General features: G+C 38.6%; 3 protein-coding genes, 1 long non-coding RNA gene and 1 other non-coding gene across 5 annotated transcripts; 2 read left to right on the forward strand and 3 right to left on the reverse strand.

Moving 5' to 3' along the window:
* Positions 1-9080: 9080 nt before the first annotated feature.
* Positions 9081-13307, forward strand: LOC126772024 (uncharacterized). The gene is made up of 3 exons (XR_007669621.1): positions 9081-9140; positions 10458-10593; positions 12998-13307. It is a non-coding gene; the product is annotated as an uncharacterized LOC126772024 (long non-coding RNA).
* Positions 13308-17692: 4385 nt separating this feature from the next.
* On the reverse strand, positions 17693-29891 carry LOC126771816 (uncharacterized). Its single transcript, XM_050491920.1, has 9 exons — positions 29692-29891; positions 29341-29386; positions 21108-21310; positions 20731-20918; positions 20487-20662; positions 19747-20408; positions 18218-19661; positions 17984-18095; positions 17693-17876 (listed from the first exon to the last, which is right to left on the reverse strand). Exons 1-9 carry the CDS (start codon positions 29746-29748, stop codon positions 17753-17755), a joined length of 3012 nt encoding a protein of 1003 aa, XP_050347877.1. The 5' UTR covers positions 29749-29891; the 3' UTR covers positions 17693-17752.
* Positions 29892-37187: 7296 nt separating this feature from the next.
* Positions 37188-43575, reverse strand: LOC126772089 (membrane-bound alkaline phosphatase-like). Its single transcript, XM_050492259.1, has 8 exons — positions 43339-43575; positions 43064-43256; positions 42701-42873; positions 41976-42627; positions 41654-41896; positions 40565-40607; positions 38032-38282; positions 37188-37288 (listed from the first exon to the last, which is right to left on the reverse strand). The coding sequence occupies exons 1-8, from the start codon at positions 43567-43569 to the stop codon at positions 37188-37190; spliced, it is 1887 nt and encodes a 628-aa protein (XP_050348216.1). The 5' UTR covers positions 43570-43575.
* Positions 43576-46139: 2564 nt separating this feature from the next.
* Positions 46140-48289, reverse strand: LOC126771713 (membrane-bound alkaline phosphatase-like). The gene is made up of 5 exons (XM_050491739.1): positions 47930-48289; positions 47581-47773; positions 47331-47503; positions 46476-47127; positions 46140-46402 (listed from the first exon to the last, which is right to left on the reverse strand). The coding sequence occupies exons 1-5, from the start codon at positions 48287-48289 to the stop codon at positions 46140-46142; spliced, it is 1641 nt and encodes a 546-aa protein (XP_050347696.1).
* An 8234-nt stretch (positions 48290-56523) lies between these two features.
* LOC126772101 (5.8S ribosomal RNA) lies at positions 56524-56680 on the forward strand. The gene has a single exon (XR_007669622.1). It is a non-coding gene; the product is annotated as a 5.8S ribosomal RNA (ribosomal RNA).
* The last annotated feature ends 15409 nt before the right edge of the window (positions 56681-72089 follow it).

Raw genomic sequence — 72089 nt, forward strand, 5'->3', positions numbered from 1 at the left:
AATTACGAAGTTTAATTAGTTTATCTTCAGAGTTCCCACTTCGGTTGGAATTACTATTTTAAGCGGACTTCCATTTTTGACTATCGACTATTGTTTAATATTTTAGAAATTAAATTATAGTATAGTGGAGAAACTTTCTCCAACCCTTAACTATGTAATGACAAGATATATTTAAAAAATATATTTAAATTGAGCTTTTAAAGTTCTAACAACAAGTTATATGACAGATTTTATTAAATGAAAAAACAGTTGATACATAGAAGGCAAACAAACTGACCTTTAGTTTATTTTATTAGTATTGATAGAAAAGGATTTTTAATATTTCTCTCAGCGTGTTCTGTTCGAACAACGTTGTTTTCTCTTAGCCTTCGGCTCTCAAAAGAAAAGTCTATAGAAACAATTCATGTAGTTGATTTAACAGTGCCTCGTCCAGCACAGTCGAAGTTAAACAAAGGGCTTAGGGTCCTAGAGCAGATCCGAAGATAAACATAGAGTATAGGGCCGGCTTCGCTGTAGGGCCGACGCACAATTGAATCAAACGAATTACATTAAAACTTATCGGTGTGAAGGTACGGCGAGTTTCACACTTAAAGTATTAACAAATATAAATATGTACTGATATTCTGTGCATAGTTAACATATTTATATATATATTTCTGTGCACACACTTGTGCACTATAATATGTCTTAAGCAGTTGGCTAATCTCTCTTGCGATTGACCGCCGTGGCCGAAATCGGTCTGGAGGACCTTATTTATTTCTATAGATTATAATAAGTCTTTATTCTTTTAATACTTTTCGTTTTAAATAATATAAAAATACTAGTATTCGCCCGCGGCTTCGCACGCGTGTTAGTGGAGTGGAACGAGTATAAAAGCCTATATCCTTGTGGTTTAGTTTGAAAGCGTAACAGAGTTACTTTCGCATTTAAAATTTTAGTATAGATTTTTATTATTAAATGTATATAATTGCGATGTAGATGCAAACAGTATATAATTATATTTTATTATAAATATGTATAATTTTTCTTTTCTTCATTTAACTAAACTTACCTTTTATTTTATAAAACTTCTATCGCCGAAGGCGGTCTGTCATACATATAAAAAAAAAAACAAATACAAATATTGCAATGAAAGGCTTAACATAATTCAATTTAAATAAATAACAAATACATTTTTTTTTCATTTCTTTATTTATTAAAGGTTTGGTAGCGGATGTTACTTAAATCATATCTTAATAAATTGTGTAGTGAAACTAGAAACATTTTATTTACGCCCATTTGAATGCAAACACTGCATGCATAGTGTTCTTGCGCCAAACACAATTTCATAAACGTATTAAAGTGCTTGACTAATAAGTAGCAATAAGAGAAAGATAAAAAATATATTAAAAAATAAATGTGACAAAGATGGGATATTTAATACAAGCTTACATTAACATTAAATATTATTGGAATAATCTTTAATAACTTACGGAAAGTGTTAGGTGAGTCCATACTGATATCTAGCAACCCACTAAGCCCATTGTATAGTTTACATAAACGTGGTACTGGTGAATTTTGTGATTCCAGTACTACATTAAATAAAACAACAAAAAATCCAGATCTACAAATAAAATTGTATGTTTCGTAGAAGTGTCTCTATATTAAAGCGAGTTTTTTATCCAATCTGCTTACTTTCAAACATTGTGAAATTTCAGTCGCCTTAAGAAAATAAACATAAAACGTTCAAAGCATCCCTCATCAATTAAACCTTCTAACATATAAGCGTTGTTTGTATTCAATATGGAAAATATAAAAATGCTTGTTTGTAAAAGCGTCAGAAATTAATAAGACCTTTACGCTCAACTGAAATTGGTGTCAATCTATAAAAACGGCAAACTAATGTTACTTAACATGAACTTTATACCCTGCTCGATAACTTCGTCAACTTCGTAGTGTGAAAAAACCTTATACACAATCTTCTAACAATCTCTTTGAATAGGCACTTGGGGTATAAGGTTAAAAATACTTTCATTTGATCTCGGAGCTTATCCCAATCGAGCGCTGCCGGCGCGACGTTACCGCGAGATACAAACAGATAGACAGCACGATAAAATAATGAAAGAACGTGGAATGGAGTTTTTAAAAAAAATGCTATGTGCATAATATATAACGGACACATAGCATCACGAATAAATCAATATACTTCATTATTAAATACTACTACTGATTTATCTATATGCCAATAAACATTTATATTTTATAAATATCCATTATTTTGAGTGATGGTGTTTGACTCCTTTACATTCTATTCGAGTTCTAAATATATTTCTCGTATATTTTTTAGTTTTTCACAGCAAATAGAAGTATAGATAATAGTTGAAGATTATACTCCTAAATATCTCGCTTGGCTTCTCTGTGTTGAGATAAAAACGAGCAGGAGCCTGTCGGCTGCTCCGTAATACACGTGTTATATTATATACTTAGAACTAAAGCTATTTTAATTGTATAATAATAAAACATCATAACTAATGTATATATGGAAATACATAAATAGAAAAAATAATATTATATAAAACTTCAATGAAATGTATATTCAAGTATAATGTAACGAAACTCTAAATTACTTGCAGTCACGTCTTAAAGGCAATATAGGCTATATTGAGGAGAATGCGTTTCAGAAAATATTGTGGTGTTCATGCTTGTTGTAACCACCTATATAGAATTTTTCTTTCTCAATAATTATGTCCGAAGATAACAATTTTATCGGGAACTAAATTCAGAAGTTTTTGCCAGTGAGATTAGCAAATTAACTCGGAGTGATTATAATTTACGGATGTGACTGTGATGTAAGTGTAATATGCGAATGTTATTAGTGTAAGTGTAACGATAGGGAGGGAGGGCGTCGCAGCCGCGTAATTCCATTATCTACAGTTGCGCCACTGGGAAGGGTTGCCATTTCGCTGATTCTTAAATATTATTGACAAATATTTTGTTCCAAAGATAGTCCGTAATACTAAAATTTAATATTTAATCAGGTACAAAAAATTAAATCGTGACAAAATAAAAGTATTGTAAAAGTTTATACTTTTAAATATTTCCTTTATTTATATACATTTGTATATATTACAAACAAGAATATTGTATATTTTTTGCAATATACATATTACACATTCAGTACAAGTTTAATTCACATTATGTGCACTTATTACCAAAAATGTAATTTCCAATTTCCTTCCACTAAATATTTAACCGCGATACCCCTCCCCATGCAGGTCGCGATCTGCATCGCTATGCGCGGCGCGTATCTTGATAAAATCATTCATTTGTACTATAGAGCGCGCTTGTTAGGGAACGTCGTCGTGACATGTACTTATGATGTGGGTCTGTGCATTACTTAATAATTATAATATTAATTAATTTATTAGCATTGAGTGACTCCCACCTAAATGGGTAAAATAAATGTTTTTGACTATATATTACCAGTTTATAAAAGCAGTTTCAACATTACAAGCCTTGCTCGCACTGAAACGTCTTACATACAGACATCGTGACTAGCGAACGTAATTACACCTCTCATAATAGTTTGATGTTCATCTAAATACATTGTCGTGTAACTATATAATTGAGCATGAGATGAATTATAAACACAAATTAAGCACTTGAAAATACAGCGCGGCGTGCCTGAACCCACAATGGCGGGTGTGCCTGAACCCGCAATAACAAATAAATTTATTATAACGCACAAATATCTATTAGACAAATTATAGGATAAATCATAAGCAAATAGTATATTACATAATCAAATATTAAACTCTTTTCAGTTTGACCAAAGAATATAAACATTACCAAAACGAGGGATGTGTATGTCGCGGATTCAATTGGATTGCCATTTTAATGGCGGCCATTGTCGTCCAATATGTTGATTTTATTAAAACGGTCAGCGCTCACGTCCGGCACTGGTGCTGTCCTGAGAGCAAGAGACCAAGAGACCAAGGGGGTCGCTCGACAAATGATCACACGCGCTACTGACAGATACACCTTTATATTTTATATTTCCATCAGTCGGCTACATGATAAAATAGGCACCCGTCTTATATTTTTCACACTTGATGTCTGACAACTAACCAACCTATATGACACATCACGTTGTGTGGTGTTGCTATTCTAATAAGCGTATGTGTGTGTAGTGTGTGTAATGTTTTATTTTATTAATTTAAGATATTTCTTATGCATATTTCACAAAATTTTTACTTTCTGCACTCCTCCTTCATCTAAACTTTAACTGTGCAAAATTCTTCTTCGTCCACGCAATTGTCGTTAAAACGGGTACAAAGTTTTTGCTTCACGTAATTATATTAAAGATACTATAATTTTATTTAAGTAATATTTAAACATAATACTTGATTATATGAAATAACACAAGACATCACTATATCACTATCGCAGCACACACACACGCCACCGCCAGCTCGGTGACAGAGCTGAATACAATAATCTGCGCCATAAAAACATTTATTACCATTAAAAATTGCAATCTCATATTGATATATGATCTCGTGTCTGACTGCTTCCGTCCTGGAATCATCGCCGCGTCATAAAAACTGTAATAAAGCTTAAATAAAACTCGTAATGTGTTGTTTCGCTGTGACTACTTATTTAACTGTATGCAGACATGCACAGATACGTGTACTGTGCTGCTCACACATCAAATACAACACTTCCGCACTTTCCGCCTGCTCGTAAAATATTCCAGTAAAAAGATTAAGTGTGAGGAATGAAAAAATATTGCTTTTTAACTATTAATTAATATATCATTTTCTACAATTAAAATCTGAATCTGGAATTTACACAATATTCTTAATAAATCTCATTATGAATGAATAGTTATCACTCTGGATCAAGAAAATAATAAGCTTTGCTCTGTTGTAACCAAACACTGACTCCGAATTATCACCACTGTATTTTAAATGCGTGTTTTTCTAGGCTAGCTTGTAAGACCCCGAGGCCCTGTGGTTCAAACCCCTGTGTTGGGCCAAAATGAATTGTGATTTTTTCTTGCGAATTCTAAGTAGTAAATTCCCTTGTCTCGAAAAGCACATAAAGCCATTCGGGCTGCACTTAAACTCTTTACCTCCATATCAGATTGGCCATCCAGTCAGATTATGAAAATGAGTGTGAACGAATAAAGAATGCACTTGTGTATGGACTTGTTTGTGAACTACACTATACAAATGGCTCGTCTCCTTTGAGAATGGCCGACGTGAATGAAATCACCTCTAATGGAATCAGTTAATATACTTCATTATAGTAAGATAAAACTACAGTGTATATACAAAATATTTTTATAAGAATCGAATCATACGAGGCGGACTTTATGTATAAAATTGTTACACAAAATCTTTAAAAGGATTTTAGAAAATATTGACATAGTGACACTCTTCGAATCGAATAGAAAGACTTTTTGTATATAGGGTTTATATTTTACAAGTGAAGTAGCCCCGGACAGCTAGCTCGTATTATTAGGTCCTTACATATCAAATTAACGTTTTGTCGTACTGACCAATTTGATCTGAAATATCTCCTCTTTGGTTAAGAATTCCAAATTCAAATTTATAAATTCATTTAGCTGGTACATTTGAGTTTTGATAGTACATCTGCCCTAAACGAAAATTTACTCAGAAAAAGTTACTTGTGAGTGTTTGGTGGACTAGCGCCGGTGTCGTTCACTACAGCTTTCTGATGGCAAAAGTGCATAGATAACAACGGTGCATATATATATATATATATATATGTATATATATATATATATATATATATATATATATACATATATATATTAATTATTATAAAATATATTTAATATTATTAAATATATTTTACAAAAAAAAATGACTTTATATTCCTCCCGTACAAAACGCCAATTTCATATGTAAGGACCTAATATATACACTGTGAGCCATGGACTTTTATTGAAAAAACTAGAGGCTGTAGGTTTCGGCGCTTACTTTTTTTTATTTATATCAATAACTTACAATAATTGAAAATAAACAAACAATAACTGGCTCCCATTTGTTCTCGGCATACCGAATGCTTAATAAAAAAAAAAAAAAAACATATATTTATCATATTCGTATTTTAATCGTTCCAACTAACCCTCTTATGGTTACATAACCCTGGAGTTAATATCAGTTGGGGTTCCTGTTTACGATACACGAAAAATTGGATTTTGCAGATATTTCAGTCGCATATTGTATAACTATTTTCCCCCTTATTTCTTTATAATAAGTATTATACGCGAAAATTCATCCACATTTATTAATATGATAGACACTCGCAGACATAATATATATAGCTCGATATATCTTTCCTTATGTTACTGCAACTGGTCGTACTACGAGTAGAGGTGCGAGCGAGTTGTGCTCTGCTAATGTACATGCGGAAGAGGGACGCGGGAACACTTCATCGCTCTGCGTGGCGCTCCGTATCCGGTACACATTCAGGCTTGCCCTCGTGACGGGAGCGGAAGAGGAAGTCGTTAGCCGGCGGCCGCTCGGACCCCCGCCGAGCTACATCTCCAAATGTCACATGAAGCGTAATAAAAATATACATTGCATTGTCCAGAATGCCTTGCCAGCTTTACGGTGAAAATATTTTAAATAAAAATACTTTTTGTGCAAATGGATATAATCTTCGTGAATATTTACCGATGCTTCGTTACTGAAACATTCCAACGCTATTTACTGAAATGTATTCACATCGTCTGAGCTTAAACGATCTGCGAGTGTAATTGTAATCGAAGATGTTTTCATATTTTATTAGAGCATCTACATTTAAGTTATTTTCACAGTATAATGTAGTTGCTAAAGAATCTCTAAGACAAAAATTTAAACGGAATTAAATATTAACTGTTGCTTCTCAATACATACAGCACATTATGTAATTTTATGTATCTACGGAAAAATATTAATGATTTTGTGAGAAAATCTGTCACTCTCAACATCGGAACCAGGAATAAACACAAACTAATTTCTCCTATTACTCGACTGCAGTAACTCTTTTGTGGGGCAATGTATACGGTATGTATACACTTCTATAGCTGGATCCCAAAAAGCATTCAAAATACCTCAGTTGTTAAATTTCAAAAAATATGTAAAACAACGCTTGTGTGCCAAAGGTTATATAATAAATGAATGTATGATTCCACGCCTTGAGAATGAAACGATAGCCTATTGGCTATTTTTATACTGAATTTTTTTAAGCAAGACATGATAAATATAACCCGCTGAGTTTCATTCGTCGGTTTTTCTTAGGTCAGGGTATTTCTTTTCCGAATCGGTGGTAGTTTCTAATTTAAGTGTCAATAAGTAAGTGTAATATATGTTGAATAAACGAAGGTCGACGAGCCGGTTGACGTGGTTAGTAGATTGTCTTTCGTGCAGGTCGTGGGCTCGATTCCCATCCAGGACAGACATTTGTGTGTATAAACATGTCTGTTTGTCCTGAGTCTGGGTGTAATTATCTATATAAGTATGTATTTACAAAAGAAAAGTAGTCTATGTATTATATCAGTTGCTTGGTTTCCATAGTACGAGCCCTGCTTAGTTTGGGATCAGATGGCCTTGTGTGAATAATGTCCCAGGATATTATTATTATTATATTATTAAAGTAGGTATTTGATTTGATTAGGAATACCTAACTGAAAAGTTTACTACACCAATATACATAAAATACATACTAAAAGATGCAGCGCGATATAAAACGCAATAGTAAAAGTAGCTCTGCGTCATCGTCTCACCCGCTTTCGATTTAGATTATTGACGTGACGAGCGTCAATTTGACGTTCATTTACATAACGTCGTGGTATAAGTATAAGCACATCATTCCGCAACTGTAAGTAATAGTAACTTACCTTGTTAAAATATTAATCCATATTTAAACACTTATGCGCTTATACTGTCTGTCATTTGTCATATATATACATATTAAGTACAAATGACAGCTATATATAAATGGGTAAAGAGTCGTGCAAAGCTACTTTAACTTCAAGTTATAAGTCCTATATAATAATTAGGAAGCGTTACGTAAAAGTAAATATTTATTCAAAGGGTAATTAATTAAGGAAATACGGCACAAACAGAGGCACATTTAAATACACAAGGTAAGGGTTAGACTGTTATCTATTTAAGTTTGCTCGGAGTCCTCGTTCCATGGACGAGGAAGCGTCGCTATCACAGATATCTATTTGCTGATATGATAAGAAGTGACACAGCTACAGGTCCGCGAGCAAACGTGCATAGTGATTGCCGCACGACCTTGTACGTCGATGAAATTATATCGACACATTACATTTTTATGCTTTAATTTATAAGGATTTTAAAGATTAACCGCCTTATGTATATACATATAATATATATCATATATCGATTTTATCATCGTCTCATTTTTATGGCGACCTTTATCACGTAGAGCACAATATTGTAGATAACAACGTGATTAGGCATTATTATATTTTCATGTATGACGATTTAATTTAATTGTAATAATTAATCAGACGCCTCATATTTAGATCTATTCACAGAAACCTAACCGAATAAAAACCTTCACATACAGGTTATGTTTCCTAGTGTTTAATGTGGCAGATTATCTTTAGTGGCTCGGTTTTACCATAATGCGGGATCGGCTACGTCGCTGACGTCGTCGACTATCTTTTTAAATTTTTGGGAATCATTGTCGTCACGAACCCTGGCGAGCACTTCTCGATATAGTTTAATATAACCTAGACATAACACGGAATTCACATACAGTATAAAGTGCGCGTACTGCATTGTGGCCACTTTTTAATATATTTTATAGTAAAATAATATTCTTCCATAAATGTTTTACAATTGTATTTAAAGAAAGATCTTTCACAGTTTTGTTAAAAATATGAGTATATTAACGTTTATTGATAGCGAATTAACGATGTAACGCCAATATTCTTAAGTTTTCAATTGTTTTAATTACTCTGAAACACTTTCTAGTAATTAAAACATCGTTCGCTGTAGCCAATAATTACTCGTTATAATTTTCCGTCGACGTTGCTATCTCGGAGTCGGCGCTAGTGAATAGGTTCGCTTTGAAGGCGGTGTTATAAAGTCGGCGTTTGGGATCAAAGGCAAGTAAATGATATTAATTAGATCTTTCGTCCGTTCGTTTACTTATCTCAATACTTCGTCCGGTAGGAAATTTCGATTGTACGAAAAGAAATCCTCCTCGCAAAGTCAACGTCGTGCACGGATCGGTATTTAATTAGATTTCTCCGGAGGTGTGGCCTTACTTTCTAATATTCCGTAACTAACATTATCTTGAGATTCCATACTAGTGTATTACAACAGTGAAACTAAAGTAACTTCCTGTAAATGTGCAACTGCTGGGCTTAAGCCTCCATTTAAAGAGAAGGCTTGGACATTATGTATTATATTATACTTTGCAGACTTTGAACCCGCAACACACTCCTAAGATTTACTAGTGTCATGCGTCTGATCCACTAAACCATCTCTGCTTAATACTTTCCACATACAATGTTTTATGTAACAATTTCACGAGCCCGCGCGCCCGGACTGTGATATGTTTATCGGCGATTGACACAGTGTGCTGTATCTAATAAAATACGTGTAAAAATCAATACTTTGTACTGTAGAAACCTACTGTACTAGAGTAAATAAAGATAATATTGAAATATTCAAAAAATAAATTCGTTAAATTTCACGTCTCGATCTATTATTTATAAGCGAGCGCATTCGATGTTCTACCGTAGTTATTAAGGGACCTGTAGCGGAATATTATATTATTAATTTCACAATATAAATAAACTTCTACTAACTAACATCATGTGCTATTAGACTATTAAGAAATATAGCGAGTACTGCGTGACTGGAGCACAATGGAGGTAGCGCTGAGAACGTACTCGGTTTATCGGATTTCGTCTCTCCTCCACTAAAATACCTTCCGCTTATCCACGGCTTGCCGGCGATATTCAAAATTCTGTTTGGAGAACATAGAATGAACGTGATTCGCCTAAATAATATTTCAAAACACCATACGTGCTATATTATATGCTCTTATTGCTCGACCATGGAAACGCGAAAAGGAGTATTATGATATCAGCAGCCTACGAGTATGTATGTAGATACTTATTAGCTATAAAATAATTATTGTTTCTATTTTATTTAATTTTATACAATTTTTGTTCGCTATATAAATAACTTATACTATTCTATGCCAAAATATAAAATTAAGTTTTTAAAATGTATTTATAACACGAGACATGCAGTGAAAACATTTCATTAAGTCACAAAAACATTTTAATTTTACCTTCTTATTTGTTAAAAGTAGATTGTGTTTGTCAAAAACATCAGTAATTTTTTTAATTTTTTATTTTAACGATATTTCGCAAACAAATTCAAAATAAAAAGACAGTTTTATTATGAAGGAAGAGAATAAAGAGCTGAAAATAATAAAAAGACGAAGGGTTGATGCGACAGTGGTTACCTCGTCACCACAACGCGCCGTGCGCTGAATACCGAGAGACCGACCGACTACCGAATATGTAGACAGACATCCGGACTTGAGGTAGCAATTCCCAACGTAATATATAATAACATGGAAATATTAACATCCCACATATAGTAGGCTTATTGTTGTTTTAATAAAATATAGTTATGTAAAGATATATAGCGTAAAGATGTTGCGATTAGTAGCACTGGCTGGCATCACAACGTCCTGTTGTCCCGCATCAGCGGTTTCATATGAAATATAAAATAATTATTCATAACGTAAAGGTGAAACAAATAGATACTATTTTATTCATTTCTATGTATCCAACTGTATCAAAAAATATGCGAAGAATCATGACGATGAGTTGAAACGGTGAGGCAGAAGAGCAGAATAACAAAACCAAAATTAATATTTATAATGAACAAGTACTAATAGTCGACATAATGCTCGTATGCAAAGTGTAATATTTACTTTTGGTAAACTTTGTCGGAACTAAAGTCGCATTCAAACAGAAAACTAATAAATATCTTAAAGTTGTATCAAAACTTTGGTCGCGGTTTCTTGAGCAAAAAATAAATATTCGCTCGCTTGAAATAGTAGAGAACACTCGGGAGTACTGATCTCTCGTTATATCAAAAGCGTTGCCTCTTTATTGATTTAGGATCAAAGCCTTGTTCCGAAAAGATATAAACTTTCTACATGGAGCTTTCGAAACTTGAACGCGGGTGAATTTACTTAAAAGTTCTATTAATATTTGTTTTTCTTTATAATTACCTACATCATTAAATTTGATGCGTCTGATCTGAGTTTGTTCTCGTTTTTATTACTATACAGAAGTATAAAATGAATTAAACTAAACTAATAAAAAGTATGAATTCAGTAAAAATACCTAATTATATAGCGGTGTTACTCTATTCAAAGATATTTTAGTGTGCGTCTTGGGGTTATGTGGCCTTCACCGGTTTCACCACTGTGCTTAGTTATGTTTATAATTTTACCTATATAAAAACAAAGGAAACTATTGTGAGGCAACCTGCATGCGTCAGATGAAATTCTGTCACATGCAGCCCGCACTGGTTTTCGGCGGCATGAGCTCCTCCACTTGTCCTCAACAGAAGCCGAGAAGGGTCCTTGGCCAGCGACGAGCTACTTGCGTGCTGTTGCTGTTAAGCTCATTACTGGATCTAAACTGCACGAGTACCAAATAATCTTATTTACGATTTTATTGTTACGTATAATAATATAAACGTTTAAACCTTATTACAAAATACTAATTATTTTACCGCTCGACGTACTGTGCGAGTATATTCGTTGCCGGCACACATTCGAGAGGGTTATACGTGGGTATTTTGTCTTAATTACTTTCATTAATATGATGGCGGGTAGTTCGGAAAATGCTGTGTAAGATCAGAATACAAATCTGCGGAAGATGTAAATGCGCCGCAATGAGATCAAAGTGAGCGCTGCATTAATGACGTAGAATAAATCCGGGAACTCACTCAATCTACTTAGCAAATACAATTAGGAAAAACGTATGAAAAAGCTTATTCATAATGTATTGCATGTGAGACAATATATTTTTCTCAGTTTTATAAATATCGTTGGAGATCAGAGACTTACACTACTTAATTTTTACTTAGAAAATATTATAGCTGGGTATAGCAATGTGATCTATTGCTTGTGACCAAGATCAAAGAGTGACTGAAGTCTAATTTTCGAGCGAGCGGTCCGCGTGACGCGGGGAGTCACATGAAGATCTAGTTTTGTGTAAGATAGTAACCCGCGCAGTACTTAGCTTAAAGGGCTCAGTAATTAATGCGCCTCGGACGGCTTCTGATGAATATTTAGATTTATCGACATCGCGTTCTTCGGGAAAAGTCAAACTAATGCGCCCTCGGAATATATCACCTGTTTTTTTTTCCTTCCAACGATGCCTAATTACGTGTTAAACTACTAAAGTGCCGTCAATCGAATATTGAAGCTTTGGGACGCATATCTCTTTTTTTAAAGTAATATTTATTTGTTACCAAGTACTATCATCAATTGCTCGACTTGATTGCCTAAAATTTTGTTTTTATTATTACTTAATGATGCATATCTGTGGTAAATGATATATTCTTAAGAAAAGGAACATCCCATTCTTACACAATATCCGATATAATAATAACAACGTTATATATAAAATATTACTTAAAAAACATTATATTGCTTATAGCACATATCAGAGATAAGCACACTTTATTATCGGTCATTAAATACTTTTATATTTAAAATAATTACGTTTTAGATGGCGCATGTTATGTCTGCAGTAATACGAGTAATTCGATTATAGTGTCATAACGATATCTTAATTAATTCCTCGAAAATACCTCTGAAGTTTATTGGTGTACTTATAGCATATTATGTGTGACGTGGCTCAGTATGAGGATTTTCGTCAACATTTACTATAACATTACATTAAAGTTAAAACTTGTTCCAGTGTTTGAACGAGTACTCGTCGGCTCTAACGCAAAGGCCCTCGTCGGCTGGTTGCTGGCGCTTTGTTGGGGCGACATATTGCTTCCGCTCGCCGCTGCGCCTAAACTCATATTAAAAATTGACTCCCCGCCCGCCTCCGCCTGCCGCCCTCGCACGCAAATTCGACTTTTTAATGAGTTCCGCTTTGTAAGATAAACAAATTACCTTTATGTCCGGACACTCAGCATTTATTTAGTTCGTGCAAATTTGAATTCCCTCGTTACAACGTCCTCACTGTGCGCGCCGCGACCGCTCTCTCACTGCAATTTTACTTCTGAACTTGCACTTCATTTAATTCTTTGTGAAGTACTCTATTTGTATTTTGTTGTCCTGTACTCGTATGTACACATCTACTTCATTTAGAGCGGGTGTTGACTCAAGAGCAGTTTAAAATACAAAATGACATAGGCTCAGATCATGAGATTAAAGCGGCCGTGCGGACAGCTTCCGCTAACTCCAAATTGAGCCGTCCTCATAAACATTACTTTACTATTAAGATTCTACTTCTTAACTGTACTATAGATAGAGTTTCATATAAATTTAAATTAAAATTCAAAATATGTTCGAGTAGTATACAGATGTCTTGACTCAACCATGACTGATTGACACATCAACGCATAACCCAAACAATACATACACGATGAAATATCCTATACGGGTTCCTTTTACATAGAAGGCTGGCGCTAAATAATGATTTTTGAAAATTTAACTTTTAAGTTAATGATACAGATGAAAGCGTGCATGAAAAATCCTTCTTTTTTGAAGAAATAAGTTTGGAAATTGGTACTCAACCATTCTGAATTATGACGCGAAAAGCACTAGTTAACATAATTGAATTTGTAGATGATGACGATGATGTCTTCCTAACTGACTCCGGCCACGGCAGCTACTCTCAAGAGAGACGACAACTCATTACAGCGCCCAACTACTACCAAACCAAATCGAAACGACCAACGGTTTTACGTGTTTTCCATATTCCATTAACACTGCCAAGGTCCAGACTCCGGGCTGCTACTGAAAATTATTCGGTAGATAAATCAAACAATATTAAATAATAAACTTCCTTAGAAATTGGTATAGTCAGCATTCTTGTTTATTATTTATAAAATTCAAAATGTAAGTAATATTATTGAACATCAAATAGTAACCATTGTACATATTTTAAAATCATAACAAATTAAAGTATCAAGGGTATTTTTATAAGTCAGATAATTTTTTAATTACTAAATTACTCCCAGATAATCTTGCCGATTAAAAACTAACACTCGTGTAATCCCAAACAAACTTGATAGTAACGAAGCACGCATACAATTTCCATGATTAATAATAATTAAAATGGTTTTATTGTAATAAGACCAATATAAAATAAAACAAGTAAATATGTTAACACTTTTGACCTTAATCTACAGGAGACCAGAGTTTCGCAGTCGACGGTGCTTCCCATGCCTCGGAAAGAACGTAAGCCAGGGTCTGCGCTAGTCTTTCCAGATTTGCTGGATTTACCGTCTCATCGGATTATATGCGTGACTAGAAAGTGTACTTGTGCCGATATTTGTATCCTATAATACAATATCCTGTATAGTTGAGAATCATATCCGCCGCGGCCTCTATTTTTTTATTGCGATTTTTCTGACCATGTTCTACTAAATTCTTCAAGGAAAATAATGATTAATTAAAATGATTGCTTTTGTTATTTTAAAGTGAAAGGCTTACACGATATCTGATCAGCTCATTAATCAAACTTACATACAGTACACGTGCCCATTAACGTCATTTGTTCTTAATTGCATATTAGCTTATTTCTACTTACGATTTTATCTTTATATTATTTGTGTAAAAGAAATAATTTAACTAATTGATTAGGTATATCATTATCCCTTTAAGACGATAACGAGATAACGATCAAATGTGATTAATTTAGTAAATTTTTTTTTTAAGATAATTAATTAAAAATGAAGTATCGGCTTGTATGAATTATGTGATTGCGTCACGAGACAATGGCACGTGCCCTGGTTTGATATAACTCGCACTTAAAAATAAAGTGTTTATACTGTGTGATTATTATATTACTAATTACTATATTGTAACATGTAACTGAGAAGTTACATGTTTGACTCGAAATTGCTATAAAAGTCTATTCTAGCTACCGACTCCCACTTCTCACAGGGACAATATAAGATTATGCGAGAAATGTTATACAAGCGTATTCAGTATTTTATGAGCCAAGATTATGTAGGGAAAAGAACGTTTAAATCTAAACCAGTGATCGCGGGTTCAGTCCCAGGCAAGCATCGCTGAGTTTTCATGTGCTTAATTAGTATTTATAATTCATTTCAGGCTCGATGATGAAAGAAAACATCGTGAGGAAACTTGTACGCGTCAGATTATTCTGCTACATGTTTAACGTTATAAGTTTTTCAAATTTTTTAAACATTAATATTTATAGAAAATGGCATAGTGGTTAATGACAAGTTTTTTGAATTAAAATATAAATTTTTTCTACAAAAGCGTGCTCGTTTGCAAAGGTTTGTTATTTACTAAATATTCAAATGTAAATCTGATATATATATTTTTAATGTTATCCATAATTATTTACATCTTACTGTAACCAAATTCCAACTGATGTAATATTTAGGTGTAGATAACAGAATGTATTTGCGTACAGTACACGCTAATAATAAACAATGCGCGCCCGCATCGCGACGCAATGATCCGGCGTTTAATGACGACTGTAAACAACCCCTATAGCCAGAAGCGACCAATATTTGCACCTATTTTTAGATTCCTTAAAAAGAAATAACAACGCCATATCATGTGATAATCTATTATTCTGTATATTAACTCGCGTATCAAAGATTCTGTTGGACCGAGTTTGTCACGAGTTGTAAACTAAGTTATTGAATTTATCAAAGAAAACGCAAGTTTGGGTTTGACAATGTGATAACAGATAGTATCTGTTATCACATTGAAGTATAATATAATAATATTTTAATTATCTTTGATAAATTAAAATAAAATGATAAGTCAGTAAGTTTTTAATAATGTAGTGTACCCTATCTAAGGGAGTTCCTCGTTAAGCCGACGACTCGTCGCTAATTAACATGTTTTCCTCTCGGCGAAGGCTCATCATTTTAGAGAGCCGATTTTTCTTTGTCAAGTAGGAAGACGATAAACTCGCGCAGAGAATTTTTCGTAGTCATTATTGCGCTCCTTTGTGTTTCGCTTTCTGCCACTTTCCCGACGCCGACTCTATCCGTCCTCTTCTAATGGCTGATGAGACGATAAGTAAAACAAGAAATTACGTTTATTCTCTTTTTATTTGGAAACTCGAGATATTAACATTAGTTTAGATATAAATTCATTCTAGCGTAAAGTCTAAACAACCTGCTTGCAAGTCCAGTCTCGGCCCGGGGACCCCGCCTCGCCGCTCTAACAACTTACTCACTAAATATTAATATCATTTATATATATATATATATAATATATATTACATCGGATCACCTTCAGTTGCACTGCTTATTGCTATAGTAAGTTTCATATCTGCCGAAGCGCGGTTCGCTTTCGCAGAGCGCTCCTACACAAGGAGAATTTCAGACTTTAAATATTTTTTCTTAAATAAACTCCAAATATCAAAATATTACATCATAGTAATTAACAAAAAACGATAAAGTCGTTGTACGCTGAGAATAAGTTCATTTACAATAATATTTGTGTCTCTAAATATTTGATTTTAAACATCGTATGCGGTTTTAATGTTTTATTAATTAGTAAAAATGACTAGAAGTAAGTTCGTAACTCTTAGCAGTTTCTTAGGCTTATGGTTTAGAGCATCGTGTCTTGTAAAATTATCTATCATATTAACCTGTTATATAATTCGTATAGTTTAAATAACAATTTTATTTTTACTTGCTTACAGTTTCTCATTTGGAGACTTTTGGCACATTAACACAAAAAGATCATTGACAAATAACCGCTCTCAATATTTGATAATATTACCCTAAAAAGTAAGACTAGTGTTTTAATTTTATTTTAGATTTATAAATCAGTACCAAAATTTTAAAAAGACATGCATACTTGTTATTGCTCTAAGCTCATATTGTATTAATTTTTATTATTATAACGAAAACGATTCTATAGATTTTTGCGATTTATTCATAGAGTGGTGAAACATATTGAAGATGGTAAATTGAAAGGTAAATTGTAGGATTGGACTTTTTAGAAATAGGTGTGAAATTTAATATTAAAGACAAAAAAACATCACGAACATTGGCACTCTTGGAGACAGACCTTGGACGGATCGTACTTAAGACAAAACGATGACAGGTCTTCAAAATTAAGCTGATTATTCAATACATAAAGAAGGTACTTGTAAAGTGGGAGATTCGATGAGGTTACAGTAACGAACAGATATGAGACTAGAATAAATTAAACTGACATGACTAGATATAACATAGACGATCTTCAGTAGTACGGAGGTATACCGAACGTTTCGTGTCCAGCTTCGATTAATACGAGTTACATAGTTATTTATTATTTCCTTATAACTAAATGAACGGACAAAATCAAACGTATTTACTAGTATAAACTAAAAAAACAGGTATTTTAATCACTAGTATAAAAAATATAAATCTTGAATATTAAATATTTTTAAGCCGCACATTAAATAACTATGTGAGTGATTTTAATAACCAAAGCATTACGGGTAAATGGGTGATGATTACGGGAGGTTTGAATATAAATGCGGCTGGGTCGATCTCAAGCCGGCGGCGAGGCGTGGTGCTAGCGGCTGGTATTCTTTTCCAGAACGCGGTCGAAGAGTGCTCGTTGTTTGTCGCACAACTCTGTCATACAATTTAGTAAGAGTTAGTTCAAGATTTTTAATATAATTGTCAACATTTTTAAGATAGACAATACAAGATGGATAATAATACAAAAAGAATAAACTCACCGCATAGTAATAGGAGTATCTGATGAGGAATGTGAAGAACAAATGGAAAGTGTTTCGATGTAGTCCGACATATCGGAGGTACCGCTGGACGTGCTATGCGTATCCATGACACCTGTTTGAGAAAAACATTACTTCATATACGCTTAAAATAGATCGATCTGTAAATTGGTAAATATATATAATACTATATAATCTAATATATATAACGAATAACATTATAAAGTTATACGATACCTCTAAGTGGCTTAACAATGAGGACAGGTACTTCTGCTTCAGCTGAGCAACATTTATGCGTCGCGGGAGGTGAGTTTCTAGTACCTCCAGAAGAACGAGATCGTCGAGGAGGTGTACCACGTGGAGAATCTGTTGTGCGTCGAGCGGTACGGTATCTTCGCCGTGTTGCCGCAGTCGTTGCTGGAAGTTCAAAATCTGCAGCATTGGGTGCTGCTTCACCGCGTAGAGACCAACTAGATACACCTGAATCATTTGAACTCGATGAGTCCCTGTTCCCACCAGCTGTGACCGTTATGCCTTTTACTTTAGAGGCTTCAGAACTATCGGCATCCGAGTGCTTACTTGTAACACAGTCACAAGGTGTGTTCGATTCACGTACACCCAAATCTCGTAAAGTTTCAATGGAAGAAGCTGAGCCTCTGCTTCCAACGCTACCGTCAAATTCTTTAACGTCGTCGAGAAATCTTGAAGAATCGGCCGAACTTGACCTTTTTCGAAACTCTGCTCGATCTCGTACTGCTCGCAACTCTATATGTTCTCCAGAAGATGGTGCATTCGGCCGAGTTTCTTCAGGACCAAATAATGTAGGGTTACTCGCAGATTTTTCATCAAGCAATCTGCTTATAGGATTTTTTGCTGGATATTTCAAAGTGTGGAAACCAAAACTACCGATCGGAGACATTGGAGTGTATCCAGATGGTAATAATTTGTCCTGATCGAATTTATTGTTTTCTATTGAATTTGGTTCCATCATTAAGTATTCATCATTAGTATTTTTTCGATTAATATTTCCATCTTTATGTTCTTTGAGATGACCGCATTTATTACACATAGTTTTTCCACTTATCGTAGTAAAACCCACCATTGGTTTTAAGTTAGTACTAAGAGCATCAAGTTCTGTCTGTGTAACTCCTGCTCTTCTCAATAAATCTTTTGCATTTTCGTAATGTTCTAAAGATAGAGCAAAATTTAGGTTCTCATAATTTGCTTGAGGACCCTCATCAATCTGAATTACTCTTGAATCAAGACTGCGAGTCATTGAATCGCTCGATGTTAAACAAACCTCATTTTGTGTTTTTCTTTTAGTTTTTCTTGACAAATCCACTGTTGCGTAAAGTGCACTTCGATCACTGGTACTTGGTATGACATTTTCTTTGTTTTTGACTGTTGTTTCCTTTTCGTCCATATTTCTGTTACAGTATGGTAGCTTAATCCAGTTGTTTGCCCAATCTGTTACTCTTTGGCATGGACAGTTGGATGGTTGAAAGTTTTCATCTGTTTCTATTACGGTTGGCTGTTTCAACTTTTTACCTAATTTAAGCAAACAACCACAAGGTTTTTTTAATATAAGCGTGTTTGAATTCGAGCTTTTGGTTATTTGAAATAATTCATTATTAAGACATTCTTTAAGTCTTTTCGGAGTATCGTAATACTCTCCTTCTACCTGGTGACAATAAATAATAAAATTATTTTAACTAAAATTACTTTTTTTTAATTAAAAATATTAATATTAACAATATACTATTTACCTCTGCGGATGGTATTTTTGGAACATCGTAATTTTCATACGGGCCAATGTTTGTAGCGTTATTTTCACCAATAGATGATAGATGAGTATGAGTAAACGACCTTACTGGTAAAGGCATAGCAGGTTTTTTTGTTAATTTTAATTCTAGTCTTGAGGGCTTCGGAGGTCGATCAGGTGCCTTATCTACAGAGCATCGACAGACATCTTCCTTGTTGACCCCACTTGTTGATGCATCACTACTTAAGGTAGTATCAGTTATGGTAACCTCATTATGAGATTCATTTACAGCTTCCATTGTCCACGCTGGACTAAAATGTTTTGCTCCTGGTGTTAAAGCAGCTGTAGACGATCGTGATAATGCACCTAATTTCGATATACAACTCATACACCTTTCTAACATAACATTTCCATTACCGTTCCAAGGTGTCATATCTGTACCATCAATTGTTTCATTAACGGATGCCGTATCACCTAACCCCATATCAGGATATTGAGTTCGTTCTGCTGAAGGCCAATAAGGCGAAATTGCACCTATATCTTCTCCAATACAAGGATCTTCATACAGACGCAAATCTGTAGGAGGTAGTGATCGGTCTATTGTATTCAACTCTAATCTCCGTATATCTGCTTTAAATGATTTGTTGGAACGAGGACTCTGCAAACCTATTTAAAAAATAATATGTTTACTAAAACTGAAGTAAACTTTAAATAAACGAAACAAAAAAAAAGATTTAATTTTACCATCTTTTCTTGTTCCTAAGGGTCTTCTTCTAGGTGACAGCTGCCCTCTTGATGCCAAATCAAAGTCACGTGCAATTTCAGTAGCCTGATCAGTCACCAGTACATGTAATCCTTCACCCTTTCCACAGTGTGACCCACCCTCGAAACAGAAACGTCCATCGACGACGCCGTACCGTCTGTTTGAAATAAATAGTATGTATAACATGTGCGAAAAAACATTAAAAAACTCCAAATTAAATACAACCTCAAGTGTGCTATTTCCCAAACGCCTAACAGGCGTGGTGGTACGCCTGAAGTCAATGCAAAGCGGCGGTGATGGAGATGCAGTCGAGCAGGGCCTGCCGCTAGTCTCTTACATCCTGTGGCTGCCCCTGCTGATCCTATCAGCACGAGATATTGCCTTGCCTCTCCGAGCTGAGCTCCAACTTTTACCTGAACGGTAAAAGTTATTACTTAATTTCAAATCTTGCTGAGTATAATATACAGTATTCAGTATAGGTAGAAACGATATTACTTCGTGTGAATGATGAATAAAAACTAATATATGTGTTTGTAAATTAAAAAGTAATTGATGCCGTTAATATTAGCGTAACGTATGTTTGCATTTGGGAAGTTTTATACCTGCCATTGTATAAGTCTCTCGCGTGTTTCAAAAGCTAGCACTGCCGTGAAGTCACGACAAAGTAGTGCAAGTGTATGCGAATGCTTATCAAGCGTAAAGCCAGCCTCGCAACCCAGGTATTGCTGCAGAGATAGCGAAGCCTTGCTCGCAGCGCCGCCCCAGCGCGCCTTCGAGTCGCGGTACACTTGTAGGTGTACGCAATCTATAACACACACAATGAAGTATTAACTAATCAACTAATTTTGACACAATAATTGCCGAGGTAATATGATAATATTGCAATATTTATTAATACATAAGTAATATGCGTTTTAAATACAATGAAGCGACCCACTCGTTATATTTCAAGTCATCGATTCTTAATAAAAACTACTGGCCCGGGGAGGGGATCGAGTTACATTCTTCGTATTTTATGGAGTCGAAAATAAGCGTTACAGAAACCTTTGTAGCCGCGTCAGATACGCCGTCGCGTTATAATAAACGAGTAAGTTATGAGTGAGGGCTTGTGGGCCTATTTATTTTTCAAAGGAATTTTTAATGGAATTTTCCAGTAAATTTTATGTCTCTTTGAATTAATTGACCTAAACTTTAAAATAATCTAGTAGCACTAGAATTCTTTTTTTTATTTGCATATGTTTTTTTTAAAAATGCTGCAAATAAAAATTACGGCACATTGAAAGCATTCGTATTGAAACCTTATTTGGCACTTTCGTTAAATAAAAATAAAAGTCGTAATACAATTTCAAAATACCAATTGTAATCGTAATTAAAGTTACAGAATATAAATTAGTTTCCTGACCTTAGAAAAAAAAAAAATAAAATATTCTCTTATTAAGTTATTTTCATAGTAATAACAAAACAAATGTTTTGTTATTTAGTGAAACTAACATATCTATGTATAAACTAAAAATGTTTAAGGCTTCCTTAATCTTTGAATGCTGTTGAAATATTGAAACCGAACGACGTATCTACACTTTAGTCTGCGGCTATTTCGGCACGTTTCATTTGTGCACGCTTTGTTCATGCCTTTGCCATTAGTGTTATTTGACCTTATCGTATTAAGACACGCTCCATTTGATATCACCGACTATTCCTCTATATTATCCTTTGCTATTGTCGTAGAAATATTGTTGTAACATTTGTATTCAATCCTTCATTAAGATTACTATTATTATTACCATTTTGTTCCAAAAAAAGAAGTAATCACAATCAAATAAGCACGCTTAATGGTTGTTAGCATATTTATATAGCGGATTTATAATTACAAAATATTTAAATTAGAATAAATAGTATATGGCCTGTGGTAGTACGGACCCCGAACCCATAAAGATAGGCGGAGAATCCGTCATCAAGACGGAAACAATTTAAATACTTCGGGTCCGTACTGCACGAGTCTGGTACAATCGACCACGACGTCAGAGCTCGAATAAACGCAGCCTGGGCCAAATGGCGGGAGGTCACCGGGGTAATCTGTGATCGCAGGATAGCGGTGAAATAAAAGGGCCTTGTTGTACAAGTGCATCATCCGACCAGTCTTATTATACGGCGGCGAGACGTGGCCAGTTCTCGCGAGACAAGTTCAGCAACTTCACGTCGCGGAAATGAAGATGTTGCGGTGGATGTGTGGTGTTTATTGTAAAAAAACAGGCAGTATATTTAACAGCACAGGTACTGCTGATAGAAGTGAGAACTTAAATTAAATATATTTGTCCAATGTCCACATATATTTGCACTAATAGTAATAATTCTATTCCTGTTTATTATATAGCTTTTTATTCATCAAAATACACGGTGTGTCGCAAACTCGGTACAAAATATAATTACAGCTTAATATAAATAATTTAAATACACTTATATTCTTTGTGTATACTGTTAGTACTTATATAAATTTCAATCATTATTACCCTCATTAATTTCCACAATAATTAAATTATTTGTACTTTTAACGATTTCATTATCTTAACATTAGAACAACAGAAGCCACGAGTCTATCCCCTTCAATAAACCAGCGCAACTCACCTAAAGAAGTTTTCAATTCAAAAATATTTATTAAATTAGTAAAAACGATTACCAGTAAATTTGTAATTGATTAAAACCTTAAAATAAGAAATATAACGAGTTATTGAAATACTTTTAAAACTGAATTTTGACTTTAATTTAAAGTGAAAAATGCCATTATATACTGTAATTAACGTCGCTATATTTTGGTTGTTTTTAAAGGTCTTTTCAAAAAATGATATGTTTCAAGAAATAAAGAGATCGTTTTCAAAGATGACACGGACAATGACACGGAATGTCTATGACTGCAAATAAAAGGGCAAGAGATAACAAGGCGCCCTCCGACCGCCTCGCGTCCCGCGCATCGCTTACTTTTCTGCGAACAAGCTTCTCTAACAAGCTCTTCGACTTATACTCTTGTCATTCGTGCCGACAACTTACGACAAGTGCTTACAAAGGAATACTTTGTGACATTTTAAGTAAAACTATCAAAGCGATCCCTGGTGGGACTACAAGTCAGGAGTTATGTTTCCTCGTGTAGAGTTTACCAGCTACGTCGTAATCAGAAACAGCATCATCTTATTGCTCCTTTTAGCAATAATAAAAGTAATTATAAAAATATTTTTTAAATTTAGAAAATCACATAATATTTTGTTAAAAAGTAAAAAAAAGTGTTACTACAACATTGAAAGTCTCAATAACTCAATAACTCGACCGCTGGTGGCGGTCGTAATTCGGTACTAACATACAATTTCAAATTTAAATTAGCGGTAAATGGTATTAAATTATATGCAGTGGCCGTGTCGTCCAATTAATACGTTTAAATAATGCGAAGTTAAATTAAAACGCGATCGTTAGAGGGCGGCCTGTGGAGCTGCAATTTGCGTTCCAACGACCGGTGTAATTAATGAACACGAATACTGCGGTGCGTTCTGACGAGCAGACTCGTTGCAAACCTACGCGATACCTGACGCTACATGACGGTACCTGACGATATCAAGCGATACCTCACGGCTCACAACATGAGCAATAACCCTGTTAATAATATACATAGCATAATTTATGTGGCGTAAAAAATGCCACTATGTTCAATTCTAAATATGTACAGTAAATTTCTCGATTAGAGTGATAGCCCCCCCACTCAAACCAAAGTGGATTGTTTACATATTTTATATTATCTTTTCGAAAGATATTGTAAGCAAAATCAGAAAATAAATAAATAATGAACATTGGACAGACAACATAATGGATGAACAACACAATTTATTAATATACAAAACGAAAATTAATTATAGGTACTGATTGAATCAAAGATTGATTTAATGTAGACATCGACGTATTGCAAAATCTCTATACTCGTATAATAATTTAAAAGAAAAGTCACATAAACACAGTTTTCATTAACATGCGTCGTTCAATAACAAAGCATTATACGAGCAGCTTACTGATACCACGAACTCAATGAATCTCTAAGCGCTCATCAATATTTATATTCGCAATCACGATTGATTTGCAGCAGCAGTGTTCTGTACCTGCGCGACTCAGCAAACGCGTGCTCCGCGTGCCGATGACCCCCTGTTCTCGTTTCGCCCTTTGTTCCCTCGTCCCTTATCACCCCTTCACGCTATCCCGAGGGCGCCGCGTGCCGCGACTTATCGCGACTAACAATGCGAGGGATTCCTAAATCTATCCCCAGGGGATTCGACCTTGACTCGCTAATATGATATCTTAATTTCAGAAATAACTTCCAAAATGTTTTTGCCGTTGAACGTAACGAATGAGAAAATATTGAAGTGGTCACCGCCAGCTTCTGCTCCACTGTTCATATAATCGATTGCCGTTCTGATGCTTTAAACTTACTTATTTCCTCTTAGTAAGTAAGAGTTTTCGCAAATTAAAATAAAATGTAAGAAGCGATTTACATCTAGAAGGTTGCCGTCTAACTGTTATCGTAGTTAAAGTGTGTACATACGACATATTATAAAGCATGAGACGCGTGTAAGGTGTTTCAGGTTTGCTTAAAAGCTCCAATTCCGCTTCGCATCAAACTTTATTCGTCAGTGCGGCTGCAGTGCGAACTGCGAGGCATCAAGTAAAAAGGAATTATTCATACACATTTACAGATAGGTTACACAGTATAGACTAAATGGAATTGACAAGTATAAAAGCAAATTCATTTTGAAGGTTCTAGGATTCTGGCTAACAGTTGAAATTAAGAAATTGTAAGATATAATGGCAGTTAAATATATCGAACTAATGAGAATAATTGACTTCACTAACTGTTAAAAAATTATTTTTAAATTACTTATGAAAGCCGGCGAGCAAATGTCACTGCAGGAAGTAGCAATTGGATATTACAGCGAATGCGGAGCCGACCGAGATGTCCGAGACATACTCCTTGTGTTTGCGGTCAAACACTATAACAACTCACGCCGAAAGTCAGCGATATCTTAAAGTGTCATGTAGAAAATCTGGCATAAATCCCTACCGCAGGTATCATTTTAAACTAATTTATCCAGAATCATTCTTATTTGTATTTTTTTTATCTCTAGCCATTAATATAAATAATTGTTCGAATAAAACAAACAATACTCAGAATGCTGTCGTTTTATTTTGTACAAGAGCAAATTCACACGAATCTACCCAACGGCTGTCATAGGAGCATCTTGACAAGCTTCAACAAAAATGAAGCTTGAATTTCGACGCTAATATCTGTTGACGCAGTCGACGGCACTCTCCGTGCCTTCGAGCGGAACACGACTTTTGTGTCACGGGGCGGCAGCGCTGTGGCGCTTCATTACCGCGACGATTGCCGTCATTAGCCGCGCGGAAACGAGCGCGTCGTCACCTTTGTAGCGCTAACTAGGCTGAGCGAGACTGAAACATCAGTGTTTATACTTTCATTAAACGATATTACGAGTATGTGAGTGTTTTAACGAACGATTTTTATCGTTTCAATAAAATATTTGCGGATTAGGTACTCTTTGTTAAACTTTTATTGATTTTCATTAATGCTTTCAGTCAGAACGTTAACAGTTAACAGTGTGCCGTGACGGCAAACAAGCCTACCGAATGTCCAGCCCGAGGAAAGCACGCAAAACTAATGCGTTTTATATATACTTACATACAAATATAATCAGCGTAGTGTATTTCATGATATAACTACTACTGTTAGCCTTGGTGAGAGAACGATGACAAAACTATAATATAATACTTTTATCACGAATTCTTCGTATTGACGTTGTACATGTTTTAAGAGTCCATACTATATACCCCGAATGGAAATTTTGTTATATTTATAAACAATGATTTGGATGCGGCCATTCTGTTCGCACTATACAGATAATCTAAAAAGTATTATACAATATCTTATAGCTTTTCGGAGGTATACCCGCTTATTTCTCTTTCACTACCGCCTCGCTGCTCAAAGACACTGATAGTACTTGCTATGTTAAGAACAGAAAAACAATTACCTACCTTTTTTATTTTGCTGGATTCCTGTATTTAATTCAGTTAACTTAAATATTATTATTTTTTATATTTTATTTAGAATTATTTATCTTTAATTGATTGAATTGAATCTTTAAATGATTTCCTTATAGCCTTACATACAATATTTTGTAAATGATTTCTTTTTTTGGATCGTTTCATAAATATAACATTTGAAAGAGATTAGTCATCTTTTGTCTGCCGTTTCCTTTAATTGTATGATTTATGTGTATAGTTTTTGGAATAACAGTAAATAAATATGACAGTGCACATGTTTAAAGAAAAAAAAAGCGAGTTTTTCATTTAGCTGCAGCGTAGTGCAGCAGTCGTGTGGTCGCTGGCGGCGCCGACGCGCGTCGACGGCACCACGTTTCGCTGTTTCATTAGTTAATTAATTGAACCAACCGCGTACATTCATTATCAATTTATAGAATCGAACTCCTATGTTCAATATAAATTTAACGAATTAGTTAAAGTACTGTTTACAGTGAATAGAGTTTCGTTGTTACATTAGTCGTCATGTTATTAATTCATACTCATTTAACACATTGTGACACTTGCTTAGAAGCGAAGGATCTTTTGTAAGATACGCGGCTAGTCGTGTCTTAAATGTGTTAATATCCTTATAGTTAAAGATAAAAGTGCAAATATTGTAAATATATAATTGTCGAATAAAATTATTATTCGGTATAAACTTTAATGGTTTGAGTAAAATATGGGTAATTTAGAAGTACATGTCTGTGAACCGAGAATGCTTCGAACAAGCCTTCCTAAGTGTTACGGGAAGAAATAACAACTAGACAGAATAATCCGTTTTATACGAAGAAAGTGCATATAATAAGTTATAACAAAAGTATTTATAAGATGTATATACTTTGCAATGAGTTGTATAAAGTAGAAGTATTATTAAATATGTGACATTAATTTGTTGTTACTTCTAAGTCGTACACATATAACGGAATGTGTTTACACATGCGACAAGTGAACACAGCTTGACATTAGGGAAAGGTTACGGGTTCTTATCCGGGGAAACATCACTTGTCGTGGGATGATAATGGTAAGTGTAGGAGGAGCTTTAAAACTTAGCCGCGGTACTTGTCCACATTCATTTACCAGATGTTAATGTTTATGTTATACTTACGATACGACCACTGACTGCCTCGTCGGTCTAGCGGTTACACGTAAGGCCGTAGACTCAGAAGGTCTAGGCTCAAATCCCAAGACGGGCCAATAAAAAGTTAGGGCTTTTCGGTCGAAAATTCTCAGTAGCAGCCCGGAGTCTGGAAGTTGGACGTGCCTCAGAAAGCACGTAAAGCCGTTGGTCCTGCGCCTGAACTCTTTCCGGTCCTGTCGAATTGCCGTCCCATCGGATTATAAGAGTCAGGGATTAGAGAGTGCACCTGTGTTTGCGCATACACTTGGAAATTATATCCACCACTTTACTGGTGGTAGGGTTTTGTGCAAGCTCGTCTGGGTAGGTACCACCCACTCATCAGATGCTCTACCGCAAAATAGCAGAACTTAGTATTGTTGTATTCCGGTTTGTAGAGTGAGTGAGCCAGGGTAATTACAGACACAAGGGACATAACATCTTGGTTCCCAAGGTGGATGGCGCATTGGCGATGTAAGCAATGGTTAACATTTTTTACAATGGCAATGTCTATGGGCATTAGTGACCAGATACCATCAGGTGGCCCATACGCTCGTCCACCTACCTATACTATAAAAAAAAAGTTATCTCCTGCGCAGTTCATGAATGGAGGACATTTTTCTTATTATTATATAACCACATATATATTGCATTATGTAATATAACTTATATATCCTTTGTATATATGAACAAAACAATTTGGTGTAAAACCCTTATTTATGTCGAGTTAATTCGAGATTGTTAGCTAGTGATTTATATTTATACAGACAACGGGTTCAGTAGCACGTGCGCTCGCGAAACACCAGCGCGTAGCGGGCGCTGTGACGTGCTCATATTAATTATCATCACACACTCTCGGCGCACCTAGCTCTACCTACGGCGCCGTTCTGAATTGTTAATAGGCGCTCGCAACAATACACCAAACACTGCACAATGCGCTGCGCTGCTAATGCGGTGTTAATGACCGACTGCCCAGTCGTCGCCTCACGTTTACTAGCGTTTACTACAAACATAACTTTAGCTTTATCACAAAACGATAACAATATAATATACACGTTCATTTTTTTTAATGACTTATTTAATTATAACAATCCCACAAATTTATTATAAAAGACCTTTACCCCAATGAGTTACTTGTGTGAATATACCAATTCGTTTAATGTTTACAAAAACATTGTCCAGATTACAAACAACAAATAACACATTGTAGATAGCAGGATAGGCTGATCACCGAGCAGCAAAATTTCAAGGTTATATTTAAAATATTAATCTACTGGCAACATTTAAATATTATGATGTATTTTTGACGCCGTTTCTTTCCGTCTAGTGTACTGAGGTGCACACACTCGTTCTAAAATGAAACTTATTGAGGCCCATGGAGGACACATATCAAGAAATTGTCGAAATTTAGTGCAACTTCTATATGTTTGAGTGAAACATTAGTTCACGCTTAATCGTATTACTTCTATTATACCTACCCTTAATCAAAATTTTTCTTAGTATAAAATTTACAAAATAAATCTTAATATCAGATAAGCTTATCTTCTGTTGTGAAGACGATAGCAAGCGGTATATAAAGATAGTACGTGTCTCACCCGCGACAGGTGACAGCTTCCGCATGACGCACCAGCGTGACTTCCACTGCGAACAAACGAACCGGTGATACTCACGAGCTACATATCACTTTATTTCTCAAACAACATACATACTTAAAAAAACTCATAAACTTCTAGACATTAATAAATCGATTGAATTATTCGAAACAAACTGAACAAGATTGTCACGCGCTGACCTTGTACACACCACATATAAAAGTTATATCATACATAATCTTGGATCATATTAATATTTGTAGATAGAGATAAAATTATATTTAGTTAAGTACTTAAAAACCAGAAACCTGCGCTAAAATCTATCACTACGATGTTAAATAAAGATTACGGTACCTTCTTTCCATCTCGGAATTTAACAGTGCCTTCGATGATTGTGTTGTCGTCGGCCATGGTGATTGTAGGACGATTAGCTCTACTGCGTTAGCACTACACGAAATCCTGCGATAGCAGCGCGAGAGTGGCACTACTGAGGCGCGAGTACCGCGCAGGTGCAGCTACGGCGAATGCAAACGCCAACGCCCACGCCGCATACTTTGAGCACCCATTGCTAGCGATTGCACCGCTTACACTGGGTCGCCTCACATTTTCACGCTTGCTTGCTTTTCACTGTCCTGAAACAAAATATACCCGAACATTACAGCTTGAAAACACACACACAAAAATTAACTTGTGATATATTGGAAACGGTTTTAAACAATATGTTAATGCAGCAATTCGAGGAGACTAACTCGTAGCTCCTGAAGATCCTACGCCGATTTTGAACAGGTACTAGCTGGGTACTAGGAATGGGTTCATCACGTTGGGGCCCAATGCGTTGTGTGTGAGACAAAGCAAGCGTCAATGGCACAAAATAGGGACATCAATCCAAGTTTAAGATTCAGTTGGTGATATGATGGTTATAGCTTTAAGAGACTATTAAGGAATTTTATAATTAATTATAAAGAAAAGGGTACCACAATCACCGGAGAGGGCTGCACTTCATATAAGACTGAAAGCTATTAAGGAAAACGACGAGAAAAATAACCCAAAGGTTCGTTGCTGTTATAAGACAAGAGTTCAATAGAGTTGCATCTTTATGCAATGAATGCTTTTCACAAATATGGATTTAAACCGCTTGTTCATCCACCATTTATTAGTCGAAAATGAAATCAACGAAACTATTATGACCATTTAAATTCTTTGAAAAAAAAGTATTTTTAACCTACCCTTTTATTTAAAGTGTAAGCGTCGCGTAGCGTTAAAACTTTGCGATACTGATTTAAAATACAACAGTTTTCATGTTAAGAGATGTACCTGCGACGCAACATCGGCGTTCAGTTCGCGTCAACGGCACATGTAACACATGCATTATGCAGCAGTTGCCGACAAGCGCGTGCATGCAACATGTAGCCGTTATAGACACCGTGCTAAGCGAGCCGGTCTGTTGACGCGCTTCTAACCGCCGCTAAACATGAGATGTTTAGTCTCTTATAAAATTATGTAAAGCAAACGTAACCCTCATTTTCTGTGTTTTTTATTTTTGTTTTGGTTTATCCGTAAATTCTTAATGCAAAAGCCGATACTTTTGGTATTTTTAACCGATTTCGATATTTGATATTGATGATATTCAGTCTAACAGTTCCAGTGTCTCTATCGCGCTCGGATATCGTACTGTCGCTCAACAATCCGTCCCATTATCGCAGACATCTTGGTGGTACGAGGAATATTAACTACGTACGTACGGTACGTAAAATGATTCTTATTGATCGCACATTCAATTGCTCTGTATAGTTATTGTTATTAGACTTTAATAAGAAACAAAATGAGAATCTGAAAAGCAACTGTTAAACTAGAAGACATGACATGTCTTAGGTATTTCTTAAATATTACTTATCGGACCGATGAAAAAAATGACGTAAATTGTGTACAGGATTATTAACATAGCAGTCATTTTACCGATTATCAATATTTTTCGTGTAACATCAAACTCACAAATATGGAGTGGTTATTGATTTTCATCTACTGTATTGTATTTGTATTTGCAGATAACATTCGACAATAATGAATGTGAGTGATGTTATCGCCCCTGATATTGATAACGGCTTATAATCCCACTTTTTGTTCGTCGAGTATTTCCCAAATATCTCAAAAACGATGCGTTCTGGACGGATGCTGTTCACGCGGATAAGCTTCCTTTAAAACTCAACATAGTTCATGTTTACCTTAAATTTTAACACCATTAGCCTCAGGCGCGATCTTACTTGAGATAATTAGCATTAAAAATATATTATCGGGCTCGTTTTTCTTTATTACAATAATCTACCACAATAACATTTTGTAACATCTTATCAGATTATCGGAATATAAGAATTAATAACAATAGTAACGGAGTTTCAATGATATATTATTACGTGATGTGTAAGTACTTTTGTTCTAATATTTGACCCAATGTGTTCTTTGAAATGTTGGAATATGAAATTGAGCTCTTCTTTGATAGTAATAATGACTTAAGAATCTGAAATTGTTTTACATGAAAAATTTGTCAAACTCGTATGAGACTCCCCGTTGTTCGAACGCAATTCTTAGTACAAACAAAAAGATCGCAGCTGCGAATACGTAACAAGTATTACTTCACAACTCGCGACAATGGATTTGAGTTTCGATCCAATTAAAATTCATACAGAACGCTATGAAACAAGTCAATTACTGGTGCCGCTGCGGGCCGCGCGACGGGCCGCAGGGGCGTGCCGGGACGTGCGGGTAGCGGGACGAGCCGGGAAGTATGACTCGCGTAATAAATAAACAAAGCCGGCTTACATCGACGAAACAATTTGCTTGTTTCCCTTTTGTTGAGGACAAGGTAAATATTGCCGGGAGTGTGTCATTAATTCGAGTGACGTGTCGCTACAAGCGCGAGTGGGATGTCTAGAGTCTACGTCTCCTGTCGTTGAATTGTTTCCCAACCTTTACACGCTAAAAGAATATTACCTTAACATATCACGATTCTCAATTTTTTATAATTGTATTAAACAACGACAATATAGTATACTAATCTATAGATTTAAAAAAAATGTTTGAAATTAAGATGTTTAATGTTATTTTTTAAAGTTCTATATAATACGCTTCCACAGATCACAACACATCACACACAAGCCTTACTACTACTGTAATATCACACTTAGGTACTTAAGTATTGATAGTCAAATTATAATCTACCAGACCATGCATAAACATTAAACATAATAATATTACATTTCATGCTTATTTTATATAACTTAAAAATAATCTAATTATTTGAAATAAAAGTAATATTACTTTGTTAAATTTAATATTAAATATAAATATAAAAGTAATATTTTAAAATTTCTTGTGTTTCTAGCATTTTCTTATGTAAAACATTTGTTTAAATACGTATTTATGTACAAGATATCATTATTTTGTTAAAATTTGGATATTCTATTCATATATTTTTCCTTAACACATTAGTTAGCGCAGTGTTATTTTGTTTTTCACTCTTCAAAAGACCACCGAAAGAGCAATGAAAACAATATCGCGTGTGAATGCAACAAGATGCCGGGTAATTGAGTCGCTCGGTCCGTGTGTCCACTTCATAAAGCCCTCTCGTCACGCTAAACACAACTCTATCACACTGTAATAAGACTGGCTTTAAATTGAACACGGGGTGACTAAGCGGTTTGTGTGGGGATTTGGTTAATGCAAGTGGCAAAGCCGCGTTTGTCGATCTCTCGATATTGGTCGCTTCTAAAATGTTCTAAAGCAAGGTCATTGTAAATAATGACAGTATCCTAAATATAGACAAAAAACCTTATATTATACTAGTTTCAGGGTACGCAATCACCTGTAATATTATACTAGCTGGTAGCTGCCCATCCTGAATTTATACGCGTAATAAGAAATTACCCCGGAAATATTTTTTATATGAGATATAAACTTTCGCCAACCGATCTCTTTGCCTTTACTGCACCCCGTGTATTTTCTCATGCGTTTATTTAAATATCCTTTAATATTTCTGAAAGGGCTGACTGGGTACAGAGTAATAAATACCAATTTACACAAACTTTATAATTATTTATAATAATTATTTTATTTATTTTAAGAAGGAATAATTCTTTATAACAATTAAACTAAACAACAGTTGTGTTTATCGCGGTTGTTTTAAACATAAAAATGGTTAGTGTAAGTTATCTAGTGCGTATAGGAATACGCAGTCGCCGACTTTTCAGAACACATTTTTCAAACAATGGTTCTCTCTTAAAAGTTTTATAGTATATGTTATAGAATTGACAGTTCGCTTCTAAAGCGACTGTATTTCCAATTTTCTCTCTGACTTAGTCGCCTCACCTCTTTACTTGCTCTCTACTTACTTATATTAGGATGATAATAATTATTATGTGTTATATTCTTGGAAACACTTCAGAAACTTTTAACAGCTAGTAAAGTTGACCAGCAAATTGAGGCTTATTCCTAATTTATTATAGTTTCAGTGTTTGGTAGTAGGAAAGTATAATATTTTTTCAGTTGTGTATAACATATATCGTTACGATGTGTGTCGATCGTTAACTTATGTTAACATGTTATTATTTTAGCATCTTCTAAGAAGAAGATCCAATATTCACTATTCATACTACTATCCAATATTCACTGAAAAGATCAGTGAATATTGAAGAGCACTAAGGTTGATTTGATAATATCAATTACATAGATATGAGCGAAATTCCATTAATTATAAAAATACAATTCATAATCAATAAACAGATCAACTACTTTTCAACTATCTTCCGCAGTAGAGGAGTGTTCTGACGTCAGTATCGGGTTCTCTTCGTTGTTTAAATGATTACCAGCAGCTCGAAAGAGCCGTACGAACATAATCTCTTAAATAATAATTGCCATTTGAATCAATACTTTTACTTAAATAAAAATTTATGTGAAAATTTTTCGACTATAAGTATCACATCAATAAGTGAATATTGTGAATACGTATTGTGACTGGCTTAAGCTACAATTGGACTCGCATGAAAATCCCCGCATATTAATTTTTCTCTTGATTGCAATAATATTGTCCCGAATTAAATGCAGAATTATTCAAGTTGTCATCGAATTTGTTTTTTCTTCTTATCAACAACAAAATCTCAATTCACTACAGACGTAATCATTTTGTGTATATAAAACGAAGTATAAGATTCATATAATTTGAATTCGATATTAACGTAAGTTTTAGACATTGGCACTAAAAGAAATATTAACCATCGATCACATCGCCAATCACGCCACCAATCTTGGAAACTAAGAAGTTATGTCCCTTAAGTCAGTGTAAGCGAGTTACTACTCGCTTACACTGACTCGCTCACCATTCAAACTGGAACACAATAATATTAAGCATTACTGTTTGGCGGTAGAATATGTGATGAGTTGGTAGTACCTGCCTAGAAGGGCTTGCACTACCACCAAGTAAACAAGATGTATCTTGTCTCATACCTCATATATGAAGTGTTTGTTATATTACAATTTTAAATTAAAAAAATATATTTAAATTAAAGCTTTTTATTGTATTTAAATTTAATTTATTAATTATTAACGATATCTAGTTAGTATAGTGGCATCGCCGTTTAAATTAATAAATAAGAATGCTTGTGCCGAGATGGGTCATTAGTTAGAACACGTACACGAATCTTAACCGAAGATTGCAAATTTAAATCCTGACAAGCGCCACTGAAACTTCGTATGCTTAATTTGAGTCTATAAGTTCATTTCGTGCTCATCACTGAACGAAAACATCACGAGGCAGCCTGCATGTGTCGGATGAAAACCTTCCACGTGTGTGTTCATTAACCCGCATTGGAACAGCGTGGTTGAGTAAACTTCTATAGCTTTATTAGTTTATCTATATGCAAACGATATTTTTATGTATAATACTAGGACATTCTGAATGTTTTATAACGTCATGTAAATAGTATCCCACCAAAACCACATGTAAAATAACGCCAAGAATCCTAGTCTTAGTTCTCTATAAACTCTACACCTTAGTCAAAATGTGTGGCTTGGCCAGATTTATAAAGTTAAAGTTTTAGATTTGGCTTATCGCTCTACAACAAATTAATGTCTCAACTCTCTGACGTAATATCAAAAGTGCACATGCATCGAAATTTTCTGAACGCTATGTGTGCTATCCATTTCATACAATATGTTGTTCGGGGTTAACCGATTGTATCATTTTTTATTACTTTGTCCAAAGTGCTGACAGGGATGCACCTACCTTGTGGTCACGGGTTGACCCAAAAAGTCGTCGGGCATATATTATATATTTAAAATATCTTTGAAAGCCTCACACAAAACTGTCGGGCATTTAAGTGGTCATAGTCAAATTATCTATTGGGCATTCTGTGCCGCGTGATGAGGCGGTAGCTGTTGCCAACATTTACCATAACTTATGCGATCTAGATTCTAGAGTCCCACCACCTCGAACAACTCGAGTTTATGTAGTTTCTGGGTAGAAGCGAACTTTGTTATACTTATATGTATTTTCATACTTTCTTCAAACGATACATACATTGAGTTGTTGTTATAGTGATTGCAATAATTTATATAATTCAGTAACACTTAGAACCTCGACATACAAAGTCATACTGTTTGTTTAAATCAATACTGTAGTAAATAGTAATAATTTGGCTATTACAGTGATCTACACCTCGCGTTTTAACCATTTTACTTAACTTGTATACAAAATAACAAATACGTTACACGTAGTATTCATAATTTTATTATTATAGAACTGCGAAATATTATTTCGCTAAAAAATAATGTTAACTGTTTTTGTCGGAACATACCGACATAATGCCGTCTTTGCGATAAACTTTTAATTACGCGTGGGGCGTGTAAGCACGACTGTGCAGTTGCTTGATCCTAAATTTGTCACTAACTCCTTAACAGAAGTAAATCGAAGTCATTTTGTTTCTTGTCTAAAAATACTTTGACATAACACTAAGACATATAAAATAGTTTAATTTTACCAAAACTCGTTGATTGCATTCTCAGTCAACACAAGAGGTAAAATACAAGTAAGAGAAATAATCTCAAAAGACGACAGTCGCCTCCCACTTTAATAAACAAACTCCTTGTTCCATGGTTTACTTTGGTGAGTTTACCAGAGAGGAAAGACGTTTCAACATCCTTTTAAGGGCCGCATATAATCGTAAATCTATTATGTAATCACGCGTTTAATTCGATTAATGACGCCAATAAACGATCTCTTATGTATATTTGAAATAATCGCTGCGTACACTCCTCGAACTATGTACTAATTATATATATTTATGTACACTATCACCAACATGCACAATTTTATTAATTACTATTTATTTTTCCTATTGAATTATTTTAATAAATACATTATGTCACAATGTCAACCGTAACATTTTAGTTGAACATTTCTTTTTTAATCTTGCTTTTATTTTTATTTTGAGAAGGTGCTTCTAAAACATCACACCGATAACTAAAAGTTCAAATTAATAATTTAAGAACCACCGCTGATAAAACATTGCCAAATATTTGAACATCAAATGCCACCGATATATGAGGTTTCTCAAGTAACTGTTGTAACAATTATTACAAATTATTATTAATTTATTAAAGTTATTAAGTTATTAAGTTATTAAAGTTAATCAGACAACTGACAAAATTTACATTTTGTTTGAATACTTCGATAGCCTTGCAACACGAAACAGACACTGCACACTGTCACCGTCGGTATAAACAAATATTTTATTAAGTGAAGTCTATCACAAATCCCAACTCTATGGAAATTATTCTCTAATCGAGTGAGTAATATTTATTTATTTGGCCACATCGAGTAGTTTAGCTGAGACTACTTCGACTTCCAACAAAGTTTTTAATGGCTTAGTAAGAGTTAAAGTAGCTCTTTTATAGGTAATAACTATATAAGTGATACGAAAATTAAAATTTTATTATAAAGTTCTTTTAATTTGAAGAAAGAACATTTGCACTACATCCAATATAAAATAAAATAAATAATAGGTAAAATGAACAGCACTGACACAATGACATCTGACAGAAATGACCAATGAGTTTGACTAGGAACTTGAACAAAATAGCGCTCGTAAGATTAGTATTATTTTATTGTAAAGGCTATATAAGTTATATGTTTGTAATATTTTTCATTTTAGGATAGCAAACGGTAGCTACTATAAAAACAAGTTAGTACGATTGTTTTGTTCTTTGGTTAGCGGTTGCCTCGTAAGTTATGTTAATTAAGTGTCCGGGTTTTGTCTCTTAGTAAATTTATAAAAAAAAAAACTTTTTACCATATCCCAGACGGTGACACTATTAAGCTATTACAACGACAAATATACTTGGAAATAAAATATTTATTAAGTAAACAAGAAAATTAATTACGCTATTAAATATATTATTTTTATTTTTAATAGCGTAATTTTATTACTATTGGTACAATCAAAGGCAATCATTTAAAACAGAACGCTTAACATATGCATACATGATCTAATCTAAATAGGATTATTCGTATTTAATGTACTTACCATATCAATAAATACAATCTCCAAGGAAACACGGAAGTTCACACAACACTCAACTATCGACACTTACACTGACCTACAAACAATGTGTAATATACACACGAGTCCTTCCAACTCCACTTACATAACTTTAAACCTAAAAACTCAACTTCAGAAGTCGTCAGCGCGACGTAGTAGACCCGTATCGGGAAAGTTTGGTCGCGACGGCGACCTGAGGCGTGCGGAGATGCGTCGCGACGCAAGGGCGGGCGGTCGGGACTGCCGGATCGCAGCCCCGAGGTCGACGCCAAGGGTGTGCGGGGTTCGTTCGGCGGGGGGCGCGGGGAGCAGCAAGCGAAGTGAGAGACTCCTAGCCAAGCTCGCCCGGAGAGAGCGCTCTTCGGGGAAATTTTGACGAATGACATACCGTAATATGTGTTTGGGAGCACGAGGCGCTGCACTTCACTAATTGCGCTTTTAATGAATGCGTCGCATCACTGGTTTCCAGCACCACCGTCGCCACGTTCTTCGCGAGTCGCGACTGCCCCACTGTATCAAATTGCAACACGATTTTTTTTCCTTAACACGTTTTAATGTTACGTTCACAGTTCTCAATTTACAAAAAAATTGTGACCTTTCATCCAGGAGACTGGAACGTGTAAGACAAACATCATTTAAACACAGAGTGCAATGTATTTAAGTAGCTACTTCAAATATTTTTAACGCAGGCAGTTAGCACCCCTAACACAATTACAATTATAAAAATAATTTAACGTAATTATTTTGCATCATAAACTTCATATTCAAAGGAATTGCATACAAAACATCGATTTAATACGCGCTCGAACGATTGAATGTCTGAGATTTGATCCAGTGGGTCATTCGTATTCCCTTTCCAGGAATCTATCGGAGACATCGGAAATAAAGCTTTATTAACTTTGAGTAAAGTTGAATACCGTTTGATGTTTACTAGAGCGTAAGTGACAGTGCGCATGCAGCCGCCAGGGTGCCGCCGACGCGATGCGCGCGACTCGTTGCGCCGCAAATAATTGATACATCACGCGCCTTCGGCGACGTTACCCTCGATGTTGCTATAGCTCGGTTTCTTTCATACGTTCTTTATAATGCTCTTATCAAATCACTATAACTATAACTCCGGAATATTAAAGTGTTCTGTATACCTTGATCAGTAGTCATAAAAATCGTCTTTTGAAACGTGTATGCATGTAAGTACGAGTATGTATAACCGAACAGTCAAAAATGCTTGAACATCATAAACGTGTACTCCACAGGACAACAAGCAGCGCGACTGTACCTCGCGATACTCTGTCACACTTGTACGAGTAAGTTGTCTCACTAACATTAATTCTTTTAAAACTAATAAAACCTATAATAATCGTAAAAAATACGAGTAGCGCTAAAATATTTTGATAAAACAGTAACCGTTAAACTAAATAAAGAAATACGAGATATTCGTCGTGAAATGTTTTACAAAAAGAGTCCATAATGTTATTTTTATATTAACATAATTTTTGTTTTATATATTCAAACAATTTTGTAAAAAAAAACTGTTCTTTCAGGCGTCAGGGCGCGACAGCGCATCAAAACAATTTTTTTTTTATATGCGCCGGGATGGCAAATTACTCTACTCCACCTGATGGTAAGTGGTAGTAGAGTCCAAACGCGACGACGGCCAGTACAGTTGGGAAGAATGTTCTGTACTAGCCGTCCCCGCCTTGCCGGCCCGCAAGATGCCTCTTCACGCCTCGTTTGTAAGTTTGTAACCCGGGTTGTAAGAGGAGGGGAACACGTGAGCTGGTAAGGAATTCCATTTTTTGGTAGTGCGACAAAGAAAGGAGTTGCCAAATTTCTTTGTGCGCGATGGAATTGATGTCACAGTTAGGCGGTGACATCGAGAACCAGCTCGCGTGGACTTAAGAAGGAAGGGGGAAGCAGGAATTAGAGAGAATAATTCCTCAGAGCACTACCACGCATTATTCTACCACGCTGCTGCTATGAACACTTGAATAATTAATCGGGATTATAGGTATCCTAGGTATAAATACTATAATTTATATACTTAGACAATGAAATAAGGCTTTATATGTCTTATACGTAATATTAAAAATACATATTATTTTATTATTTGTTTTAAGACACACTTATCCGAGACCTGCCCAATTGTGTCTCATTTATAATAATTATTATTTGTAAATCTCAATTGAATGTATTATATACATAATTTTTATTTGCTTAATAAGAATAGTAAATATATGATGTTTGTAAATATTATTTCACATTTAAATTGAACTACAATAATCACTTGGTATGTTAATGGGCCTACGAAAACATCGCCCTCATAACGACCGTTTCTAATTTGTCGAATACAGGATATCATAGGGTAGTAAAAATCAATACATTTAGACTATGTTGCAACGAAGTCGCTCGAACATTGTACGAATTGTAAGTTGTGGATACAATGTTATACGTATATGTATTTTGAGAATAATATAAACAAGACATTTATCTTGAAGAAGCGTGACGTCATCGAAACGGATAATGCCGAACTACATTAAATAGACAACTTATATTATTGCTTAAAGCGATATAATTTATTTGTAAAAGCAAACCGATATTTTACTTGTATTAAAACTATATCAAGGTTAAGCCAAAAATACCTGAACACCATGAACGTGTACTCCACAGGAACACGCTGCGCGTCTGCACCGCGCGATACTCTGTCACACTTGTACGAGTAAAAATGGTAGTGAAGAGATTGTCACTTTGCATCATTAATTTTCGCAGACATGTGGTGAAAAGTACAGACAAGGACATAGGGTACCTACCATCTCCCCAGTTCCTCACGCAGGCGAAACCGCGAGCGGAAATTAGTTAAAATATAATATTGATTCGTTTATTAAATTATTCAAATAAAAAATAAAGTGCATGTGGATGGTGTGGAAATAATATCTTTATTTCATAATATTATATTACAAAATTACTCAAAACAATATTCTCTTAGAACAAACAAATTATTTACATTAATAATTATACTCATGGTTCTATTCATATATAGTTTTAAAATTTATTAATAATATTTTTTTTTATTTATAAATGTTAACAATAACATATACAAATGATTAAATATTTTTTAAGAAAACTTTTGAAACGATATGTTACTCTCCGAGAGCTCGTATACTGTTGATGGCCTTCGCTTCGTTGCATTTCATCACACACTAAAGTTTCCATAAAATCGTGAGTGCCATCGGCAGGCCGTCAATACGGCGACCGTATATAGTTGTAAAGCAATGATACAGTCGAGCGCGGTACATTAATCTGCGTCAACGTGACAATGGCTGTCAATAAGCGCTACTCCTACGACTGCGACCTATCTCCCTCCTCCTCTTCCTCCGTCGTACCTCACAGCTGTGATCCCTGGCACTCCGGTTTTAACGACCAGAACCTTGATTGATGGTAGCACGACTTTACGAGTGGACACTTCGAGCTGATCAGATCTTCCTTGATCTGATAATCTTATTGTATTTTTTATGTTATCTCACGCCAGCGTTTTGAGTAGATTGTAAAAACTTGTACTGCTAAATAGGAATATAATTTTAATGGTTTATAATATAAGACTTAATTTCTAAATAATTACTATTTTCTTAATTTCAATGTGAAAAACGCCGTTTTGTTTTTTTCTGTGTTATATTCTACAAAGCCACATAATAAAAGTAGTCGATTAATTAGGTTTTAATGTAGTAAAGTACATATAAGCATTAGAAGAGGAGTAAGTACTGTTATAGCTAAGGTTTGTGAGGCGGCTGATGAGCAAGCCTGCAGACCGGGCCCGATACATGCTGCATACGCCATCAGGTGAGGCAACTGGTTCTGTTCGTACATCCCTGAAAACATTCTGTTTTGTGGACCCCATGCAAATACAGCTACGTCGTCTCCTCCATGTGTCTCAGATTCAAGTGGCACTTCAGCGTGTGATCTCCATTCCAATTTACCTTAAAATGTATACTTTATTATAAAAAATACAAATTTATAAGCTAATAAATCTCAAAAGCATCTCAAATAAAATCTTACGATAATCTTCGTCGCGAGTGACATCAACTCGATTATCTGCTTGATGTGGACGATGGCCTGGACCATTTGTATAAGATAACGTCATATAAGGAACACCGTCATCGCCAGTGTCGTCTGAGGGCCCCAAAATATCACCTCCGCGATGAGTGTATCCGTTGAAAGCCATTACATGTGCGTGGTCCGAGGTTACTACAATTAATGAATCATCTTCTGACAACAACTCCGCAGCACGTGCAACGGCTTTACTCAACTCTATCGTCTCGTCAAGTGCCAATTCTACTAGGTTGTCGTGGTGAGCATGATCGATACGTCCACCTTCCACGAATAAGAAAAATCCCTTACTGTTTCTACTTAGTGAACGTATCGCAGTTTCTGTTAACTCTTCAAGTGTAGGCTCAGTGCTGGTATTGGCTTGCATATGGTATTGTAAGTGACTGCCTTCAAAAAGGCCTAACAAATATTCAGGTAGATCAGCATTTACACTGAGTAGTTGTTCGCGATTCCAAACGTACTGGTAGCTTACGTTACGCATGATCTTATCCATTTGCCACTCCTCAATGAGATGACGACCATCTAATCTCTTACCGGAAGTACCTTCTTCATCTTCAACATCATACGGTAAAAATTCTCTTCTACCTCCACCTAAAACAACCTTTGAGAAGAAAAAAAAATCATGACTTGCTTTTTAAAATATTACTCTAAAATATTACTATAACGCTGGTTACTTTAAAGTGGTTTCCAGGATGCGAGTGCACAAGCTGATAAGCGATATCGTGACATAGCTCAGGGTCGTATTGATCTGCGGCTACAGCTGCGTCATTCTCCCAATCTCTATTCGCTATATTCGCATAAGCTCCCGAAGGTGAAGCATGAGTCACTCGCGTTGTAGTCACGATGCCTACGATAACCATTCATATTATAGATACGAATGAGTCTAATTATAATTAATTGATAAATTATTTTTATTCAAAATAACAGATTTTTAAATAATACTCTTTAATATTATATTTAATATTAGCACTGAAGTGCACATTATACAATATATATTATCTTTACATAAATTAAATTAGTATCTTAAAACAACTTACCAGCGTCACGGCCATCGGCAAGTGCCCACGCGGCGATTGATTCTAAATGTGAAGAAGTATCAACGGAAGCTGGACAATCCCATCTCGGTACAGCCGCTGTGAGACCGAGTGTACCGCGATTTGCTTTCACACCGCAAAGATAGGCAGTTGAAGTACATGCTGAATCGGGGATTTGGGAGTCTACACAATAAGTCTAGAAAATATAAAAACCGAATTACTCAGGTAGTTCTAGAAATAAAATGATTATAAAAATTAAACTTTACCAATCAACCAACCTTAGCAAGTCCTACAGTAGGAAAAGTCTCAAAAAATAAATTCGACTCTTCTCCAGTTCGATTTTCTCGCTGCCCGAGCAGCGTCCGCGCAGCCGCAAGTGTCGGTACGGACATGCCGTCACCGAGGAACATCACCACGTTGCGGGCCTTACCCTTAACCTTAGTGTACTCCAAACGGGCCTCAATTGCCGCTTGTGCTTCGTTCACCCAATAGGTAGACGTTGCTTCCATTCGGTTTTGAGGGAATGCAAACTTGTATAAGTTGCGTGGGCTTCTATGATATTCATCGTGTTCTGGAAACGTTGCCATTATGAGTAAGTTAATATTTTATCCGCATTCAAAGAAAATAAGAGGATATGTGTTTGACGCGTATTTTTTATTTTATTTTTATTTCCGGTATTAATAAAATTTACCTAATGAATTATTAACACATATAAACAGGATCGCAAGGGTTAACATCCAACCCATATTATTAAACATCATTGCACCAACTTTGCACAGCCGAGTATGTCACAGAACTAAAGTCTTTCTACTTTAACACACGTTTACACGTTTAGATAACAAAGTTTTCACTGATCATTGATGTTCTTTGCGCGTCATTGTCAGCATCTGTCAGTGTGTCTCCCAAATGTAGTAGAATAGATAAAGAATACTTTAAGATATACAATTTTATCTTGTAGTCATTTATCATGATCCGAGAATAGTAAAATCGAAAGTAGCTGAAGATCGACCCGAGGCGCCGCAAGGCACTTGAAGACAATGTTTGATTTTTCTTCCACAACTGTTAAGACTTTGGTTACCTTTCATGTTATCGACTATCATTATGCTGACTTATTTGTCTCAAGATTTGTATCATATGACATATTATAAAATTATATAAATATATCAAAGTGAAGCGTGTTAGGCATTTGGAAAATCAGAAAACAGGCTCCATAAATTATTCATTTGGTCAATATTTCTTACAGCACCAATGTCTATGGGCGGTGGTCACCACTTACAGTAAGGAGGCCCATTTGCCAGACTGTTTACCTATTTTAGAAGATATAATATTGCCATGCGATTGCCAAGTCATTATATTTATTATATAAATAAATATGTCCAATACTGATACGATCACTCTCTAGTGTTGGTAACTAATTAGAAAACAATTTATGACAAAGTTGTTGAAGCTGCTCTCATAGATACTAAATAAAATATTTAACTTGAGATCTGAGATCTTTTTCCGGTGAGAGGACTGTCTCAAGACATGCATCTTTGTTTTTGATGGGATCTCGTTATTTTTGAAATAGTAGTCTTCCTTTTTTTCTATTCGGGTACTTGTTGTAAACCAGCATACATGTATTTTCTTCCCAGCCCATTTCCAACCTCGATTGTTTTTTTTCAGAGGACTTGGTGTAAGAATTTTTAACAAGTTGGCACAATGTGCTTCTAAATCTATATACACAGCGATTGCCGGCTCCTGGGCGTTGGTATTTCCGAAGTCTTATTATAACATTAAAGGTTAATTATTCAATTGAAACCTATGCAACGATATTTTTAAAAATCACTTCAGGTTTGGGATTTCCTTGGGAACGCTTATAATAAAGTAGAGACACTTACAGTGGCGTCACGATATATTTATTATAATTTTATGTACATACGTACCATAATATTCATTCATTTGATAGCAATTCAAAAGTCAGTAAATTATTCGTGGGCCAAGATATCGGTAATAAAATACCAAAGATTTTTTTTAATTTGTCAATAATTAATCAATTTACATAATATGTATTGCTGTAAAAATATGTATAGATAAGACATATTACAACTCAATACAAAATGATGTAGATGATAAACAAGTGCGGAGTTAATATCTGCTGCTTTACATGCAGGATATATACATGTGATTGTATTTTATTAGTATACGAATATGTCTGTGTTGTTCAATTGACGGAAAGAGTTTCTTCTTAAATAAATCTTGTGCAACGATTGTGTGACGTTTCAAAAGTCCTTGTAAAGGCATATTTGAATAAAGTATATTTTGATTTTGTGTATCTAGTAATTGTATAATATTGTTGCCTTTATTTATTTTCACTAAATATAATCCTGCATTTGACAAAATAGATTTACAATGTATAATTATAAACAGTACATGTATATTTACAATTTTTATGCTTAAGAAGCCAAGCACTAGAGTAAATTAAAAAGTAATAGGGAAATATATATACATAAAAAAAGATAAATGTTTATCTTATGTTGTTATCTTACGTGTAGCTGTATATATCTTTATATGTATTTGATGAGTGGAACGCATAAGTGTGTTTTTATATACCTACATAATTATGTTGTTTTCTGTATTGCGCAATTTTTAATAACCTTTTTAAAAACCTAGTCTTTCTAGATCTATCTATCTCTTTGTACGTAAATATATTTCCTAATTTTGTTACTTAGTTATCTTAGTGTTATCCGATGTCGGGACGAGAAGAAGGGGAGGGGGGCTATATACGACAAATTTTAAATAAATAATAAAAGAACTAAAATATCTTGTTCATTATACTTTATTTTTTCTACGCCACAATCTGTTAAGGCGAAGTCACAAATTTTAATTTAGTAATTATAGCTTACCTTAATGCTAGAATATTACAATAATTATATTTTACTTATTATAATTTGAAATCAGGTTTCTTAAATAAATTAGTTGTTTAATTTTTAATAATATTGTAAAACTATATTATAAAGTGAAACGACAAATACGATTTTCACCATAATCTTCATGAAGGAGATCATAATATCTTTGGACACGTATAGAAATCGTAAGAAGCTTATAACGCCATTAAGCGTCTTATAATGAGTACAATGGGAGCTAAGGCAAATAGAATCGGCTGATGTACAACAGCGGCATTGCATGCCGTACGACCGGGTCCAAAACACGCCGCATAGGCCATGCGGTGAGGCAAGTGGCTCTGTTCGTACAGGCCCGAGAACATAGCGTGGTGCGGCCCGGTGGCGAATACTGCAACGTCATCGCCACCATGCGTTTCGGATGCTAGTGGTACGTCCACGTGGCTCCGCCAATTCAGTTCACCTGTGAATATACATTGATTTAAAACCTTTTGACATCGAACAAATGTTACTATTTATTATTCTTAAAAACTTACGATAATTGGGTTCTTGTGTAACGTCGACTCTTTGCCCGCTTACGTGTTGACGAAATCCTGGCCCATTAGTGTAAGACAGTGTCATATATGGTACACCATTTGAATCTCTGCTTTCGGCAGGTCCTAGAATATCTCCACCTCTTGGAGTATAACCGTTGAAAGACATTACGTGTGCGTGGTCAGCCGTTACTACGAGGAGGGAGTCTTCCTCTGAAAGGAGTTCGCTAGCACGCTTTACCGCGGCACTCAACTCAAGAGTCTCATCTAATGCAAGCTCTACCAAATTATCATGGTGAGCGTGGTCTATGCGGCCACCTTCGACAAATAAAAAGAAACCCTTTTCGTTACGACTCAACATTTTGATTGCTGTTTCTGTAAGTTCTGCCAACGTTGGTTCTTCATTAGGGTTCGATTGCATGTGATATTGAAGATGACTTCCTTCGAATAGTCCTAGAAGGTATTCTGGCAAATTTTCATTGACTCTGAGCAACTGTGCTTTATTCCAAATATACTGGTAGCTAGCGTTGCGAGCTGCCTTATCTTTCTGCCATTCTTGTATTAAATTTTTACCGTCAGTTCTCCTGCCGGCAGTGCCTTCTTCATCTATACTAGTCGTTGGTAAAAATTCACGTCGACCGCCTCCTAAAATTACCTGCAAATAATAATAATAACTTAATTGACTAAACATTTTTTTAAAATAGCATTACTTTGAGTCGATAATATAAAACTAATAAACTTATAAGACCACAAGTATTTTGTTAATGATTAGTTCTAATAAATATCAATATTTTGTTTCAAATACATTAATCTATCATAAAAAAATAGTACCATCTATATTGTAAGCATATTACTTGCCTTGAACCGATTTCCAGGGTAAGAATGAACTAACTGGTGAGCGATATCAGGGCAAATATTCGGATCATGTCCATCGTTCCGAACTTCAGCATCATTTTCCCAATGACGATTTGCTATGCTGGCGTAAGCGCCGGCAGGAGATGCATGAGTGACTCGTGTCGTTGTCACAATACCTTTGATAGTTAAAATAAAATATGTATCTAGATCATCGATGGAGTAACAGATTTATAATTTTAAAAAACACACACACCTGCGTCACGTCCGTCAGCGAGAGCCCAGGCTGCAATTGAATCAGTGTGTGTTGACGTTGGAATTGAGGCCTGACAATTCCAGCGAGGCACTTCAGCAGTCACTCCAATTGTGCCTCCGTTAGCTTTTACTCCACACAAATACGCCGTTGCTGTACACGCAGAATCAGCGACTTGAGCATTGACACAGTAAGTCTGAACAAAGTGAATATTGTGTTAGCTACGTGTAATCAAAGTACCTCAACTTAAATATAAAAAAGTATTGTAGTATTGTAGTATTGTAGTATGTTACAAGTTATTTATCTGCTTTTACTAGAAATAAATTTGAATATTATGCTGTAGTACATATACCTTTGCCAAGCCAATTGTTGGAAATGCTTCGAAGGAAAGTTGCGCCTCTTCTCCGGTTCGGTTATTTCTCTGTCCGAAGAGTGTACGCGCGGCAGCTAATGTAGGATTGGACATACCGTCGCCTAGAAACAAGACCACATTACGCGCTTTACCAGGCCCGCCAGCATTGCCTTGATAATGACGACTCTCGATTTTATTTTGAGCATCGTTTATCCAAAAATTTCCAGACGTTTCAGCATTTGTCACGGGAGGCTGAGACCGGGCGGACCGTTGGTCAGGATGGTATGGGTCTGCTGTCGAGGCTGCCGAAACTCGGCTCGCCAGTGCCAACAACACTATCAAGGTCCACTTCGAACTCATGACGAATTGTAAATGCGTAGCGTGTGTTTCGGCCGCACATTTATTGTGTATACTTTATCGCTTTATCTTATAATAATTATATATGGATGAAAACGTTCCTATAGTTTTGTGCTTCATTGTTTTTCTTATCGACACTAATACGATTGCGTCGATTACGAAATTCCGGTAACGAACGCGACTCTAGCCTGCTAAATAGGCGTCGTCATTTAGGTGTGCCCGATTTCGGTCGAGCAACTCACTGGCGGCGTATTAAAATTCTTCTTAGAGGGATCGGCGGCTTCGAGCCGCACGAGATTAAGCAATAACAGGTCTGTGATGCCCTTAGATGTCCTGGGCCGCACGTGCGCTACACTGAAGGAATCAGCATGTTCTCCCTGGCCTAGAGGCCAGGGCAATCCGTTGAAACTCCTTCGTGCTGGGGATTGGGGTTTGCAATCATCCCTCATAAACGAGGAATTCCTAGTAAGCGCGAGTCATAAGCTTGCGTTGATTACGTCCCTGCCCTTTGTACACACCACCCGTCGCTACTACCGATTGAATGATTTAGTGAGGTCTTCGGACCAACACGCGGTGGCTTCACGGCCGTCGGCGTTGCTGGGAAGTTGACCAAACTTGATCATTTAGAGGAAGTAAAAGTCGTAACAAGGTTTCTGCAGGGGAACCTGCGGAAGGATCATTAACGTACGTCTATCTATCTCGAATTCTGATTCGTCTCTGTGCATCGAGCCGTTTATACGAGCGAGATAAATAGTGCATGAAAGAGCAGTGAGAGTGCGATATACGACGATAATAAAACAACAACCAAAAAGAATCATAATACGAAAAATACGAATTCGATCGGTGGATCGCATTATCGTTTCTCCGATTTCAACGACTACGTCGTCGTCGTCGTCGTCGTCTTCGTCTAGGCGTTCGTTGATACGAGTCTTTGCCTTCGACGTTAGTATCATCACGTATGAAAATAACGATATTCGCAAAAAATAAATAAAATACATATCGCTGAAGCGTCGACATCGAATCGATGTACATATATATATACTCGAAACTCATTATAAAAAGAGACACGAATATAGCGATCGTCGTAAGACGTATGTAATCGTGTACATGTAATTCGAATGGACGTATGTACGCGAACGTAGCTAGCGAGAACGCTAACGAACATCGAAGGTGCACGCGTGCAGTCTTCGCTCGTCGTTACCGTCGTCGTCGTTATACCTGTGTACGTAGACCGGCAAGAATCCGCGCCGCGAGTCACATGTATAATCATACGACACTGTATACGTTTCGAGTTCAAGACTCTCGTCGCTCTTCGTTTACGTTTTTCGTTCTTCGTCTACGTCTACGTGCCGCGTCGTCGTCTCCATTCGATTACGAGTCTCGTCATCGTTTACATCGATCGGTCGTTATGAGTGTCGATTTGAATTCGTTTTCGATTTATTATGATATCGATCCGTGGTGGCGTCGATGTGTTTTCGCGTTTTATGTTTTATGCGTTATGTCCTATTTTCATCGAGGCCTCGTGCTTTCGATCGATACGTGCGATGATGCATTTCACACGCTCTCCTAAATGATGATACGATGATAATGATCGACGATCAGTCAGTCAGTCGGCGGGGATACGAGAAGCGTCCGCTGAAGGTTTCGTTTTTTTTTTCGTAAAATAAAACAAAATGCGGTTCGACGTTCGAATGTCGTTCGGATGCGAGACGACGACTCCGAATATAATAAAAACGGGGTCGTTCAATGCGTCTCTTCTGATGTTTCGATGTCGGTTTCGAGGAAAGTACGATGTTGTTGTCTTTCGATAGCATTGTAATGTGGTGCCCTGAGAGAGGAATGAAAGCCGAGACTGCTGAATAGATACTGCCTTTATTTCCAATAGGTCGTACATTAAATAGGTACAAAATTAGGTTACGTAGTATATAATGATTAATAAGTATGTTTAGTTAATATAATCTATTCACTACATCTCATCTCCACCGCAATAAAAAAATAAAATAAACAATACAATTTATTTTATTTTAGTTTATATTACGAATGTTCATATAGTATAATGTCATATTATAATTACTATCTTTACAAACTTTTGAAGTAAGTATTTAGTACATAAACTTTTAACAAAATTGTTAGGTAATTGGTTCAAAATACATTTTTGTTCTGTTTTTGTGAATAACATAGTTTTTATTATCCTTAATTATTTCTACATTGGATGAACATTCCCTTATTACTTTGTATGGACCTGAATATATGTTTTGGAACTTACTGCCGGTTTCATTTTTTATTAAAATCAAATCATTCTGTTTATAAGTCACAGGGTTTATATTACGATCATACTCATCTTTTTTTTTTAATTTACTTGCTATTAAATTTTCTCTAGCCTCTTTTTGTGACGTTTGTAATCTGAATTTGAGTTCCAAAGGATAATTATCAAAATTGTACAAAGGATCAACTTGTGCTGATCGCAAATTAGATGGTAAAATACATTTCTTACCGAACACCAACTCATAGGGAGTGAACTTAGTCTCCGTATGTACTGCAGTGTTATAGGAAAAACACCAAAATGGAAGCCACATGCTCCAAGCTTCTGAGTGATTGTCTGTCTGTATTCGCAAATAGTTACCTAGATGTTCGTGAGAATTCTCCAAGGCACCGATACTTTGATGATGATAAGCAGTAGACTGCAGCTTGTTAATATGCAAAAGTTTACAAACCTCTTTCATTGTGTCCGATAAAAACTCCGTTCCCCTGTCTGTAGCTATCTCCTTCGGAATACCTGATATAAAAAATACCATACCTGAGTATAAAATTGTTTACGAAGTTCCTGGCTACCTCATCTGACCTTTTTGATATTAATGGGTAGGCCTCAACATACTTGCTCAACTCACATTGTATAGTTAAAATGTACACATAATTATTGTACTCTCTCTCTAACGGCCCTACTATATCTAAATATACCTTTTCAAACGCTGAAGTAATTGTCATAGGATCCTTAGTATAATGTGAGGAATGTTTTTGTTTTTGACATTTGTCACACCTTTTTATAAATTCTGTAACATCAGCTTCTAATTTTGGCCAAAAATAATATTTCTTTATGTTATTTACCATTCGTCTTATGCCGGCATGGCCACTTGTGGGTAATATATGAAAATCGTTTAAAAATTACACACTTATCGTCTTTATCAGTTATTCTCTTTGTTCCCCTTAAAATACATATACGTGGTCCGGACCAACTACATATGTTATTTACTTCATTTATTAACTTTTCCACAAATTTATTATTTTTCTCAGTCTTAATAAAGTACACTTCTTTAATATTTATTTTCCCACAAAATATTTTCAGCTCTCTCACAAATTCGCCTGGCGATAGTCGCGATCGAGAAGCTAAATTAATAAAAATAGTATCCATTGAGGGCACGTAACTCAAACATCCCTTCTCATGCGTTATCTCTCTCAATTTACGATATCGATTTAATTCATAAGCGCTTATGAAACGTAATTCCGTGAAATATTTCGGTTTGCTATGTACTTCTACAAGTTTTGGTTGATCAGTCCCATCGTTTTTAGAAATAATAGCATCCCGTTGTTGCTTAGCCATCTGGCCACGCGTCATTACATTCATCACCGTTTGATTCATCTCTTTCAAGTCCTCAGAAGTTAAATGCAAACGTGAAAGTGCGTCAGCGGCAGAATTATTCTTCCCTTTTAAGTATTCAAGTACAAAATCGTATTCTTCTAATGCTAACCTAAATTTAATTAAACGGCTAGATGGATCCCGCATTCCAAATAAATAGATAAGCGGCTTATGATCAGTCTGAATTTTGAATGTCCTACCATACACATATGGTCGAAAATGCTTCACGGCCCATACAATCGCAAGCAGTTCCTTCTCAATCGTTGGGTACCTTTTTCTGCTTTGTTAAGACTACGACTGGCATAGGCTACAGGCCTACCGTCGCTGTTGCATAAAACTGCACCTACCCCATATCCTGATGCATCTGTTTGTAAAATAAATTGATTAGACTCCGAAAAATCAGGGTATTGCAATACAGGATGGGATATTAAATTTTGTTTCAACAGTTCAAATAATTTTTGGCATTCCTCATCCCATTTAAAAATAACATTTTTTCGACACAAATTATTTAATGGATGTGCTTTTGTTGCAAAATTAGGAATAAATTTTCTGTAATAATTTACAAACGCAACGAATCTTTTTACTTCGTCGACTTTAGTAGGAACTGGGTAATCTTTAACGACTTCTATTTTATCAGAATCTGGTATGACACCCTCTGCTGACACAACATGACCCAAGTATAATAGTTCCTTCTGTAAGAAAATACACTTCTGAGGATTTAACTTTTGATTAACTTTACGTAATCTTTCAAAAATAGATTGTAAATTCTTAATATGACTAGGTAAGTCTCTACTAAAACAAACTAAATCGTCTTGGTACACCAGACATTTTTCGTATGTTAACCCTGTCATTGCCATAGTCATCATACGCGAAAATGAACTAGGACTGGTTTTTAAGCCCATAGGCATTCTAGTCATCTGAAACTCTCCGGAACAAAAAGCAGTATACTTGCGACTGTCTGGGTCTAAGCTAACATTATAGTAACCTTGATGTAAATCTAAATGAGAAAAATACATGCAACCAGATAACGAATCTAAAATTTCTGTTATATTTGGAAGAGGAAATTTGTCATCATGTATACTTTTATTAAGTTTTCTGTAATCTATGACCAAACGCCATTTTTTGTTTCCATTTTGGTCACTTTTCTTTGGCACCAACAAGATTGGACTGGACCATTCACTTTGACATGGTTCAATAATATTTTCTTTCAACATTTGATCAATTTGGTTTTTAATTTCATTTTTTAAAGCATGAGGCAATCGATAAGGTTTTGAAAAAATTGGTTGTATATTCGGTTTTACTTTAATTCCGTAATCCGTAACAGCCTGTGAATGTCCCACTGCTGGGCTAAAGGCCTCCTCTCCTCTTTTTGAGGAGAAGGTTTGGAGCTTTGAAGTGGTTGATAACTTGTCCCCTTCCAAATAAAAGATATCGGGATATTTCGCACATAAACTTTCTATGTTAATCCTTTCCTCTTTATTTAAATTATTTAACTTCAATTTTGACAAGAGTGTTTTAACTCGCGATGCATTTTTCTCGATCTTATTAAAGTTACAAATATTATATTCCTTTAAATTTTCTATATTAAGTTTAATTTCAGACAAAGTTATATCTTTTGAAGTCGTATTCAAAATTCGAACGGGTATTTTGCCATTAATTGGATATACTAACGTACTCGCTATAAATACTCCCTCACATACTTCTTTTGTACATACCACACATTCCTCTGTTAAACTGGTATTAATATAGTGAATTGATTCTGATCTGGCAGGTAACGACAATAAATGACTACACGAGTCTATTAATTGCAAAGATATTTGTTTAGATTCACTGATCCATAAAGACAGACTATTATGTTTCATATCAATCACCGCTCCATACTTTCCTAAAAAGTCTTGTCCTAAAATACCATGCGACTTACAAGGTAACGTGTCAAATACATAAAACTTATGACTAATATACTGCCCGTGTACTGTCAACTGTAAACATACGTATCCGATAGCCTGTACATTTCCACCTATCCCGTTTATTGTTATGTTTTCTTTGTTAATTGGAACGTTGAAATCTAAAACATGTTTATGTTTTATAGCTGAAATTGAGGCTCCCGTATCTATGAGCCAGTTAAAAGCGTATCTGTCTTTATAAAATAATTTTATGAAGTAACTACTATCGCTGGCTAGAATACTATATGTTGTAGGCACGAAAAAATCATTTTCAGGTTCCGAATTCTGAGTGGATGCACTCGATTGAGGCTGTAACTCATCAGTTATTATTGTCCGAATCTGTCCTTTGAATGGTCTATAACCCCTAGAATAATTATTAAAAGTTCTACCTCGATATGGCGCTCTACCCCGTGGCGCTCCCCGTGGCTAAGATTGTGGCTGCTGGACCCATTGTCCACTCCTGGTATGCGACTGTCGCCCGTTGTAGCTAGGGTTGCCTCGGCAACGGTCAGTATTGTACGTACCTCTTGGAATGCTCTGATGAGAAGGCGGCCTGGAAGTGTTTTTAAAGAAACGATTATTATTATGCCTTGTTAGTGTAAACACTTCAGCAGTTGAACTTGAACCTGAAATGTCCTCATCGATTGCGGCCTGAATCGCGTCTTTCAAATTTTCAAATTTTTGAGCCGTAATAATAGTGCCAATCCTACGATTTCTCAATCCGTCGCTAAATTGACGAATTGCCTGTTTCTCGTTAATAGATTTTAAAATATTAAAATTTTCAACATTTCCCTCAGATTGAGAAATTGTAAGATCAACGAATAATTCGGATAAGGTTTTTCCGAAAACATCTATAGATGCATCATTTTGCTTGCAATTAAAAAACTGTTTTTGCAAGGCATTTGTAGATTTTTTCGGTAAAAGTAACCTTTTCATATCATTTACAAGATCAGTTACAGTGTCGTATTTCGTTGCTAATTTTAGCTTGGCAGACTGCGACAATCTGCTTTTCAAAGTAAAAGATATTAAATACGTCTGTGACTCAGTATTGAGAACCGAACTATAATACTCAATACCATCGATAAGTTGTCGTAAATTAGAAAGCTCATCATTCATCACTGGCAATAAGCTCAAAGCTACCTTCAGGTCGAATTTATCCATTGTTGAAAAAATACTAGAACCGTCTGAAATTCGACACAACTCAGTAATTTCATCAAACAATTTCTTAATATCCGTACGATATTTTTCAAAAATAAGACGCTCGTCCTTTTCAATGCTTTTCAGTTCAATACTTTCTATATAATTATTATATTGTGCAATAATACATTTAGCTTCGTCTAACTTAGTCTGCAATATTTTACCTTGTCGTCTAGCGGGTCCTATTTTAATAAAATACTGTCTCACTACTAATAAATCTTCATATAATTTCTTTAAAAATGTTGCCATAGAGTTTAAAAATACTTAATATGCATAATAGAATATTAACATACCTGTTTTAAGCCCTGGATCCTCCACATATTATTAAGAATTGTAACATTTATAATAATACACGAGTATACATTATATATTTAGTTACATACATTTAGTTATACATATTTAATTATACTAAGTTTAGATAATATTTTTAACCAAAAATTTTTTTTTTTTTTTATATATATATATATTATATTATAACAATATTGATTATACGTTGGTAAATAAGGCTACAGTCCACTAAATAATGTCCATAAACTTGCCGAAATTCCGATGTACGCGAAAAGAAATACACATATTTATGTAACCGCACTTCACCTCATACCACTTTATACGCTTTTGAACACTTTTACACTTTGCTATCATCGATCTTCAAATCGGGGTAACCCTGGCGCCGTCGAAAGGAGAGTTGTCGCACCCTGCTGCCACTCGCGTTCAACTCAAATTCCTGCCGTATCCATCTCGTATGACATTTCCGATACATCCGGAATACTCCATACAGGACTACCAAAACTAGGCAAAGTACCACCACGCATAACAGGGCGCTCGACGTTTTCATGTGAAATCGGAACTCCTCGATTGGTGCATCATTTGTGCCCCCAGCTGCATTTTGTGCTATCACGATCTTCTCTTCTTTAGACTGCTGTTTCCCCATTTTCGAAGCACACTTTTACCACACTAGCACCGCTGTCGTCAGTTTTAATAGAATTTTTTTTTTTTTTTATTATCCGACGATTGCATTGTGACGAGAAGACGTTGTTTATAAATCACTGTCCATATATGTAAAATCGGTCGGCGACGCGGCGGCGGACGGTGTCAGAATACTCGCGCGCGTGAATCTACTTTTGGCAGGGTCGCCATGTAATGTGGTGCCCTGAGAGAGGAATGAAAGCCGAGACTGCTGAATAGATACTGCCTTTATTTCCAATAGGTCGTACATTAAATAGGTACAAAATTAGGTTACGTAGTATATAATGATTAATAAGTATGTTTAGTTAATATAATCTATTCACTACATCTCAGCATCGTCATCTTCAAATAATGTATATTTTTTTTATTTATTTTTTTTATAATTTTTTTTTTTATTAGAAATAAAAAAAGAAAAAGAAAATTAAACAAACTAATATCACGGGCGTATAGAATCGCTTCAGTGATCGTAGAAACTAATCATCATGAAAATAAACCATTACCCTGGACGGTGGATCACTTGGCTCGCGGGCCGATGAAGAACGCAGTTAACTGCGCGTCATAGTGTGAACTGCAGGACACATTTGAACATCGATATTTCGAACGCACATTGCGGTCCGTGGAGAAACATCCAGGACCAATCCTGTCTGAGGGCCGGCTGTATAAAAATATAAACCACACTGTTCAGTGTTTAATGTATATATAGTTTTTCGTAATGTTAAACTTTTATACGTTTCTCGAACACATGACGGTTTCCGTTTAAAGTTCGTTCGTATTCGTATACGAACTGACTCTCTCTCGGTCCGTTCAAATATTTCAATACGACGTGTATGTATGTTTATGTACCATGCGTTCGTGTATATTACAAATTTTTGTATTTATATACGGTTCGTGTGTACGTTTACGTCACGGAGTTTCGTTATGCGCGATGTGAGAGACCGAGAGCGTAGCTCGCTTTACCGATACGTACGGCTACGACGATGATGATGATGACGACTCCGTCGTCGTCGTCGTCTACGTCGTCTTTGTCGATCGGTCCAGTCGAGAGCGCCCATCTCCGACCTTTCGATCGTCGGTCTATCATTCGATCAAAGAGGGTAATCGGATATATGAGGCGATCTCTTCTAGTCTAGAGAGAGAGTTCGTACGTTTCTCGTTATTGAACATCGATCGAATATCGATAATACGTAATATTTTTATTTTTCTAAATATTACGTTAGCAGCTCCGTTTTCGTTACGACATATACACATAACGATCGTTATATAATTTGAAAATAATAATAATATATATACGCGCGCATCGCGTACGTGATGACATGTAAACGTCGTATTCGTTTCGTGTCGTCTCTCGTGTTTGTGTTATCATTACACAGACGGAGTGGCGGGCGCGCGCGCGTGCACGCGTGATAACGAGTAGTAGGCGGACTCGACGTCCGAAGAGCGCGTCGACGCCGACGTCGGAACGGATGAAAAATCTCGTCTCGACGAAAGCGGCGCCGTCGCATTGACGGATATCGCGTCTGCCTCGTTTTTTTTTATCGTTGGCCTCAGATCAGGGAGGATCACCCGCCGAATTCAAGCATATTAGTAAGTGGAGGAAAATAAACTAACCAGGATTTCCTTAGTAGCGGCGAGCGAATAGGAAATAGCCCAGCATTGAATCCCGCGTTTGTAACAATCGCGGGAGATGTGGTGTTCGGGAGGTATCACTTTCTCGTCGTCGCCACTCCTGTCCAAGTTCGTCTTGAACGGGGCCGTTTTCCCATAGAGGGTGCCAGGCCCGTAGCGACGGAGCGAGACGGCGAGAGGTACGCTTCTCAGAGTCGGGTTGCTTGAGGGTGCAGCCCTAAGTGGGTGGTAAACTCCATCTAAGGCTAAATATTACCGCGAGACCGATAGCGAACAAGTACCGTGAGGGAAAGTTGAAAAGAACTTTGAAGAGAGAGTTCAAGAGTACGTGAAACCGTTCAGGGGTAAACCTGCGAAACTCGAATGAACGAACGGAGAGATTCATCGTCATTCGACGGCGTACGGGCGCGCGTCTCGATGTCGCATACGTGTCCCCTAGCGGGTTCGTCGCGTCCGTCGACGTTCGTCGACGGCGTGCACTTCTCTCTCAGTAATACATCGCAACTCGTTCGATGTCGGCGCGCCGTTCGGGAGTCCAGTCGTGTTCGTGTTCGCGCACGCACTATTGGACCGTGACGGTGGCCGACCGGCCGTCGGACGGTAGTACAAAATCGTACATATAATACGAATCGCGCACGCGTCTCACGCGCGTCCGGCCCGACGCAAGCGGACGTCGACGCGGCGTTGCTGTCGTCGCTGCCGTGTTGTCTCGGACTGTGCGCGTATCCGTCTGCGATGATTCATTTTCGGGCACTCGCAGGACCCGTCTTGAAACACGGTCCGTGTTCAAGTCATTCATCAATTTTTCAGGAGAGCACATTTAATAAAAAATAGTTACCATTTTATTTAATATTATTTTAATTTATTAGGTTTACTTATAATCACTTACACTAATCGTGTTAGGCGATCTGTGTAGGAAGTTTCTTTTTAATAAAACCCTCACTAAAAGCTAAATGCCTTAAGAATCGTTTGTGTATTCTTTCTAATCTTAGAATATGTGTGGCATAGTGGGGTCGCCAGACTGTCGATGCATACTCTATAACAGTATGGACCATACTGTTGTGGAGAAATATTTTAGTTTTAACATTTTTAAATAGTTTGGCATTTCTCAACACAAAGCCCGAACTCGTGGAAGGTGGATGGATTCAGCGAGTGAGTTAATTTCAAAATTTACCGATATTATTCAGAGTATAAATGGTAGTTACAGTAAGGAACACTTTTCAAGTTCTAATGTTGTCCCAGAGTTCGACCCATCTAAAATAAATCGGACAATAAGTAATAGGTTAACTAAGGTTAATGTGGTTATGTGCTATTTTGTATGGATGGAGTGATAGACAGATTATACATTATGCGTTACTAAAACTAAGCGGTGTACCAAATAAAAAACAAAAATGGTGTGAGAGATTACCAATTAATAGTTTTGTGTACGTAGGCAGAGTGGCAAACTAAATTTTTAAAAGCGTTCAAGTCAGATGAAAATTATGGTTAGATGTTATCGGATACGTTAGATAAGAAAGCAAAATTGACAATTGTTTAGGGGATTACTTTTACGAAAAAGTAGCACTGCTTACGCTCAAGAAATGGAATTTGTTTAGTGAAACTCTTTATTTCTAATTTAGTATAAGTTTTTTTTTTTTTTTGCACAATATACAGATAACAATTAAAAAAAGCGGATGAGATGCGACAGAGAAAAAATGAACAATGTTGCCATACGTAATTAAGTATAATAATATAAAATTTTGTGCTGGCAATGACTATAATACAATAATAACTTTATACATGTAATAATAACTTAATAAATTAATAAAATGTTAAATTTATTTATAAATATATATATATATATATATATATATATATATATATATATATATATAAGTCGAGATGGCCCAGTGGTAAGACCGCGTGAATCTTAACCGATGAACGTGAGGAAACCTGCATGTGTCTAATTTCATCGAAATTCTGCCACATTTGTATTCCACCAACCCGCATTGGAGCAGCGTGGTGGAATAAGCCCCAAGCCTTCTCCTCAAATAGGGAGAGGAGGCCTTAGCCCAGCAGTGGGACATTTACAGGCTGTTAAATGTATATATATATATATTTTTATCTGGGCATGATGCGTGAACATATCCTCCCCCCGTTGAAGACCTAAGGTCTTCAACGGGGTCCAGTGAACAGTCTGGCTACACGTCCGAGACGCCAGTTCAGTTGCCACCACTGGTTTAGGTTAGGTTAGGTTAGGTTAGGTTAGGTTAGGTTAGGTTCTACCAACCCGGGGGTGCATGTCAGTCACCTCCACGTGGTGCACCCTGGGCAACGGGGTCGACCAGCAATCCGATGTTTTTCCGGAACGCTTGTCGATCGCGGCTGAGACTGACGCGGCGGAAGTGTCGCGGGCCGCTCCTGGGACTTCTCTGTTGCGCAGAGTTGACCAGCGAGCGGCTCCGTGGCAAATAGGAGGACTCCGGGGTCCTTTTGGGCCGCCGGAGAGAGAGAGGAGGAGTTGGTCTCCGGAGTCCTTTCGGGCTGCCGAAGACAGGAGTAGAGGAGTAGAGGAGGAAGGAGAGGCGGGTTCGTCCAGTTTCGGTGTCGATGCTGGGCGGACAGACTTCGGTCACCGCCTTCTCGAACTCGTTTCCCCATCCAGGCGCCAGCCTGTGGTGGGACCGAGGGCCTTGCCTTCACCGGCCGGGTCGAGAGGAGAAAACCTCAATAAAAAACAACAGGTGGGTCGCTCACCCAAAGCGACGGCCGCAGGTGGGGTCGCGGTGGTGTGCTAACGCGTTCCCGTAACCCCGCCACCATGCGGTGAGAAGGAAACGAGGAGGTTTTAGTGGGTAGGACGATGGCCTTCTGCCCCGTGAGTCCCACATACCCGTCCCGGTCGCGTCCGGGCGGCAGGCGTAAATGCCTTTCCTCCTCGAAAAAAAAAAAAAAAAAAAAAAAAAAAGGTTCTACCAACCCGGGGTGCATGTCAGTCACCTCCACGTGGTGCACCCTGGGCAACGGGGTCGACCAGCAATCCGATGTTTTTCCGGAATGCTTGTCGATCGCGGCTGAGACTGACGCGGCGGAAGTGTCGCGGGCCGCTCCTGGGACTTCTCTGTTGCGCAGAGTTGACCAGCGAGCGGCTCCGTGGCAAATAGGAGGACTCCGGGGTCCTTTTGGGCCGCCGGAGAGAGAGAGGAGGAGTTGGTCTCCGGAGTCCTTTCGGGCTGCCGGAGACAGGAGTAGAGGAGTAGAGGAGGAGGGAGAGGCGGGTTCGTCCAGTTTCGGTGTCGATGCTGGGCGGACAGACTTCGGTCACCGCCTTCTCAAACTCGTTTCCCCATCCAGGCGCCAGCCTGTGGTGGGACCGAGGGCCTTGCCTTCACCGGCCGGGTCGAGAGGAGAAAACCTCAATAAAAAACAACAGGTGGGTCGCTTACCCAAAGCGACGGCCGCAGGTAGGGTCGCGGTGGTGTGCTAACGCGTTCCCGTAACCCCGCCACCATGCGGTGAGAAGGAAACGAGGAGGTTTTAGTGGGTAGGACGATGGCCTTCTGCCCCGTGAGTCCCACATACCCGTCCCGGTCGCGTCCGGGCGGCAGGCGTAAATGCCTTTCCTCCTCGAAAAAAAAAAAAAAAAAAAAAAAAAAAAGGTTCTACCAACCCGGGGTGCATGTCAGTCACCTCCACGTGGTGCACCCTGGGCAACGGGGTCGACCAGCAATCCGATGTTTTTCCGGAATGCTTGTCGATCGCGGCTGAGACTGACGCGGCGGAAGTGTCGCGGGCCGCTCCTGGGACTTCTCTGTTGCGCAGAGTTGACCAGCGAGCGGCTCCGTGGCAAATAGGAGGACTCCGGGGTCCTTTTGGGCCGCCGGAGAGAGAGAGGAGGAGTTGGTCTCCGGAGTCCTTTCGGGCTGCCGGAGACAGGAGTAGAGGAGTAGAGGAGGAGGGAGAGGCGGGTTCGTCCAGTTTCGGTGTCGATGCTGGGCGGACAGACTTCGGTCACCGCCTTCTCAAACTCGTTTCCCCATCCAGGCGCCAGCCTGTGGTGGGACCGAGGGCCTTGCCTTCACCGGCCGGGTCGAGAGGAGAAAACCTCAATAAAAAACAACAGGTGGGTCGCTTACCCAAAGCGACGGCCGCAGGTAGGGTCGCGGTGGTGTGCTAACGCGTTCCCGTAACCCCGCCACCATGCGGTGAGAAGGAAACGAGGAGGTTTTAGTGGGTAGGACGATGGCCTTCTGTCCCGTGAGTCCCACATACCCGTCCCGGTCGTGTCCGGGCGGCAGGCGTAAATGCCTTTCCTCCTCAAAAAAAAAAAAAAAGGTTAGGTTAGGTTTCGGACCGGGGTGGTGTTGGCAGTGTCGCTGGATATCTCCAATGTCTTCAACACCCTGCCCTGGGAAACGGTGATGGAGGCCCTACGGTTCCACGGTGTGCCGGGCTACGTGCGGCGTACCGTGGCCAATTACTTCTCGGGCAGGGTGGTGGCCTTCCCGACTGCGGACGGATGGGCCATCAGGCCGTTGTCGTGCGGTGTTCCGCAGGGGTCGGTACTAGGACCGCTCCTGTGGTGCATCGGCTACGACTGGGTGCTGCGCGGGGCCACGTTGCGGGGGGTCAGCGTTACGTGCTACGCTGACGACACCCTCGTGTCGGCCCGCGGCAGTTCATACCGGGAGAGGGCCTATCGCGCCACGGCTGGGGTGGCGCACGTGGTCCACCGAATCCGCGCGCTGGGCCTCGAGGTGGCCCTACACAAATCCGAGGCCCTCGTCTTTCACGGGCCTCGGAACGCGCCACCTCCGGGGGCGGCGATAACGGTGGGCGGAACTTCCATCGCCGTCGGGTCGACTATGAAGTACCTGGGACTCGTGCTCGACGGCAGGTGGAAGTTCGAAGAGCACTTCCGGCGCTTGGCCCCAAAGTTGGTGGCTGCAGCCGGGGCGCTAGGGAGGATCCTCCCAAACGTGGGTGGGCCAGGAGGCTCCTGCAGGCGCCTGTACACCGGTGTCGTGCGCTCGATGGCGCTCTACGGGGCGCCGATATGGGCGGACGCTCTGAGCGCCCGTAACGTCGCCTCGCTGCGACGTCCGCAGCGAGCGATGGCGCTCAGAGCGGCTCGGGCGTACCGCACGGTGTCGTACACCGCGGCGTGCCTGCTCGCGGGAAGCCCGCCATGGGACCTCGAGGCCGAAGCTAATTCGAAGGTCTATTGGCGGATCAAGGCGGCAGTGAGAGCGGAGGGGGAGAACCGGCCCCACCCACGTGAGGTTCGGATGTGGCGGGAGGAGGCCCGCGAGAGGGTATTCGCCGAGTGGTCTGAGAGACTGGGTGTCCCGGGTGCTAGCCGGGACCTCGTTGCGGCCATTCGGCCGGTGCTAAGGAAGTGGGTCGAGCGCAAGCATGGCCCACCCATGTATCACACAGCTTTTGACCGGCCACGGTTGTTTTGGCTGGTACCTGTGTGAGATGGTCGGTAGGGAGGCGAAGGTGGAGTGCCACCATTGTGGCGGAGGAGCCGTGGATACGGCGGAACACACGCGCGTAGAGTGCCCGGCTTGGGCGGAGCCTCGCGCGGTCCTATCCACGGCCGTAGGTGGAGACCTGTCGCTTCCGGCCGTCGTCGTGAAGATGGCCGGAAGCGAAGAGATCTGGGCGGCAGTGTCCCGGTTCAGCGCATGTGTCATGTCGCAAAAGGAGGAGGCAGAGCGGGAGCGGGAGGACGACGTGGACTCGCTCCCGCAACGAAGAAGGAGACCTCTTCGACGGCGAAGTGCCTTCGCAGGCCGGACGCTGCCGCAGAGTTAAGGTGTGGTTGGCGGCGGAGCCAGTCTGTTGATCCGCCGCGGGGCTTCAAGCCCTGACGCCCAGCCTCCAGTGGCGGACTCATGGGAGTCCGTCACGTAACAGGACGGAGGCACAGAGAGGAGGGAGGCGCGCCCTAACATCCTGGCGCGCTCTCAAGATGGGTCGCCTTATGGCGACGACCGCTGGCGGGGTTGCGGTTGTAAGTCACAACGTTCCCGTGACCCCGCCGCCTTGCGGAGAGGCGGAAATCCGGGGAGGTTTTAGTGGGTAGGACGGTGGCCCTCTGCCCCGTGAGTCCCACATACCCGTCCCGGTCCCCCCGGACCGGGCGGCAGCCGTAAATGCCTTTCCTCCCCGAAAAAAAAAAAAAAAAGGTTAGGTTAGGTTGGGGTGCATGTCAGTCACCTCCACGTGGTGCACCCTGGGCAACGGGGTCGACCAGTAATCCGATTTTTTCTCGGAGTGCCTGTCGACCGCGGCTGAGACTGACGCGACGGTAATGCCACGGGCCGTTCCTGGTACTTTTCTGTTCCGCAGACTGGACTGTGCGAGCGGCTTTGTGGCAAATTGAAGGTGGAAGGAAGAAGCTCTCTGCTTTCTTTCTTTGTTTTGTTTTGTTCTTCTTCCGTTTTGTTTCGTTTCGTTTTCTTTTCTTCTGTTTCATTTTTTGTTAATTTTGTTTTATTTTCTTCTTTTATTTTCTTTCCTGTCTTCTATTTATTTATTGGAGGTTACTCCCAATGGTGGAGTTAGTCGAGATAGAGTTGGTCTCCGGGGTCTTTTTGGGCTGCCGGAGAAAGGAGGTGGGAGAGGCGGGTTCGCCCAGTGTCCCCATCCGGGTGTTGTGGACATGTCTCGCAGCCCGTGGTGGGACCGTGGGCCTTGCCTTAACCGGCTGGGCCAAGAGGAGACAACCTCAATAAAAAACATTAGTTTGTAGATCCCGTGATACCACCCGACCTCACGGTGTATATAGGGTTACCAAGGTACAGGGGGCACTGCCTTGGTGGACTTTTTATTTCCCCCATACTCGTGGGATTATACATGGATAAACAAAACAAAACATTTAAAAACAACGGACTCGGCGATAACTTGGACAAAGATAACATGGTGGTGGAGGCGGGCGACCCGATGGCGCGCGCCGAAACCAAAGACACTCTCGTGTCCAAAAAACTGGTGGTCCGACTGGAACGACTATCAGAGTCCGACTCGTCGGCCACCAGCATGGTGATGGTCTCTTCAAGAGACCCCGCCTGTCGTCGGCGGAAGGGCGAGAAGCGGCCCCGTCCTGGGCCGGAGAGCTACTCCGGCTCCGAGAGCGACGCGGGTATGAGCGAAGGCGGCTTCTCGGGGTCAGGCATCAGCAAATGGCTGAAGCCCTCCCCCAAAAGGGGGCGTGGTCGACCGCCCACGACGGGTGAATACGTCGGCCTCGGGCGCTCCCGCGAGGAGCTAAAAGCCGCTAAGGCAAAGGAGCGGCGGTAAGAGGCGGAGGACGCACTGGCCGCGTACAGTGCGGCGGCCAAGGTGGCCACTGAAGTAAGGGCGGCCCGAGCAGAGAAACGCCAACCCGGCGCGACCGTGGACGTGCCGCAGACGTCTGCCGCGCTGGACGCGGCGGTGAAGGAGGCGCTCGACGTCGTTCTGCAGGTTGCCGACAGGTCGGGCAACCTGAAGGGCACGTTCGTTCGGGCCCTGAAGTCCGCCGCCGTCACCATTAAAGGTGCGGTGGCGGATCTAAGGGCCCTCACTGTGACGGAGGAGGTGGCGCGGCTGGAGGCGGCTAACACGCGACTCTCCGGCCAACTGGCTGAGCTGCGCCGGGAAGTCGCCGAAATGCGCCAGCGGCCGGTGGCGGCGACGGAGGCGAACCTCCAAAACGTCATGGAGGAGGCGCTGCGCGCGAACCGCGAGCTGTTCAGCACGATGCTTAACGCTCGCCTCGAGGGCCTCGAGGGCCGCCTCCTTCCGGAGCCTCGGCTGCGGCCTCCACTCGCCGCTGACCGCCGTAGGGTAGCGCAGGCAGCGGCCGTAGCCGCGGCGGGAAAGGAGGCTCCAGTCGCCTCCCACGCAACTGAGGGCGTCGAGGCCAGCGCCGCCAAGCCTGCTGCTGTCAGGCCGAAGCGGCCTAAGAGAAGTATGGCTGCCCAAGAGGCGGCAGCCAGGAGGGTGGCTCCTCAGTCGTCAGCGGAGCCGGCCGCCACTCCGGCCACGTGGAGCGCCGTGGTCGCTAGGAACAGGCCAAAGAAGGCAGAGAAGACGGGCGCCAAGCCAGTGGCGGCGAAGCCGACTTCTTCCGGGGCCACCAAGAAGGTCCCGGTTAGGAGGAAACTCCGCCCCCCTCGCACCGCAGCGATAAACGCAATATACATATATATATATATACGCAATGTAGAAACCAGAATTGCAGATTTTGCTTGATACTTTGGTATTCCATGAGGTCGCCAATCGCCATTGCATCCAAATGAAATAGAGTAACTCTGATTATCAAGTTAAGCAGTGACTGTGTTGGACGTGTGTGCAATGAACGAAAATAGAGGTATCACAACCATTATATCATTTTAACTGGTGTTACTTTTATTATTATTTTGTATCAACTAGCGATTTACCCGCGGCTTCAACAGCCTCACAGTCAAATCAAATTCAGTTAAACGAAATAAAAAGGCCAAAATATGTTTATTTTGCCAGATTGGTGAAATAGAAGATGAAAGTTCGTATGGAAATCCAATTAAAGTGCGTGACTTCCGTCCACGCCAAGCTCCGGAAAAATAGATCTTGGGATTAACCTATTGGGTATAAGGGATGAAAGTTTGTATGGGTTTATTTCTTTTATTTATTTAATCAAGGAAGACAAACAGTTATAACATGTACAAAAATATTTATCATATTAAGAAAACATCATATACAAATTAAATCTTCACAAATAATTAAATCAAAGTGCATAACAGAATTATAACAAATAAAAATAAAAATTAAGGATTATTTAAAATTTTACGAAGTATGAACAATTAATTAATAATTTAGTAAAAAATAATAAATATACAAATTCAAATTCTATTTAAAGTGACAATGTAGGTGACATTTTATTTTACATTTCAATTCCTTCAATGACATAAAAAATAAATCAAGATCATTAAATTTATTGTTATGGTTTATGCATGATCTGTAAAGGAAGTTGTTGCGTACGTACATTTAAATATAGGAACATCGAACAAAAAATTATTTTGTGTTTGCAGGCGAGGACATCTAATGAATATATTACTAAGTAAGAAAGGAGAATAAATATATATTTAACAATTTAAACAGATAGAGTTCATCTTTTTCCATACGACGTTCTTTTAACGTTAATATTTTGAGACCGTGAGAATCATCATTTTTTAGTAAAAGATGCTTAAGAAATTTATTTTGTATTCTTTCGATTTTATCGATTTTTTTTTTATACATTTTCCAAAGTGGTGAGGCATACTGGAGAACGGATCGGACAAATTGTATAGCAAAATGAGTGTGGATTTGAAGTGAAAATCCTTAACCACTAAGGATAAATCAAATTAAAAATTTAATTGTAAAACTATTATCTGGATTTATAAAAAACAACACATCATTGTTTCGTTAATTTGATTACATTTAAGTAAATAAGTTGCATTATTTAAGATATCATAAAACGGCTAGTTCCGTTAACACCGTTAGTTATTTTTCAAGACGTTTTTCTTATTAATTTTTCGTTCTAAATTAACAAATTGATTGCTAAAATTAAACTTACAATTTATAAATAACAATGATTATTTTTGTTAATGAATTTCTGTAACATTAAAAGTAATAGTTTTCAATTTTACTCTCAGCCGGCAAACTTTGTTTGCAGTTTTAAAAAGTTTTTAATATTAGTTTTATATTTTAAAATTCTAAGCAGTGTTTAAATAATTCTTAAAAATTGTTTCATAATTTAATAAATTAAAATTGGGTTGTAATAACATTTTTGACTTTAATTTCATTATTTTAAAAGTAAGTGTATTAACTAAGTGACGGCCATCTTGAGAGGATAGTCGTCGCTGAGCGCCGCAGGCGATGGTTGCTAGAGGAGTCGACGGGAATTCGAGGAATTTACTTTCTGGGCAACCATCTTTGAGGCAAGGTGTGGATTCATTGTGTGAGTACAACTCAGATTTTATTAAGTAGGGTTTTGTACATTAAATAAAAAAAAAAAAAAAACATTCATTCATTAAATAAAAATTCCAAACCTTCTCCTCAAAATGGAGAGGAGGCCTTAGCCCAGCAGTGGGACATTAACAGGCTGTTACTGTACTGTACTGTTGTACATTAAAAATTGTTACACATTGTCAGTGGTTTTCATTAATTATTTTATTAAATTTACATTTTATTAAATTTATTATGGATAAAGAGGGTGAGGTTAGCTATTCTGACAACACCGTGTCCAAAGATACGGTTGGAGATCCTAATCCGTTATATAGTATATATTATATAGGACTTTCAGCAGCATATTTGGAGATATTGACAGATATTTGGAGATTTTTGATGTGAGTTTCAGTGACACCGCCCTAAATTTCAAGACATTTAATGTCAGTAAATTGTGTTTAAGAAATTAATTTAATATGTTTAAGTCACGTTGTGCTACTTCAAACTGAGTTTGAATGGATTTGCCAAAATAAAATAAGACACATGCTTAGTGACAGCATATAGTGACACCACCGCATAGTGAGAGATGACTAATATCATATATACAAATTATAAAAAGCAAAGGCCTGAGTATGGATCCTAGCAGTATTCCACATGTGATTCGCGATGGACCACTGTGAAAGATATCAATTTTAGTATTTGTTGCCGATTTGTTAGGTTAGTATATTTTTTTTTTTTTTTTATATTATAATAATAATATACTAATATCCTGGGACATTTTTCACACACGGCCATCTGATCCCAACTTAAGCTTTTACAAAGCTTGTGCTATGGAAACCAGACAACTGATATACTACATATACTACTTTACCTTTGTAAATACATACTTATATAGATAATTACACCCAGACTCAGGTCAAACAGACATGTTCATGCACACAAATGTCTGTCCTGGGTGGGAATCGAACCCACAACCGTCGGCGTGAAAGGCAAGTGTTCTACCAACCACGCCAACCGGCTCAAATTATATTATATATCATTATAATATAACTTTACATACATACGTATATTTTTATCATCAATATTAGTTTTAATTTTAGTAAGTAGTTCAATTGTAGCAGAATATGATTCGGATTTAGGACGAAAACCACATTGTTTTTTTTTTTTTTTTTTTTTTTTTTTTTTTTTTTTTTTTTTTTTTTTTTTTTTTTTTTTTCCTAGACAAACAGACAGAGATAAAAAATGAATAAATATTTGTTTTGGTTTAAGTAACTCGCAAATAGCCGTATTAACTGTAATAATGATATTGTATATGTACAATGTATATGGTCTAAAAACTATAGCACCTAGTAATAAAAAAAAAAAAATAAAAATAAAAAAAAAGAAAAAATAAATAAAAAAAAAGAAATGTAATGTAAAGAATAACGACAGTAAAGATTTAATGTGCACGGTAGGTAGGTAGGTAGGTAGGTAGGTAGGTAGGCAGGTAGGTAGGTAGGTAGGTAGGTAGGTAGGTAGGTAGGTAGGTAGGTAGGTAGGTAGGTAGGTAGGTAGGTAGGTAGGTAGGTAGGTAGGTAGGTAGGTAGGTAGGTAGGTTAGGTTAGGTTAGGTTAGGTTAGGTTAGGTTAGGTTAGGTTAGGTTAGGTTAGGTTAGGTTAGGTTAGGTTAGGTTAGGTTAGGTTAGGTTAGGTTAGGTTAGGTTAGGTTAGGTTAGGTTAGGTTAGGTTAGGTTAGGTTAGGTTAGGTTAGGTTAGGTTAGGTTAGGTTAGGTTAGGTTAGGTTAGGTTAGGTTAGGTTAGGTTAGGTTAGGTTAGGTTAGGTTAGGTTAGGTTAGGTTGGGGTGCATGTCAGTCACCTCCACGTGGTGCACCCTGGGCAACGGGGTCGACAAGTAATCCGATGTTTTCTCGGAGTGCCTGTCGACCGCGGCTGAGACTGACGCGACGGTAATGCCACGGGCCGTTCCTGGTACTTTTCTGTTCAGCAGACTGGACTGTGCGAGCGGCTTTGTGGCAAATTGAAGGTGGAAGGAAGAAGCTCTCTGCTTTCTTTCTTTGTTTTGTTTTGTTCTTCTTCCGTTTTGTTTCGTTTCGTTTTCTTTTCTTTTCTTCTGTCTCATTTTTATTAATTTTGTTTGTTTTATTTTCTTGTTTTATTTACTTTACTTCTTTCATTTATTTATTTATTGGAGGTTACTCCCAATGGTGGAGTCAGTCGAGTTAGAGTTGGTCTCCGGGGTCTTTTTGGGCTGCCGGAGAAAGGAGGTGGGAGAGGCGGGTTCGCCCAGTGTCGGTATCGATGCTGGGTGGACAGACTAAAAGGTCACCGCCTCTCAAACTCGTTTCCCCGTCCGGGTGTTGTGGACATGTCTCGCAGCCCGTGGTGGGACCGAGGGCCTTGCCTTAACCGGCTGGGCCAAGAGGAGACAACCTCAATAAAAAACATTAGTTTGTAGATCCCGTGATACCACCCGACCTCACGGTGTATATAGGGTTACCAAGGTACAGGGGGCTCTGCCTTGGTGGACTTTTTATTTCCCCCATACTCGTGGGATTAAGTATGGAATTTATAAAGAATACAAAAAACAACAACGGACTCGGCGATCATACGGACAAAGATAACATGGCGGTGGAGGCGGGCGCCCCAATAGCGCGCGCCGAAACCAAAGACACTCTCGTGTCCAAAAAACTGGTGGTCCGACTGGAACGACTCTCAGAGTCCGACTCGTCGGCCACCAGCATGGTGATGGTCTCTTCGAGAGACCCCGCCTGTCGTCGGCGGAAGGGCGAGAAGCGGCCCCGTCCTGGGCCGGAGAGCTACTCCGGCTCCGAGAGCGACGCGGGTATGAGCGAAGGCGGCTTCTCGGGGTCAGGCATCAGCAAATGGCTGCAGCCCTCCCCCAAAAGGGGGCGTGGTCGACCGCCCACGACGGGCGAATACGTCGGCCTCGGGCGCTCCCGCGAGGAGCTAAAAGCCGCTAAGGCAAAGGAGCGGCGGTACGAGGCGGAGGACGCACTGGCCGCGTACAGTGCGGCGGCCAAGGTGGCCACTGAAGAAAGGGCGGCCCGAGCAGAGAAACGCCAACCCGGCGCGACCGTGGACGTGCCGCAGACGTCTGCCGCGCTGGACGCGGCGGTGAAGGAGGCGCTCGACGTCGTTCTGCAGGTTGCCGACAGGTCGGGCAACCTGAAGGGCACGTTCGTTCGGGCCCTGAAGTCCGCCGCCGTCACCATTAAAGGTGCGGTGGCGGATCTAAGGGCCCTCACTGTGACGGAGGAGGTGGCGCGGCTGGAGGCGGCTAACACGCGACTCTCCGGCCAACTGGCTGAGCTGCGCCGGGAAGTCGCCGAAATGCGCCAGCGGCCGGTGGCGGCGACGGAGGCGAACCTCCAAAACGTCATGGAGGAGGCGCTGCGCGCGAACCGCGAGCAGTTCAGCACGATGCTGAACGCTCGCCTCGAGGGCCTCGAGGGCCGCCTCCTTCCGGAGCCTCGGCTGCGGCCTCCACTCGCCGCTGACCGCCGTAGGGTAGCGCAGGCAGCGGCCGTAGCCGCGGCGGGAAAGGAGGCTCCAGCTCCCACGCAACTGAGGGCGTCGAGGCCAGCGCCGCCAAGCCTGCTGCTGTCAGGCCGAAGCGGCCTAAGAGAAGTATGGCTGCCCAAGAGGCGGCAGCCAGGAGGGTGGCTCCTCAGTCGTCAGCGGAGCCGGCCGCCACTCCGGCCACGTGGAGCGCCGTGGTCGCTAGGAACAGGCCAAAGAAGGCAGAGAAGACGGGCGCCAAGCCAGCGGCGGCGAAGCCGACTTCTTCCGGGGCCACCAAGAAGGTCCCGGTTAGGAGGAAACTCCGCCCCCCTCGCACCGCAGCGATAACGCTGACGCTGAAGCCCGGTGCTGAGGAAAAGGGGTGGAGCTACGAGAAGGCTCTGGCCCTGGCCAAAAGCCGGATCAGCCTCCGGGAGGTCGGCTTGACGGCGGTACGGTTCCGGACCGCGGCGACGGGAGCGCGGATGCTCGAGGTGCCGCCGGGCACCAACGAGGCCGAGAAGGCGGCGGATGCCCTGGCGGAAAAGCTCCGCGAGGCCCTCAGCCCGGAGATCGTCCAGATCCATCGACCCACAAAGTGTGTCGAACTAAGGGTACTAGACCTGGACGACTCCGTGACGGTGGCGGAAGCCGTGGCGGCGGTCGCTGAACAAGGCGGCTGCCCTACCGGGGCCATTAAAGCGGGCATCATCGCTCGCGGCTCGAGCGGCTCGGGCTCTCTGTGGCTGAGCTGCCCCGTTTCGGCCGCGAAGAAGGTCGTGGAGGTAGGTCGCATAAGGGTCGGGTGGGTGTCGGCGCGAGTCATGCTGCTCGACCCCAGACCGCTGCACTGTTTCCGGTGCCTCGAGCGGGGGCACATGGGGGCAAAGTGTGACCGGGACGTCGACCGAAGCCGTCTGTGCTTCCGCTGCGGTCAGCCCGGTCACAAGACTCGGGAGTGCTCCGCCGCCGTAGCCAGCTGCGT

Source organism: Nymphalis io, chromosome 11 (genome assembly GCF_905147045.1).
Source record: "Nymphalis io chromosome 11, ilAglIoxx1.1, whole genome shotgun sequence".
NCBI lineage: Eukaryota > Metazoa > Arthropoda > Insecta > Lepidoptera > Nymphalidae > Nymphalis > Nymphalis io.

Bases quoted from the DNA above. Each gene is read 5' to 3' on its own strand.
- LOC126772089 (XM_050492259.1), bottom strand. From the start codon at position 43,569: ATGGAAGCAACGTCTACCTATTGGGTGAACGAAGCACAAGCGGCAATT. The intron at 41,897-41,975 runs GTAAGATTTTAT...ATACATTTTAAG, and splicing joins CACTCGCGACGAAGATTATC to GTAAATTGGAATGGAGATCA. The intron at 37,289-38,031 runs GTAAGTGGAGTT...TCACTTATATAG, and splicing joins GTTTTTAGGTTTAAAGTTAT to TTATTACCTATAAAAGAGCT.
- LOC126771713 (XM_050491739.1), bottom strand. From the start codon at position 48,289: ATGAGTTCGAAGTGGACCTTGATAGTGTTGTTGGCACTGGCGAGCCGA. The intron at 47,774-47,929 runs GTATATGTACTA...CACTTTGTTCAG, and splicing joins CAACAATTGGCTTGGCAAAG to ACTTACTGTGTCAATGCTCA. The intron at 47,504-47,580 runs GTGTGTGTGTTT...TAACTATCAAAG, and splicing joins CGCTGACGGACGTGACGCAG to GTATTGTGACAACGACACGA.
- LOC126771816 (XM_050491920.1), bottom strand. From the start codon at position 29,748: ATGGCCGACGACAACACAATCATCGAAGGCACTGTTAAATTCCGAGAT. The intron at 29,387-29,691 runs GTACCGTAATCT...GTTTGTTCGCAG, and splicing joins AATTCCGAGATGGAAAGAAG to TGGAAGTCACGCTGGTGCGT. The intron at 18,096-18,217 runs GTATCGTATAAC...TTTCTCAAACAG, and splicing joins CATTGTTAAGCCACTTAGAG to GTGTCATGGATACGCATAGC.